Below are 72089 nucleotides of genomic sequence, written 5' to 3'. Positions count from 1 at the left end.
TTTTCAGAGACTAGTATGGTATGATGAATAACACCAATGGAGGCAGGATCATCACACAAATTCACTGTTATATTGATAATGTTGTCTGAACCTCTTAGAGACTGTTTAGTTTAGCACTGGTCAAGGAACTTCTGTCAGTATTTAATCTGTATTGACTATTGCCTTAATTACAATGCATAATGCTGATTATATCCATCTTCCCCTGTAGGAGGGTTCCTTCTTGTGACAAAACTCTATTGATACGTTTGTCCTGACCATGCAGAGTTTCAAAACTGCTGAGATTTTTGCTTTGATGTGCTCTATTAGCCTTCCTATACAATGCAGAAAGCATTAAGTTAGAACAATTTTACCTTTTGTTTTACACCCTTTGTGAAACAGAGTTAACAGGTCCCAGCACAAAGTCGTTGTACCACCTTTTCCCTTACTCTGTAGAGCATCATTCTGTACAGGAACGGAAAGATCTTTATGTTGTTGTTTAACATCCACATGAAATGTGACCTTGCAAAATACAATGTTCCATGGACACTTTGTTTCAACTACAGTAAACTGAATAAACAGTGTTTTCTCTTAGAGTACTAAACCTTTTGTCTATTGAAAAACCACCTAAATGTACAGGGAAAATTCTTCCCATTATAAATACAATAACTCAATGATATTACAGGTTTTAAAATAGCAGACTAAGACAGTGACTCCCTTCTCTCAGAGATCATCAAAAGTTATAATAAAAAAGAAAAGTGCATAACATATTGAAGTAAAATTTTGGAGCAACAGTATATGAAGTAGGGGAGCTAAATGCCCTGAAGGTCAAATGGAGATAATGGAAGATGCCTGAATCTGCAGATTTGGGGCAAAACTAGCAGTGTTTGATTCTCCAAGCAAGGCAGGGTATCCTGCAGGGGAAACTATACATGTCTTGTTTGAAAATGCAGAGAAAGTTTATATAGTCTGATGGTGGAAGATTCTGGGATACACTATGACACCATAGAGAAGTGGTAGAGCATCAGCAGAATGAGAAATCAGACAATTGAGTGAGGATTTACTCTAGACAGCTAGCATCCCAGAAGCTGTTAATCTGTATTAGCTGTGCAAAGATAAAAGCTAAACTAAATCCCATCCACACATGCCAACAAGATACGCAATATATAATAGCATAAGCATACTCATACACACAAACCTACATAAAAACATATTTCCACAATTTTTCTGGATCTAGAAGAAATGAACAATTAAAACAAAAGCCACAATGGGACACTTGGTAGGAAAAAAGAGACACTGTTGAACAAATAAAACTCCTTTCAAATATATTACAAGTCAAAGAATTTAATAAATCAAGCAAAGAACACCAAGTGGGCATACAACAACTCTGGGAAAATACAGAAAGAAATGAAATATGAACTACCAGAGCTCAGAAAAAAGTAGTAGGTGGTAAAATAAAACTGTGCTAGAATTGTAAGTCACATTGGAAACAGTATAAAGGAACCTCTGCAATATAGTTATTCTCCAGTTCATTGGGCCACCCACCCAGGGATATGGGATTTGATTATGTTGTGAGTCCACCCCTCCTACCCATCTTGTTGTGGTTCCTTCTTTATGACTTTATTTCTAGAAGATCTTTTCTGGTAGATTCCAGTCTTTTTCATTGATGGTTGTTCTGCAGATAGTTGTGATTTTGGTGTGCTGGTGAGAGAAGGTGAGCTCAGGTGTTTTTTCTCCATTATCTTGGCTGCTCTCCTGATCTTTTAATTGACATTTCTCTGATTGCTAATGAGGTGGATGAACTTTTTATATGTTTATTGATCATTCTCTTTTCTTCTGTGAATTTCTTAATGTACTTCATCTATTTTTCCTTTGGTTGTCTATCTTTCCTTTCTTTATTTGAAGTCATATATATACATATATATGATGATGTTTTATGAATATCTTTTCTGAGCCTGTGGATTAGCTTTTCACTTTCTTATATTATTTTTCATTGACAGAAATTATTTTAGTTTAGTTTGATTTAGTTTAGCTCTCTGCTCAGCCCCAAACATTTTTTAATGAGGGAGTACGAAAGCTTGTTGACAGATGGAAGAAGTGTATGGAAAAGCAAGGATATTATGTTGAAAAATGATGTATTTCTCTTTTCTAAAAGTTCATTAAAATAACTTCTACAGCGAGAGTGCAAATAATTTTTGACTCACCGTCATGTGTGTGTGTGTGTGTGTGTGTGTGTGTGTGTGTATTTTAAAAATAAAAAAAAAAGTCTCCAGAGTGACTATACCACTTTAAATTCCTACCAACAATTTATCAGAGGTTCAGTTTCACCACATTTTTGCCAGAATTTGGTATTTGTAGTAATTTTTTTTTTTTAGTTCTTCTGATAGATGTATAAAGATATCACACCAAAGTGCTAATTTGCATTTTCCTGATGGCTAGTGATTTGAACACCTTTTCATGTGTTTCTCATCTTTATAGTCACTTCAATAAAGTGTAAATTTATATCTTTTCCTTATTATGTATATCTATCTATAAATACATACTTATATGGTACATAATCATACATGTAACATATAATTATATGTTTTATATACCTGTAAAATTGAGTTTTGAGAGTGCTTTATATCTTCTTGATATAATTTTTTGTCATAAATGTGATTTGCAAGTATTTCCTCTTAAACTGTAGCTTATCTTTCCACCCTTTTCATGAGGTCTTTAACAGAGCAAATTATCATTTTGATAATGTTTAATTTACTGATTTTTTTCTTGTATGGTCCATGCTTTTGGCATAGTGTTTAATAACTTTTCATTGAGCCCTAGGTTCCAGAGATGTCTCCTATATTTTAGTATTTTATATTTAAGTTTATGATCCATTTTAAGTTAATTTTTATAGAAGATGCAAGGTTTACATTAAGGCTTATTATTATTATTATTGTTATTTTGCATATAGTTTTTCCAGTTGCTCAATAGCATTGGTTGAAAAGGCTGTTCTTCCTCCAATGAATTGCTTTTTCACTCTGTCAGAAATCACTTGACTGTACTTCTGTGAGTTATTTCTAGGTTATATAATTGGTTCTGTTGATCTGTGTATATATTCCCCTGTCAGGAGGATATGATCTTGGTTACTGTAGACAGTATTTGGTATAATGATTCTTCCAACTTTTTTGTTGTTTTTTTAAAAGATTGTTTTTTAGCTATTCTAGGGCCCATGCCTTCAGAATTAGTGTATCTGTCTACAAAAAACTTATGATTGTTTTGATAGGAATTACATTGTCTCTGCATCAATTCAAAGAGACTGGCATCTTTATACTGTTGATTATCCCAGTCTGTGAATGTTTTTCTCATACAGTTTTCCATAAAATTTCCTATGTAATGTACTGAATCATATCCTTAATAGCCCATTCATTCTCTGGTGATGTGCAGCAAAAATCTGCACACATGATTTTTTTTTCATTTGTTAGCGGGATCTATACCCTGTTTCGTTGCTTAATTTGTATACCTCTGCATCAACACCATAAGCTTTTAATTCTCATGGTTTTTTCATAAGCTTAATTTTCTACAAAATAACCTTTACTATTTTTGGACATTTGATCTTCCTATAAATTTTAGAATTAATGTCTTGATTTCTATGAAATAAAAGACTGAAATGGCATTAAATTTATAGGTTAATTTGGGAGAAAATCAGCATATTTATGACAAAGAGTCTTCCTAACCTTAGGCATGGTATATTTCTTTGATTATGGAGTCTTATTTAACATCTCTCAATAAAGTTTTATTATTTTCATTAAGATCTTTCACGTAGTTTATTAGATTTATGCCTAGTTACTTTATATTTCAGTTACTCTTATAAATGTCTTTATTTTAAATTACATTTCCTAACTCTTTGAATTTGGTATATAAAAATCTACTTGATTTTCAGATATGGATCTTATATCCAGTAATATTTAGAAATTGTATTTAATCATATTAAACAAGTGAAGAAGTGACAAGACTAGTAGAAAGTGGGAGATGGTCAAAGAATGTAGAGTTGACCAAGCATTAAAATCTCAAGACTCTTATCTTTTTCTTCTATCTTGCTGTAATCACATACAACACTGTCTGATTATGGTTCTCCTTTTGTTTTGGCCACTGAAACACCAAAAACAAATTTGTCTACACTCACAAAAGTGTGGATCATACTGAATGCATTTTTGTTTGTTCCTTTTATTTGTTACCTTTATTCCATTTATACCATTGAATTTCACCTAACCCCGGTTTTATGTGGTAGCTAATAATTGTTGAGTTTTTTTTTTTCACATATTCCAAGAAACTAAGCAAGTTGTCAAAGATCACACAGCAAGTAGGTGCAGAGCCAACAATAGAATCCAGAAGGTTTGGCTTCAGGACTTGTGTTCAACTATTTAACTGCTATTTACCATGGCATATATTTCAATATGACAATGCAATATGTTTGTGGTTAATACTGCAGTCAGTGGAGAGATACAACATATGTGTCCAGGTAAAAATGTGGCAGGTTTAGTATCTTCCTGGTTGACTGTGCCACCAACATGGAACTTTTGTGCCATCAACATGGACCAGAGTGAAGAATTTAGAAAATATCTTAGTAATTCAAGCAATTCTTTTGATTCTGAACGTAGGCAGCCTCCATTAAGATGAAACAGTGGAGCTGCATTTATGTGATAGTTCTATGGCAGAATCAATGATACTCAGAAATTAATTACATATGAGGGATGAGAGATGTAGGAGTTGAATGTGATTGTTAGGTTTCTGGCAGGAGTGATCAGGTATATGATGAAACAGAAAAGAGAGAATGTCAGATTTTATGAGTAATCAGAGGTCAGTTATGAATACGTTAAGCCAAGATGTGTGCAGAACTTAAAGGTAGGAATATATAGTGCAGAGTTAGAAATGTGGGTAGGAGCTGGGAATTTGGGAAGCTTAAAGTATATATTCCAATCAATCAGCATATAGGTAGCAGCAAACAATGGGCTCCGATGTGATTTTTTTGTAAAAACATGTAGAAGGAGAAAACAAGCACAAGGGCAGGTCAGAACAAATCCCAGCATTTTTGACAATTAAGGAGAAGGTTGAATGAGGTTCACATGAAGGAGAACAAGAAGGAACAGTCTGATGTATAGAGGGTAGTTAAGAGAAGGTTCCATGAGGAAGTAGGGAACAGATATTCAAGTCAGTCTAGGTGAAGAGGTCAAGTAGGATATGACTGAAGTTTAGCACTAGATTTCATTAAAGTAGGTCTGTGGATGATTCACAGAAATTAAGGAATAAATGGAATTTGGAATTAAGGCTGCCACTTTAAAGTTCAGTTTAAAGGAAAGGAGGGAGTTGAATGGTAGCTTCAAGATTAATTTTGTAGAACTCTATTTTATTCTATTTTTCAGACATCAGGACTGTTTTGTTTTTGGGTTTAAAGTCTATGTGAAAGAGAAATAAACGTATTTTTAGCAAAGGAAAAGTGGGCTTGATTTGACCCTTAACATTAAGTTTAAAAGGTGCTTAATATTAACCTAAAAGATTGAGTATTCATTTATCAAAAAGGGTTATGAAGTTAGGCAGATTTTTGAGTATTTTTTAGAATGGAGTGATAATACTAGATTTTATATTTCTATATGACGTTTCAGAGATTTTAAAGTGATTTTCTAAACATCGGTGTCTTGGCTTTGTCAGTTTCCTGTGTTGTGATATTATACAAGTTTCTCCTCCCTCAGTTTTTCATCTATAAATAATGACATTGAGAATAAAAGATCACTTTCACTAAGCACTTACTTGGGCCAGACTCTGGGCTCTAAAGAACTTCTCATGTACTATGTCCTTAAACTTCCTAACAAGCTATGACTACAGTGGATCTCAGTTTGTAAATGAGGAAACGATAACTTACTCAAAGTAACACAGCTAATTAGCAGAGGAACTGGGATTTGAAATTCTAGAGTCCACCTTACTCCCTTGTGTCAAGCCTTTTCTCCAGCACGAAGAGTAATTTGATAAGATATTGATCTAATAAGGACTTTGCTGAGGCTTAAACATGATAAAGCGTGTGAAGTGTTTAGCTTAGTTCAGGTATTTATTTCAGGTAGAAATTTCCTGTTATTAACATTATAGCTTTTGTTATGTGATTTCTTTTGAGTACTGTGGATACTCACTAGTTAATTCTAATTTTTCATATATCACTGAAATTATAATTTAAAAATTATACATTTAACAAAAGGCATAATTTTTTCTGCCTGTATTATATATGCACATATACAAATTTATTGCATCCATATATTTTGTTTTCCATATTTTCTACTTTTTTAATGATAATTCAATTTTACATCCGTCCACTCTCATATTAAACTTAAATTGAGACAATTTGTCTGTGTATTGCTTCCTTCACTGTATCTTCATTTGACCTGAAAATCTATTATCAAAAGCTGTACAAATTGAATCATTGGACTGACTTTAACAGCATATTTTAGTTCAATTGCAGTATCTCCATTGCCTCTGAAAGCAGTTGAATTGGAAAAAAAATCATGCCTTCATACTTTATGAACATGTAGGTTTCCTGTCAGGCCAATGTATTATCAAGTTATTTCAAATAGTGAAACCAAACTTCCAGAACAGATTCATTTCTATCTGGAAGCCTCACTTCAGTAGTTTGGCTGGAGTTCTGATTTCCAAAAGTTCTATCCGAATGACCTCCACAGTGGTTATTCTGTCTCTTCCAATGAATGACTATTCAGTGACACTGACAAAGAAATAACTTTCAGCAGTTGTCATCTTAGATGCTGCAATAATGGGTATGTCCTTTGCCACTTTGCAAGTAAAAAGCAATGTTTATATACCTAATTAATTCATGTGGCTCTTATCTGATGAACTGATGAATTAACCAGTTTTCTAAATTGTAAATATCCCAATTTTATCTTTTAACATCTGTTTGACCTTGGATAGGGTCCTTAACTCTCTAAGCTTTAGTTCTCTCTTCAACAAAATAGAGATAATAAATTGTGCCTTCACCAACTTGTTATAAGAATTATCTGAGTGAACCTTAACTCTAATACTTGATATATGCCAAGTCCTTCTTCATCTCCCTTAAATCCATCAGCTTTTCTACATTTCTCCCAATTTATCTATTGTTTGAGATAATGGTTGTAATGACTTGAAAGTTCCTTATCTGGGAAAGAGGTTCATTGAGATGCACCCCTCTGTCCCTTACTAGAAGTCTTTGGGCTCAGCTTGTTCTAGAATCCAATTCATTGGGTTCTTTGCAGTTTATTAAAACACTTGCTCTTGAGGTTGCTGAAGTTTCCCACAAAATATGTAAAGAGACCAATGTAAAACTGGAAAACTCAATAAAAAACTTGAAGATGTTCCATAATACTACCTACATTGTCAAGGATAGTTTACATAGTAAAGGCAATGAACTCAGACAGCTAATGATTAAAAATTTAAAATTAAAAAAAATAATAAATCAACTGAAAAAAACATCTCTGTGGATAAAAATGACATACCATTTTATCCTAACTTAAAATTGACAGAGATTGCCTATCTCTTAACAGAGTATAACATAATTCACAGTTTTAGGGATATAAAACACTAAGTTCCAAACTCAAGGACTGAAGTTTCCTCACTTCACCCTAAGTTGGTTTTCAATAACTTTTTCCAGGTTATGTCAACCTTCAAATGATGATATGAAAAAGTTCTCCTTCAAATAATGTTTGCTTCCAGTTTATAGCAACTTCCTTGATGTCTACTGTTTACATTTTCTAAGCAGTTAGAACAACAGCATTTTTTTTTCTTTGTCTAACAGATAGATTATCATCTTTCTCTCCCCTCATGAGCAGGACACATAGTATCTCTCTCTAGAGTTCAGGGTGAATTGTTAGGTCTTTGTAGGCTGGGATCAATTTTTCTATTATTTATTTCTGTTTCAGAGCTTATAGCCTTTTTTTTTAAATGAAGTTCATGGTGTCCCTACTTTGTCCTTAAGAAATACATAGAAAACCCATTTTATTTGCAGAGATGAGATGCCTTAGAGGGCTTAGGTTTAATAGAATTTCTATGAGTGCTCTTCTATCTATTCTACCCTGATTTAGTTTTAAACTTTTTCTGCTGCAATATCACATATTTGCCTTCCCCTCCCACCGTGCCACCATCATCAATCTCTTTCCAAACTTTGCAAATTTTGACTGTTTTAGGCTTTGACAGTCTGAATGAACTGTTTTTACTCACAAAACTTCTGACATCAAGCGTGTGGGCTTTACTCTCACACCAACCAAGTCTCCAACTCTCTGGAAACCAGCTTTCTGTCCTACAATTTAATTCAGTTTTAACACTAATCTCTGTAGTTGTGTGGACCCTACAGGTTAGGGGCTCGTTCCCACAAGACTGCCACAACTTCAGATGCCAATCACAATTCTCAGGTTGCCACCTGTATTTCTTACCAGTTGGCTTTTAACTGAGGGATTCCATGACCCCCTCCTCAGCTGGAATAACTTGGTAGAATGGCTTGCATAAATCAGGAAAACACTTTACTTATTATTACTAGTTTATTATAAAGGATACAACTCAGGAACAATCAGAGGGAAAAGATACATAGACCATGGTCCAGAAAGGTCCCAAACACAGTAGCTCTGTCCTTGTAAAGTTGAGGATGCCAACCTTCCAGCATATGGATAGATTCATCAAACCAGAAGCTCTCTGAACCCCATTGTTTAGGGGTTTTTAATGGAAGTTTCAGTACATAGACATGATTGATGAAATCATTAGTCATTGGTGACTGAACTCAATTTCCAGTCCCTTTCCCCTCTCCAGAGGTCCAGGTGTGAGGCTGAAATTTCCAACCCTCTAATCACATGGTTGATTCCTCTGGCAACCAGCCCCCATCTACAAGGAATCTACACGCCATCAGAAGTCATCTCCTTAGAACAAAAGGTAATCCTGTCACTTCTAACACTCAAGAAATTCAAGGGGTTTAGAGCTCTGTGTCAGGAACTGGGGACAAAGAACAAATATATATATATATATATATATTTCTTATTGTATCAAAAGTTGATTGTGGGCTTTTCTTTGTACTTTGATAAAATATAAACTCCTTAAGTTCATGCATGGCTACATTAGTTCTGGTCTATTGCTAAGTGTCATTTTGCATCACTCTCCCTGGGCTTGCTATACTGCAGGCACACTAGATTTTCTGTTTCTCAGTTGCTCTATACATCTATACTCTCTTTACTTTTTAATTGTCCTTTTTTTTTAATCAGATACATATTTTAAAACAGTTTTAGGTTTACAGAAAAAGTAGGCAGAAAGTACAGTTTCCTCACCCATTGACATACAGTGTCTCCTATCAACATATACACATACATTTGTTACAATTGATAATCCAATATTGATACATTATTATTGACTGAAATCCATAATTTACGCTAGCATTCATGCTTCATATTGTGTGGGTTCTGACACATGTACAATATGTGTTTACCATTACAGTGTCAAAGTATCTTGCAGAATATTTCAACTACTCTAAAAATCTCCTATGCGCCATCATTTCCTTCTTCCCTATTCTCCTTTGGAACTCTTGGCAACCACTGATCTTTTAACTGTCTCCATAGTGTTTTGCCTTTTCCAGAATGTCCCAGGATTATACAGTATATAGCCTTTTCATATTGGTTTTCTTTCACCTGGCAGTAAGCATGTAAGACTTCTCCATGTCTTTTGGACTATTAATAGTGTATTTCTTTTTAGTGCTAAATACTATTCCTTTGTCTGGATGTACAGCAGTTTATCCATTTGCCTACTGAAGGATGTTTTGGGTGCTTCCAAGTTTTGGCAATTATGAATAAAGCTGCTGTAAACATCCATGTGCAGGTTTTTATGTGGACATACATTGTCAGCTCCTTTGGATAAACAAGGAATACAACTGCTGACTCATGTGCTAAAATATGTTTAGTTTTGTGAGAAACTGCCAAACTGTCTTCCAAAGTGGCTGTGCCATTTTTAATTCCCACCAGCAATGAACGAGAGTTCCTGTTATTCCATAGCTTCACCAGTATTTGGCATTCTCAGTGTTCTGGATTTTGGACTTTCTAATAGGTGAACTAATAGCAATATATAAACTGTGAGAAGAAGATGACATCCTCAATGCCATTATCAGCAAAGACGTTTTTTTCTTGGTCTTTTGATCTCTTAGGTGAGTTACCACTGATAATGATCTATGCAAATTTGACCTTTTTACATATTATATGGACAACTGAATAAGACCTTGTAGGTAAAATAGTGCCATGTTAAACATTTATGCCCCAGTGCTCAGGGTTTGCCACCAGCAATGCTTACTCAAAATCCAATACTGCAAGAGATTTGATTTGTGATCTTCTGGACAGGAGAAAAAGTCATATCCAGAGAATATCATCATCTAATCTTGCTACCAACACAACACAAATATTTATATATGATTATTATTTAATAAACTATTAAGTAAACATCTCCTTTCATCAATGTAGATGTGTGGAGAAATTATTAAAAGTATCTTGTAAACAGAGAGATCTTAATCTGAGTTCTGGTATGCTTCCTATCCATCGTTATTTTGAAAATGACTCAATACCTTTGTGTTCACTTAACTCATTAATCAAATGATGTGTGGATTAAATGAATTAATGAATATAAACTGACTAGCATAATTACAGGCACATATGGTGTCCATTGAATGTTAACTATTCAACATTATTGTTATTCTTACACTGTGTCTTTAATTATGATGAATGCTGATATGTATTACAGGTATACTACATATTACAGTCTAAACCAGGGTGCCATAATCTTACACAGTGATGTGTATCAACCAGGAGGTAGCAATTGGGAGAGCCTGGGGTAGTCAACCTGGAGATCAAAGCAGTTAGGAATCTCTTTGGGGATTATCTGGAGCTTGTCTCTATGGGGTAAGATTCTAACTTCTGAGAGGAAACATTGCTCACACAATAAAGGTTTTTTCTTTTGCTTTGACAGTTTCTAATGGGGAACTATGTAAGAAGAACAACCAGCACCTTTTCTCTTTGTTTATAAATTTAATCAAAGTTCCCATTTTGCTTGTTTGTGAAGTCAAATTAATTGTGTTCTAGATTATTCCATGTGAAGTTTTACCAGGTAAGGTAATATCTGAAATGCAAGAAGTCAGGCTCATTTGAAAAACATACCTATAAACTATATGTCTTGCACATATTCCATGATATCTTTCCCTCTAGACACTAGACTTTAATATCTGTTGTTTCATGACAACAAATTTCATGTTAATAGAACTAGAATGGCAGGAATGGATTTTGCAGATGCCTAGACAAGAAAATTGTATAGTCTTTTCTGAATTGAATACAATCTTAAAAGACAGTAATATGCAGGATTCCATTGCTGAACTCCCTGCCTACTTCTCCAAATAATGTTATTTTTGTAGATATGTCTATGTGTATAATAATGGAAATGCTGACCTTTAAAAATACATAGTAATTATACTTAAATAATGATTTGTATACTGAGTTTTTACTTATCAAGTTATCATGTACATGCATATTTATGTTTACACATACCTATATAACAAAATGATTTTAACTATTGTATAGCATTGCTATGAATTTATTATCCACTATGCCTTTAATAACTACTTGGTAGGTTATTCAGATGTGTAGGTTATTCAGATTTTTTCCTGCTATAAATAGCATTTTACTAATATCCTTGTTACATTTTTTCACATTTGCTTGAGTATTTCCTTAATATTAATTAGTGAAAATGAAAAATACAATTTTCTTGTAGGATATTTTCCTACAATATATTCAAGGAAGTAAAAATGTGCATTCCCATGAAACTATACATTTCCTTAACCCATAATTTCATTTATGTTTTATTAAATGCTTCCCTTATAACAGTCTTTGAATAAGTATATGGATGGATTTATATATTTATTTGCACATACAGGTGTTTTTCCTGTACTTTTTATTATGTTTTCTTGATTAGTCTGTTTTCCCAGTTTGTATTTAATATTTCTTTTTTTGAAAAACTCTCATCCATTCTCAATTTTTATTCCTATGGGTAAAATTTACAATCATTTGCTTACATTCTAAAAATAAAATCAACTGTCATTTAAAAAATTTATGCTTTTCATTTGTATCTGTATTTGGAAACACTTGGCATTCTAAAAGAGCTAATATTCCAACAAATGTAGATCCTTCCTTTTATCTGTTTGTAACTGTTTTTCTTGATTTTCATTCTAACTTTGTTTCTATTCTGGTAGTGTTGGTGAAAACACTGTCATATTTGAACACGTAACTTTAGAGCAGAGATTCCAAACTTTGTTCTGTGGAGCATTATTTTTTGTAGAATTTTCATAGATTTTACAAATGCCCTATTTTTCCTGGGGTGGAATTAAGGTCTAGTGGGTTTGATGTACTCCCATTTGTTTGTTTTTGCTTTGTTGCCCTTGCTTGAGGAGACAGATCCAAAAAATATATAGCTAACACCAGTGTCAAGCAGCTTTACTGCCTATGTTTTCTTCTAGGACTCTTAGGGTTTCAGGTCTGACATTTAAGTCTTTAATCCATTTTGAGGATTTTTTTTTTGTCTATTGTCTAGTTTTATTCATTTGCATGTTGCTGTCCAGTTTTTCCAACACCATTTATTGAAGAGACTTTTTCCCATTTTATATACTTGCCTCATTTGTCATGGAATAGTGTGTTTATTTTTTGGCTTTCTATTCGGTTTCATTGATCTATATGTCTTTTTTTGTGCCAGTATCATACTGTTTTGATTATACAGCTTTGTAGTATAGTTTGAAGTCAAGGAGTGTGCTACCTTCAGCTTTGTTCTTTCTCAAGATTGCTTTGACTGTTTGGGGTCTTTGTAGCTCCATACATATTTCAGGATTATTTGTTCTGGTTCTATGAAAAATGCCATGATTATTTTAATAGGGAATGCATTGGATCTATAGATTTATTTTGGTAGTGTGGATATTTTATCAATATTAATTCTTCCAAGTCCATATACCTTTCCATACATTTGGGTTGTCTTTAATCTTTTTCATCAATTTCATATAGTTTTAAGTGTACAGATATTTCACCTCCTTAGTTAAATTTATTTCTTGGTATGGGTTTCTTTTGGATACAAATGTAAATTTTTAAAAAATTTCTCTTTCTAATAGTTTGTTATTAGCATACAGAATTGCAGCAGATTTATGTTTGTTAATCTTGTAACCTGCAACTTTACTGAATTAATTTATTAGTTCTAGTAGTTTTTTGGTGGAATCTTTATGGTTTTCTATATATGGTATCAGGCAATCTGCAAAAAAACGACAATTTTTCATCTTCCTTTCCAATTGGGATGCATTTTTATCTTTTTTTTTTTGTCTTATTGTTGTGGCTAGGACTTCTAATAATATGTTGAATAAAAGTGATGAGAGTGGACATCCTTGTCTTTATCCTGATCTTAGAGGAAAAGTTTTCATTTTTTCATCATTGACTATGATGTCAGCTATGGATTTGTAATATATGGCCTTTATCATATTGGGTTATGTTCCCTTTATACTCACTTTGTTGAGAGTTTTTATCATATAAAATTCAATTGATGTTGAATTTTGCCGAATGCTTTTCCTATATCTATTCATGTGATAATATGATTTTAATCCTTCTTTTTGTTAAGGTGGTGTATCACATTATTTATTGATTTTGTGTACTTTGAGCCATTGTTACATCCCTGGAATAAATCCTACTTGATCATGGTATTTGATTTTTTTAAATGTATTATTGAATTTGGTTTGCTAATGTTTTATTGAGAATTTTTATATCTATGTTCATCGGGGATATTGGCCTGAAATTTTCTTTTTTTGTAGTGCCTTTGTCTTGTGTTGGTATCAGCATACTGCTGGACTTGTAGAATGTTTGTCCAATAGGGCATTAATATACCAAATATATACAGAAGTCTTGTAACTCAATAAGAAAAAATATGGTTGAAAAATAGGCAGAGGACTTGAATAGACATTTTTCTGAAGAAGACATAATATGGCCCACAGGCACATGAAAAAATGCTCAACATCATTAATCATCAGGGAAATGCATATTAAAACAACAGTGAAATTTCACCTCACACCTGTCAGAATGGCTGTTATCCAAAAGACAAGAAATAACAAGTGTTGGCGAGGATGTGAAGAAAAGGGAACTCTCATGAACTGAATGTAAACTGATAAAACCACTAGGAACAACATTAAGAAAGTTCCTCAAAAAATAAAAAAGTAGAACTACCATACGATCCAGCAATTCCACTTTTACGTATTTATAGGAAGAAAACAAAAACACTTACTCAAAAAGATATATGACCTCAATGTTCACTGAAGCATTATTTACAATAGCCAAGATATAGAAGCAGCCTGTGTCCATAAACAAATGAAGGGAAAGAAAAGGTGTGGTATTTATATACAATAGAATATTTCACACCATAAAAGAAATGAAATCTTGCCATTTGTGACAGCATGGCTGGATCTAGAGGGTATTATTCTAAGTGAAATGTCAGACAGATAAAGATGAATATTGTATGATTTAACTTCTATGTAAAATCTAAAAAAACAAAACAAACATAAAGCAGAAAGACTCCTAGATAAAGAGAATAAATGGCTGGTTGCTAGAGAGGAGGAGGGTAGAGGGGTGAACATAGTAGGTGAAAGGGATTGAGGTATGGACTTCCTGTTATGAAATAAGGAAGTCACAGGGATGTAACGTACAGCATGAGACATAACAGTCAATAACAACGTAATAACTTCGTATGGTGACAGATGTTAACTAGACTTCTCGCGGTGATCATTTTGTAATGTGTAAAACTACTGAATTGCTATGTTGTGCACCTGAAACTAATATAATATTTTAATTCAGTTATACTTGAATAAAAAAATAAGCACATAGCCTGGTGTGGAAATAAAAAAGCTCCTATGGGGGAAAGTTGTAAGTGTCCAAATTTATATTAGGAGGAGGAAGATGCTGCTATTTCATTAAATCTCCTAACTCTATTACCCTGTTCTAATCTGATGCATTGATTTGTTCCATATACTCTACTAACCTCCTTAGAAATGGAAAATGTGCATACTGCTACTTCCCCTTTGTACCAACAGTCAATCATAGTATTCTTAAACACTGAGTCTGGATTTGGGCTCAGTATTTTTTCCAACATGCTGCCCTAGTCTGGACAGTCACTAGCATGGCATTGAAGTTGGCAAATGAAAGAAAATCCATACGCCATCTGTTCCTACACTCTGTCCTCTGCTTACATGTTTAGATTATATAGTGTAGGCTTATGTGCATGTGTACAAGGGTGAGTCAAAAATTATCCACACTCTGGCTGTATAATTTATTTTAATTAATTTTTAGAAAAGGCAAATACATCATTTTTCAACGTAATCTCCTTGCTTTTCAAAATACACTTTGTCCATCTGTCAACAAGCGTTTGTATTCCCTCATTAAAAAATGTTTTAGTCTGAGCTGTGAGCCACAAATGCACTGCTGTCCTCACTTCTTCATCAGAAGTGAATCTTCATCCTCGTAGGGCTGTTTTCAAGGGACCAACAGGTGAAAGTCTGATGGAGCAAGATCAGGACTATAGGGAGGATGCTTTAACACCTCAAAATAAGTTTTTGAAGAGTGTTGACAGTGTGGGCAGAAGTGGGTGAACATGCACACCCTCAAACCACAAAAAACAAATCACTGCATGCTGTTCTTTCATGCAAATCACAAGTGGGGCATCCATTTTTGCTCGCACTGCAGTTACAAATGAACACATTCACACCTGCACAGCAGTGACTGGGGAGACAGTAGCCTTGAATGGAAAGTGCTGATAAGACAGTGTGACCAACAGAAGATTTAATATAACCAGAGTGTGGGTAATTTTTGACTCACCCTTGTATTTCAATATTACATGCTTGATTTTGAACGTATATTATTTTTCCTTTAAAATAGGAAAAATCTGATCTCATGGTCTTAGGTCTTTCCTTTTTTTCTTTCTATAAAACAGAGCATACCATATTTAATAGGCTTAATAGCAACTAAAATATTCTGATATCATTTGATACAAATATTATTTGAATACATAGACACAAACTGTATATGTTCTCATTCCTTCACTTTTACCTTTTGAAAATATATATACAGTACAATTTACTAACTGTGTACAGCTCTGTGAGTGTTGAAAAATGCAGTTATATTCACTAATGCAGTCAAGATTCAAAACAGTGCCATTATCTTCTCCCACTCAAATTCCTTCATGTTGCAGCTTTCTGGTCACCTCCTCTCACCTATCCTAACTCTTGGAAACTGTTGATCCATTCTCCTTTCCTATAGTTTTACCTTTTCTAAAATGTTATAGAAATGAATTATATGATGCATAGCCTTTTGGGTCTGACTTCTTTCACTTAAAAATGCATTGAGAATTCATATTGTTACATGTATTTGCTCCTTTTGATTGCTGAGTACTATTCCATTATATGGATGTGTAACATTTTATTTATTCATCTGCTGAAGGACATTTGTATTGTTTCCAATTTGGGGAAATTATCAATAATTCTACTGTGAACTTTAGACTAGAGTTTTTATGTAAACCTAAGTCTTCATTTCCCTTGGACAAAGAAGTGGAGTTTCTCACTAATATTATAAGTGAAGGTTTAAATTTAGAAGAAACTGCCATAATGGCTGTAGCATTTTGCATTCCCACCACAGTACATGAAAGTTGTCATTGTTCCACACGCTCACCAGAACTTGATATTTCACTTAAAATTTTTTTACAAATAAAAATCTCTCACTTAACAGAGATAATGTGAATTCAAATTTGCTGTGGATGGAATATATAGTGTTTTAGGGTAGCAGGTAATGAATTAATAATTATCAAATTGTGAAGAATTTTCTTCCTGCCGTCTGAATGTAGCTTGCATGACCTTGATTTATATCTTGACATGTCAACTTGATGATAGCACTCCGGTCAAATAATATACTATGTGGTTTTAAATAGCCTTTTCCTAATGACTAATCACACTGATGACCTTTTAATGTGTTTGTCATCCATATACCTTCTTTGGGTTAAGTGTCTGTTCAGATCTTGTGCCCAGTTCTTAATTGGGTCATTTGTTTTCTTATTCTTGATCACTTAACCTTTCAGTATAATCTTGATATCTCTGGATTAGCTACACTTAAGACCCTGCTGTGTGGCTCTTTATGCCTCATTTTAGACTATTGTTCAGCAAATAGATTGACTTAACCATTACTAAAGAGATGATTGTATTGAAACAGCCACCGTTCATTTATTATTGGTAATTGTAGAATTCTTAAAAGGCTCTATCAACCAAAAAAAAAAAAAAAAAGGAGTTCAATCACACCTTACTTAATGAAGCAAACTCAACTAACAAGAGCTTCAGGCAATTGCTGTAACTAACTATTTTAAAGATGCTTGAGAGGCCAACATAAGTATTGGAAAATGTATTCATATATATACATATATGTGCACATTTAAATATATAAACCCCTCAGGCACTCGGAGATAATTTACTCCTTATTTTACAAATAATTCTAGCAATTTGTGTTTTCAATTCTTAAATCATATACAAGGAATTTGAATTGAGGTAGAGACTGCTAAAGGCTGATTTAGTGTTCGTTACAAGGGAAGATTACTGATAATCTTTTAGAGAGATGAATAAGATCATAGATATAAGAGGTTTTTTTAAAAGCAAGCAGTTTGGGGTGAGCCCACTTAGAAATTTATATGTAATGCATTCACTACTTCTATAATGTGGCCAGATAATACATTTTGCAAATGATAAATGTTAAACATTGAAAGTAGTATTAGGTTTAGCATTCTCTGTTTAATAGAGGAGTGTGTATAAATCACCTAAAAGAATTTCCTATAAAATATGGAAATTGTTTCCTAGTTGTATGTGGTGACAAAAAGGAACTAGGTTAGAGTTCGCATTTCTGGAGTTACAGTCCCTTATATGTTATGTGACAATGTCACATAAACCTATGACTATCTTAACATTTAAGAAAAAGGCTTTCCGCTACATTGGAATAATTTTCCTGTTACAGTAAGATATTGATGCTAAAGACAATTAGAATACTAACTTTTAAGTAGCAGAAATATATCAAAACAATGAAAACATTATTATAGTAGAAAGTAACATATGCTTATATATAAGCAGAGATTTAAAGAAATGTATTTTTGAAGTGGCTAAGATATCCTTTCTGTACATCTTCACTTTTGCACAGTTTTCTCATTTATTTGGATGACTTGGAAATATCCTGTGCCTCTGTTCTGAGGCTTCGTTGTATCTCACCTCCTAGTTCCAGGGTATCCAGCGAGTGCTTTATTGTTGATTTTAACTTACTCCTACTCATTCTGAGTATTTTGCTAAAATCCAAACTCTTTTCTTTCATAGGATGAACTGGCTTTACCTAATTATTTCTTCTGTACTGTTTTCAGTTTCAAGTTGTGACTGTCATTTCCATCATGGCCTAGGCTTTTGTTTAATTTTCCAGCTCCTTCAAAGAGCTAGAAACTTTCAAGAAAGAAGAACTTGGGCTTTTGATTTAGGAATTAGAATTCCAAATAAGTCACAATGCTCCTCCTCTTTTATAATAAGTAAATATTGCAGAAATTGCACATATTTTATTTCTGGTAACATCTTTCCAACTTGAAGAGGCCTTTTAACTTCAGTGAGTTCTCTAAGAGTGACAGAAATTGATGTGACTCTCATGAATCACCAACACATCTGAATAAAGATGACCTCTTGGTTAATAGAGGTAATTTGAATTCATTGTACTTTTAAGATGAATGCAATATTCAGCTTTTTATTGGCAGGTAATTAATCAATATGTATCACATTGTGAAGAATTTTATCCCTGCCAACTACTTCTGACTTGCTTGACCCTGATTTATATCATTGTTATACTAACGTAATTCAAATAATTTGCTGTCTTGGGTTAAATATATTATTTCAATGGAAATATTCAAACGAGCAATAGAAATCTCAGTTAAATATATTCATTCCCAAACCTGAATTCAGCACTGTATGCCTGGGTAATTGTTGGCACTTTATAGCAAAACACTTAGCTGTGATCAATTGTAGCTTTCTCAGTAAAATCCCAGAGCTCATCTCTAGGACGAACATGTGGTTAAAGCGAAGGGGATAGAGGGATGAAAGATGTTAAAAAATTGCTTAGCTGAGTCTGACATTTTACCTTTTAAATATTAATTATACTGTGGGCTTCTTCCTATTTACATACCTAAGTGTTTGCTTGGGACATAAATGGTACTAAATTGTCTTGAGAAAGCCATAGAGCAGCTTTGTTAGATAAAATTTCTTGCAGCTGGTAATTTTTGGCAATTAATATTATGAATGCTAATGCAATAGGGAGAAGGGAAGGCACTTCCAGGATGCCACTTATCTCTGTAAAACGAAAGAAAATGTCAGAAGTGGTGAGCCTGCTGAGAGTATTACTTCTGGGAAGGAAATAGATGGCAAATGTTAAAATTATCATATTTATGGACAGGCTAGAATTTTAAGACTGGGATATCTAATAAATAGTCTAGTAAAATAGAGTTTATTGTAAATATTTTTAAATGCTTGTATTGGATTGTTTAGTATAACAATGAAGGTTTTTTTTTTTTTTTAAGTTATACTGAATATATTACTGGCCCAAAGTAACAACTGAAAGTACATGTAGATTCACAGAAATTAGCTCATTTGATTATCTCAGTAATTGGTGAGGAATTAGGGGCAGTTCAGTTGATGCTGTAGGGTTAATTAGAGATAAATATTAAAGTGAGATATATATTAGGATAAGATGAGCTTGATAGTTAAATGTAAAAGCCTAGAGTTATGAGAAACAAAATATCAGCAAACCTGTTGGAATCTAGTACTTAGATATAGAATTGTCACCATATGTTTCAGAGTAGTTACATTCTGTTACATTTTCCAGGTGAATTAAAAAGTAGCTGTTCTATCACTGCTCATTAGGCTGTATAATTTAAACCAGACTAACTTCACTGCAAAGAATGTAGCAGAAGATCAGGAACAAGCATTATTAACATATTAGTTGTTTACAGTTCAGAAATGAAAATAAACTATATCATCTTGTATATTTTCCATTTGTGATTTGACAGACTCTGAGTTTCAGCATATGCTAGTTACTCCAAGATTTCAAATTGCCAGGTAAGTTAATGTCACAAGGATTTAGGAGATACATAGTTTTAAATATCTTGGATTGTATTTTTGAGTCAGGTGTAGGCTTAAATTATGGTGATTGTGAGAAAACAGCAATAGTATTTTGATTAGTAAGGGAGAGAGTCTTCTTTTTATGTTAAAACATAGCAATAAGAATAAATTTATTTAGCCATTTTGCTATGCTCATTTGTATGTAAAGATATGAGGAATGTTACTGAAATAAACATTCTTAATTTTGTGTGACAGTCTAAACCTTCAGTTTCAATTGTTCTGTCCTATAATGCCCATAAGCACATTCACAAGTGGCATGTCATGTATACTAATTTTTTGTCTGTTAAACATAGTCACTATTTAAAGAAAACATAAGAAAAGTGATAAAGAAAATATTCTTCCTCTTTTTTTATTTTAATTCATCAAATCTTTATTAAACATCTGCTTTGTATCTTCGGATATGCAAGGAAAAGGAAATAAATAATATTGTTCAGTGTTAAAGAACCTACTTAATTTTTTTTCAGAAGCAAATTTGTAAATGTGAAAAAATTGAAATGTAAATATGAGTGGGCACTGAAAAGGATACATACAAGACAGCCTCCCATAAAGAGCTGATTTGAATAATATATAAGAAAAAAGTATCAGAATTATTTCCAGTTAGGTAGCTCTAAACATTGATATTGCACGGTTGATAGTATGCTGTAGTTTGGAATTCATCTTTGGATGCCTGAAATTCCTTTTGAAGGAGAAAAAAAATGACTCCTTATGAAATATTCAGAAATATAGTTAAATCTTTATACATAGAATTGTTTATTGTGAGATTATTTATCATAGCAAGCAATTTTAAAATAACCCTGGGTAAATGGATAAAATATAAAACAGAACGCCACATGTTATTAGTCTGCTTGGGCTTCCATACCAAAATACCACAGACTAGTGACTTAAATAATAGAAATGTCTCTCTCACCATTTTGGAGCCTGAGCAGTTCCATTATCTGGTTGCCAGCTAATTTGGTTCTAGGTGAGGACTCTCTTCCTGGCTTATATCCTCATATCAGGAGAAGGGACAGAGGAAGAGTGAGTCACTCAATATTTCTTTCTAAACTGAAGATTAAATACAATCCCTATCAAAATTTGAGTAAATGCTTTTGTAAAGTAGAAGTCGGATTCTAAGTTGGGTTCTAAAATTCATAAAGATAGGCAAATTCTCAAGAATAGCTAAAAGAGCTTTGAAAAAGAAGAAAGTTGGAGTATATGACTTTGATTTCAAGATTTATTATAAAAACACATTAATCAACATGTGAAAGTACTGGCATAAATAAAAGATAAATGCAGTAGAAGAGAAAGTTTAGAAATAAACATAAATAAATGATTGACCTTCAGTGAAGGTACAAAACCAATTCAGTGGAGAAGAAATAATCTTTTAAATCAATATTGCTGCATTAATTGGGTATTCATGTTAAAAAGAAAGCACTTCTAAAAATTAACTCAAAATGGATCATATACATCAATAAAAAAACAAAGTTGCAAAAAATTACAGAAGGAAACAGGAAAAATTGTGTCTTTGAATTCAAGTAAACATTTCTTATATATAACACCAGAAAATAACCAGTAAAAGAATAAATGGATAAATTAAACTTCATTAAAATTAATAACTTTTTTCTGGAAGAGCTATTAAAAAGACCAAGACTGGAAAAATATATTGACAAAATTTTCCAATAGAGGATTTTTATTGAGAATACATGAAGAAATGGCAAAACTCAGTAATAAGATGACAAATCATATGCACAGAAATTTCCAAAAAGATATATGATTAGCAGTTAATACATGAAAAGTCACTCAATGTAATGTTATTAGGGAAATGCAAATTAAAATCACGAAATACCACTACACACCTATTTTATCACTAAAATTAGTAAGCCTGACCCCACCAAGTGTTGGTAAGGATGTAAAGGAACTCAAACTCTGGTTCTAATTTTTCTGGTGAGTGTGTAATATGATACCACCATTTTATAAAAGTTTGTCCTTTAATAGTAATACCCAAAGCTATTTCCCTGAGAAAAGAATCACAAGGATGTAAAAAAAAATATTTCCAAGTACTTTCTGGTAGTAGCCAACTTATCTGCAATGACTCATGTAACTTCTGGAATCAGAGAAATAAATGCATTACAAGAGAGGGAGGGAGAGAAAATGAATATGGCATTCTTTAATAGATAATGCAAGATTTCAGAGTAAAACATACAGATTTGACATAATGCTTTTAAGAGGAAAATAATAGTAGATAATTTCTCATTATGGTGGGACTGGAGATCAGAAAATCTCTGGGCTGCTGGATGAAAGCTGAGAAGAAAATGGGAGCAGAAGGAAAATTCTGTGTGGTAAAAGCACAGTATGTTGTTGAAGTGCTTCACTATTTTCAAATAAGAAAGATCCTTACGGAAAGAGATTATTCCATATTAAGTTATCTCTAGGAGAAAAATTAGTGTTGACCAGAATTATGAGAGTAACTCTTATAAAGCAGTAAATACTTGAGAAATGCTGTTGGAATTTGAAGACTTTATGAAAACTATGGGTCCCAAATATGGTCACATATTAGAATCACTTAAGAAATTTTGTTCAAAAGTGTCCCAGTCCTTGTGCACAGAGATCTTGATTTGTATGTGATGGGTCCAAGGATGGATATTTTTAAATGACTCCTGAGTAATCAAAATATGCAACCAGGGTTGAGAACCACTGATGGCTGAACAGTCAATCCATAAATTGGGCCTAATCGACATATAGTCTGAATGGATGAGAGCTGATATTTGACATAATAAACATTCAAGATACCATCTGGGTTGTTCAGTAGGTCTGATAAAAATTGTATTCTAACCTTAGTTGGTAACTGAAGAATTTCAATCAAATGTAACTAATTTTTGTGAAATTTCACATCATCAATTTAGAATCAAAATGGGGAAGAGATAAAAAATATGAACTGTATTCTGTTTTATAAAGAAAAAAGGTTACACTTAGAGCAAGCTAGCAATGTAAGTGATTGTCTCCTGATTAAATGAGTTGCATATTAGAGGAAGTGTCAGGAAAAGGCTATGTAAATAACCATGTGATTGAAATACTTCATAATATTTTTTACATTGGATGTGGGGTTATAGAACATGAACTTTAGTAGACTTTTAAACTCCAAGATTAAAAGGGCAGTGGAAAATTATGGAAAATAGAATTGAGAGCATAGTTAAGACTCATTATTGGTAATTTTCTTCCCCTTCCCTCCCCTTTGTAAATGTCTACGTTTACACTTTGTAAAGTGTATACTTAATATGCTCCAGTAAGGACTCTTCATATTTGCAGAGCACCATGTGACCATAGGGCAGATAGCCTTTGAAGGGAAAATTGTGAACTCAAGTTTTAAGAACGAGGACTTTAAAGTAAGTTTGTATATTCATGGATGACTAATTTGAATACAATTTGAGAATTGATATTAGGGAAAGGAAGTTTTGGAGAGAGATGTTATGGAGGTAGTAAAAGCAGTAAACCAACTTTGAACTCTGAAGAGCCCAAAAGAGGAAGGGGAATGGGCACAAGACTTGGGAACTTCAGATAAATGATGAAAATCCATTTGCTAAGGATCGCTGAAGAGTCTTGAGTGTATGGAGCATGAAGAAGACGGTTGTTCTGTTTTCCATGGTTTCAGTCCCCAAACCTGTTGTATAAGCGAACAAGCAAGAAGCAGGAAAATGGCATGAATGAATTGCAAGAATAGAAATCCCTTGCTTCACTTGCTTGTGTAGTAAAATGACTGCAACAAGCAACAGCTGTACTGAAAAACTTATTAAAGATTTGGTTCCATTACCTTGTATTACACAGAAACCTATTAGGTCTTCAGTACATGTTTGAGAAGAGAAATAATTCCACCAGCATCATATGGTCTCTAGGTCTTAATAATAATTTATCTCCTAATATTTAATATCACCTAGCCTTCCATATAAATGAGACCTCAGGGATTTCAGTAAACTTAAAACCTACCCAACTTTCCAGAGGAATGCAAGAAAATTCTCCAGCCTCAGGTCTTGGTTCTAGATGAATAGGTTAAATTATCCCTAAGAATTGGTCATCTTAATCTAGGCCTCAAGATAATTGGCAGAAAAATTTGTATTACCTGTGTGGCCCAGAACCCCTCAAGCTGAGAGTTTAGTTTAAAGTAGCCCTGAATAATGTCCTCAGGTGCATGGGTGCATGGCAGAAGCAAACAGAATCCTCGCAGAAAGGAAAGACAGAGGTTTGAATAAAACTGCTTAAAGAGGCTGTGTACAAAAGGCACAGTTAAATGTAATAAAGCTGTAGAAAGGTTGAAAGGAAGAAAATGAAAAATAGTATACTGGAGATAATTAGGCAAAAGAGAATTATTATTGTCAAGTTAATTTTAATATAGAATATATTTAAAGACATAAAACTTTATCAGGGTAAAGAGGATCATTATATAATTATAAACATTTTAATTCACCAGGAAGAGACATGTTTTAAACTTGTATGCATCTAATAATATACCCACAAAATTAAACAAAATTTGACAGAACTGCAGAGAAAGATTAATCTACCACCCTATTTAGAGATATTATATACATATTTTAATAATTGATATGTCAAGTAGGCAAAAATCAGTTACAAAATATAGAAAACCTAATAATAAGCACTTGGAGAATTCTATGCTATATTTTATTGATGCAAATAAAATAAATAATGTATTATGAGGTTAACATCTCATTTGTAACCACCCTAAATATAGTCTTCATATTATTCCTACAATTGGAGAAAAGAAAATTCTAAGACCATCTAGGAAAAAAAGTACTCAACCAGATATCCAGGGAACATAGTTGGGCATTTGATGGATTGGAAAAATTAGGCTTTTGCCAAGTTAGAGTATTTGTCCTTGAATCCTAGACCCTTAGTCCAGGACAGAACAGTAACAGATTAAATGAATATTATGAAAAGTCTTCAGGTCTAGTCAAAAATTCAGTTTGAAAGCTTTGAAATGAAATTGAACAGAATCCTGACAGCATTTGTTCTACATCTGACATGGGTGCTTCAGAGTATCACAGGATATAGAAATTTGATGATCATTAAAATAGCTTTGTTTTCTAAATGTATGTGAACTCAGTATTATAAATTCTTATTAAAATTTGGCTTGATTTTGAAAATTAAAAAAAAAAAAAAAGCTCAAATACTCCTTTCCACTTCTTTTTAAGCAAATGAGGTTGGGTTTCTCTGCCCGCCAAATTTACCTTTCACTTTTTGTCACATATACTAATCTATTATTTTGTTTGTGTCTGTGTGATTTTATTTTTTTAAATTTTTTCTGTGTGATTTTGAGTACTTGAAAGTGTATATTCAGTTTTTGTTTTCTGTTTCTTTTCTCTTTTTTAAGTAAGAGATCTCCTCATTTCTGGTTAACCACAGCAGAGAAGAATTAAGAACTGCCCCCACTCTTTTTAATAAACCTCTATTTTCTTTTCTTGTCCTTCCTTTTGGGGTCCTTGGGACTTGTTTATACTGCCTCTGTGACTCTTAGCAGATGTTGCTTTGTGATATATTATTAAATGTTTGACTTCCAATTCTATACTTCCAGTTCCTTTAGAATATAAAATGTGCCTTGTTCATCTTTAATACTCAGACTCTCATATAGTTCTCTGTGTATATTAAATATTCAAGGAATGCTTATTGAATGGATGGCTACATGAATATATTCATAAAAAGCTAACTAGCTAGAATATAAGGCCTCTTAACTTAGTAAATGCAACTTTTTGGCCCTAGATATCTTTCTTTCTTTACTGTACTGGCTGACTTCCCAGAGCCCAAGATAGTGCTAAAGATGAGGCCTGAATCCAACATGACTTTTGGACAAATGCACAAGGGAACTCTAATTAAGAAAATTCTCTTTGACATTAAAATCAGATGAAATGGTTAAAAAGAATAGGTGCAGTCATTTTTAGAGTTACAAAGCAGTGTAAATAAAGTCCAAAAACTTACAAAGGAAGAAATAGGGAATAAATTGGAGATTTATTTTAAAAATAAATAATCTTTCTTAATTTTCATGATGTGGTTCATCATAACTGAAGAAATTTCTATTTAAAATATTTCCTTATGGAAATATTTATTCTACTGTAAATTTATGAAATCAATCTTTGTTTTATGTTTTAATCCTAATTATGCCTCTTCTAATACATGATTTCTTCATATGATAAGCTATAGAAATAGCAACATTTTGAAACAGCTTATGATATCTTTTTCTCTAAACAGCCAGTCTTTAGCTGAAGACAGTACGCGCACGCACAGACACAAACACACGCATAGACACAAACACACACACACGCACACACACACACACGCCCTGTAACTGAGTTTTGCCTTGAGGTTTCAAAGGGGCCTATTTTATTTTGGCAGAAAGTAAGTAATATTGTCTGGAAGTGTCCAAATATGCTAGAGAATTTCATTTGAAGTTTTCCACAGAGATTAATATACTTGGTTTATTAATATATATTTATAAACATATTTACATACAGATTTTTTTAAACACACAAACATACACTCATGACACATATTGTATCTACTTAGCTTAAGGGAGTGTCCCAGAGGGAGGAGGAACAAGTAATAGCCTATATTGTGGGTATTAACATGAGTAGCTCCCAAATGTTTGGAAGCATACAGTTTAACATAGCAAATAATCTATAACAATTTTATGTAACGTGTTTTCTTAGCTTGAGTTGGCTTGGGTTTCCTAGATACAGAGCCTGAGATGATGATTCTTGTGCAAGTGATTAATGTGAGCCTTCTCACAGGTGAAACCTGTAAGAGGGTGAAGGAAGCAGGGTAAGGAAAGAAGCCAGGCAAAGATATCGTTTCAGCTAAAGTTCATAAAGAGCTCTGCAAAATAAATACCACCACAAAATTGTCATACCTTGAGGCAAGGGGCCAACTCTTTCTACTTCCAACTTAATCAGCCATTGGCTGTTACTGCCGCTGTGAGAGGATGTAACTTCCTAGGCATTTCACGGTAAGTGAGTCCTCTAGATCCTGGGCCATTCTCAGAAGGGGAAAACTATGGGCCATTAGCAGACAACACTCACAGAAGATGGGAGTTAGATGCACTGACCCAATGGAGGGGTCTGTGCAGAGCGCCAGCGGCATCTACTACGCCCACCTATTCCCAGTTTTCATGTGCATATGTGGGGAGCAGCCCTTGGAAGGGAAAATGTGAATGTTAATTGGAAAGATGCCAGATTAATCATCAAAATTATACCCTTTTTTTTTGTTTGTCATATTGTAAAATTATCTAGCAATCATCAAAATTATATCCTTTTTTGTTTTTCATATTGCAGAGTTATCTGGCAATTATCTAGCTAGGAAATGGGACCCAGGATACACTCGATACTTTATTTTGCAATGAAAAGTAATGTGCTCACCCTAAAACAAATCTGGACTCCTTGAGGTTTCCTTCCTAGCAAGACAGTATCAGCTTAAAGCCTTAATACTGAATTGGAGATACAAAGTCCTAGAGCTGTAACATTAGATCTTCAAGGAGATAGACCACTGAATTTTCAAGGGAATGAGAATTTACACATGAGAGATAATTCCCACATTCTTCTATATCTTCTCCAGACCTTTAAATTTACTACATTAAACATGTTTAAGAAAGATTACAGCATTCAATTTAATGTAACTTTAGAATAAAAAAAATTCTAGATAAACTTTATGAAGTTGCCCTCACTAATATTACACCATTCTCATACTGAAAGAAAACTCCACCAGAGATTAGATAGCCTTTCCTGTGTTTTTATTCTGACCCCTTTCCTTGAAGTGTTTGAAAGACTGTCTCTTATTTCTACTGGCTTATCCACATGGTACTTTGTGTCCTCAGCTGTTTTGTGATTTTTGACTGTGAGTTCATTTCTTCTTATAATTTTTTTTTGTAGAATTTTTTAAAAGTTTTTTTTTAATTTTATGCAATTTTTAAAGGTTACTTTTCATTTACAGTTATTACAAAATATTGGCCATATACATCCTTAAGCCTATCTTATACGCAATAGTTTGTATATCTCACTCACCAACTCCTATATTGCCCCTCCCATCCCCTCTCTCCACTGGTAACCACTAGTTTGTTCTCTATATCTGTGAGTCTGCTTCTTTTTTTGTTATATTCACTAGTTTGTTTTATTTTTTTAGATTCCACATATAAGCGATATCATACAGTATTTTTCTTTTTCTGTTCGACTTATTTCACTTAGCATAATGCCCTCCAAGTCCATTCACATTGCTGCAAATGGCAGAATTCCATTTTTTATGGCTGAATAGCACTGATTCCATTGTGTGTATGTGTGTTGTGTGTGTATGTGTGTGTGTGTATGTATGTATATATGTGTGTGTATATATATCTCGCATCTTCTCTATCCATTCATCTGTGATGGACACTTAGGTTGCTTTCATATCTTGACAATTATAAATAATGCTGCTGTTGACATCAGGGTGAATGTAGTTTTTCAAATTCATGTTTTGGTTTTTTGTCTGTTTTTTGGATACATACCCAGGACTGGAATTGCTGGGTTATATGGTAGTTCTATTTTTAGTGTTTTGAGAAACCTCCATACTGTTTTCCACAATAGCTGCACCAACTTACATTCCCACCAACAGTATACAAGGTTCCCTTTTCTCCACATCCTCACCAACATTTGTTATTTGTGTTCTTTTTGGTGATAGCTATTTTGACAGGTGTGATAACTGAGACCTAAGTTTAAGGTGTATTTGTTGCAGAGAGGATGTGTGTTTACTTTTACCAGATGCTAAGGGATGATTTTCAACCTGAGTTTGACTGTGGGACACAATGCTGCACAAAGACCTACTTGTAGTTAAAATTTCTCATTAGATTGTTTTCTTCTACCCAGTGTCAAAGTCTGTAAGTTTCCATGCTACCCTATTCTTCAGGAGTTTTTTTCCTAGTTCATATCTTATGGAGTCTTAGCTTTAGGTAGGGTAACCCCATTAGAGTGGGCCCTGAATTTAGTTTTTGGTCCACTGGGTCTTGCAAAATCAAGGGAAAAAAATGTTAAAGGCCACCAGGGAATGAAAGATACTCTTAGGTTAGCCAAACAGTTCAACCTTAACTTTATCTCTTTCAGTTCTTGCTTGCACTTCATTTTTGTCCTGAATAGTTTCCTTATTTTTATGGACAATACAATGATATTAAATCAATGAATAAATAAATGTATATGAATTTATATTTGTTTATAATATATAAATATGTATTTGTACATATCATGTATATATACAATGTTAGATAAGTAAATGGATAAATTTATGAGGAGTTTCATAAATATTTTACAAAATATAAGGTATAGTATACATTTATTAGGTGTTAATTTTGGTATTAATATATCTGTAGGTACTAATATATCAGTTACATCAACCTCACTTATAGTTCCTAATATCTTCCTTATATCTTTGTCTACTAGCATTAGAAAACCACATAAGACTGAGGTTTTCAACTCAGTTGAAAACTCAGTTAATTATTCTATTGAGCCTTTGCTTTTCATTTGTTTACTTTCAATACTCCAGATGCTAAGTATCAATTGAAACTGTACCACTTTTAACTTACTACATTTTCTTATTTTTTTCTTCCTTTAAATTCTTAACTTGTCATTAATGAGACACTGTTTTTAGTACCCATTTTCTTATATTACAATCACTTTTTAAAATATGAAGTCTCTCAGACATAAAGATCTATAGAACATTGCAAGATAGTCATTGATGATCCAACAACTAGTTTGATAGCATATAATCAATACAGGTTTTAGCTACTTTGCATACTCTTAATTTTCCTCCAAATCCTGATTTATCCAGTATACTGAGTTTATTTATCAGTAATTGTCTTGTTTTGTTTTAAATTGCAGGCCTTTTGGTGACAGTGTTTTCATGTGAAAATGATCATTTAGTTTAACACATAGTTCAAAGTTGATAGTTATTATTTCTCAGAGCTTTTAAAAAGCACCCTATCATCTTCTGGTTTCTATTAATAATCTTGAACAATCCACTGTCAGAATAACTGGTTCCTTGATTAGTAATCTGCCTTTTCTCTTTGACCCGTTCAAATTTTTCTTCTTGACTTTGTTTTCTTCATTGTCTGTTCACTTTGCTTAATATGCTATTTTGTCTTCTTATTGAATTTTTATATTCTATAATTGTGATTTTCCTTTTTGAACTTTTATTTTGTCCTTTGAAAGTTTCCTAGAGCATTTTTATAATCTTTGATCCTTGACTGATTTTTTTGTTTTTCTAAATTATATCTCTATTTATATATGCTTATACTTTGTAGTTAATAATTTCCAGATCTGAAGCAGTTGGGATTTAATTCTATGTTTTTTCTTGCTGGATTTTCACAGTGGTAGCATTCCACATCTGTTTATAAGTTTTCTGGTTGTATTTGTTTTATTATTTTATTTTTATTTTTTTAAAGAAATTAATGCTGTTTATGTTTTCTAGGTAGACAGAAGATTAAACAGTTTTATTCAAAATATTAATTCTCCCAGAATTTATATATTATATGTAAAGCCTCCAGGTGTACATCCCCAGTGATATCTAGACTCTTAAATATGTATTTGTTTTAATATTTTTTGTGGCTACTCTGAGGGGCCTCAGATGAAGATATTTTCCTAGGAGAAAGATTTTCATTTATTTCTGCAAAGTGCAATTCCAACTCAAGACCATTTTAGATTAATTTCTTACATCGTGGTTTCAGTAACCACACAGATTACATAAAATTTAAACCTGAAATATATATGAGGTCAGAGTTGTGACTACATGTGTTCAAATTAGTTTCTTTTTTCATGGGGTGGGTGATAGAATGGGGAGGGCAGATAGAGGCATTTTTACTAGTCAGAAGTGAGGCCAAATCAACAGGATATTTTGCAACCTCCCATTGCTAGAAGGTATGTTGGGTTTCTTTTACCCAACCCATTTATCAAGAATAAAATCTTTTCAAAAGTTTCAGCTAAAATAGTTGCGGTTGTAACCATAGATCAATGTGATACACATTAGATTCATATTTTTACTAGTTTTCTATGGCTGCTGTAACAAATTACCGCAAACCTGGGGGCTGAACACAGCACTAATTCATCATTTTACAGTTCTGGAGGTCAGAAATCCAAAACAGGTCTCACTGGGCTCAAATCAAGGTATTGGCAGAACTGCATCTATTTCTGAAGGATCTAGGGGGATAATTTGCTTTTTTGTTTCCTTGCTTTTTTTCTGTTTTCCTGCTTCTAGAGGCCCTCGCCTCCTGTGGCTCATAGCCCTCTTCCGTCTTCTGACCAGGAGTGCAGGTTGAGAGCTCATATTACATCCTGCCAGATCACTCCAGTCTTGCTGCAGTAGCACACATTCTCTGGCACGGATTCACCTGCCTTTGCCTCCGTCATATAAGGACCTTGTGATTACATTGGACCCATCTGGATAATCCAGAATACGATCCTCTTACATTTAGGTGGTTCCATAAAGTTAACCTTAACTTCATTTATAACTTTAATTTTCCTTTACCTTGTGATCTAAAATATTCACGGGTTCAAGGTATTAGGATGTGAACATCTTTGGGGGGTCATTATCATGCCTATCATAGTATTTATACTGAAAATAACGAGCCTTCTTTTTTACAGAATTGTATGTGGCCAAGTTATAATTTCTGTCTAAAGAATTAGTGTTTTTAAAAAATATTATGAAGTTCTGATCGTAATTTAAATCTGCTCCATCCTAGTGCCTTTCTTTTCATTGCAGTGTATTATATAAAAGAACAAATAATACGACCCCCAACATACATTAAACTTATTTTTTTCTAGTGTTGATCACATTGATACTTATGTAGGCTAGTGTACTGGCAGAATAATGTACATCTTAGGCAAATCACTGTATGCATTTTAAAATTTACACATTGCATGCACTGAAACTTCCCTACTAAAATACTCAAAATTTCATACTTGTAGGAAATCATATACTAATAGCCAATTTAATTTGTTGTATAACTATACTGCTTTTCTCAGTAAATCAGTAGGACTTGTAAGTGATGTGTAATCATAGATTCTTTTCAGTGCTTTGGTTTCAAAACGAACTTCAGTTTCCTTGCTTTGAAAGTGCAAAGTGTATCCAGCATCCAGAATATAAACACTTCTGTCTATTATACTGCTAGCATCCAACTTTTAGTCATCATAATTTTTGTCTGCAGTAACTCCGAACTGGCCACCCATCTCCGATCATTACCCCCTAAGTCTTATTTTCAATGCATAGTGTTGAATGATTCTTTAAAATAGCCTGAATGATCCTTCAGAATAAATTAAGTTGGATTCCAGTCATTCCTGTGATACAAACCTTCCAAAGGCTCCTTATCTCTGGAAGAGACAAGCTAGAGTGCTTAAAATGGCATGATGCTATGCCCATCAGCCATGCCCCTGACCATGTCTCCTACCATCCTTCCCTCACCTAATCTACTCCATAGACACTGGCTTGATTGTTATTGCTCACACCTCAAGCTCTCCAGTTATACTCCTCTCTTAGGGAAGGCTTTCTCTTTGGCTGGGATGCTCTTCCTCCATATAACTGCGTGATTAACTCTCTTGCTTCTTTCAAGTCTGTGTTCCACTATCTCCTTATTAGTGAATATTTTTCTGAGCATTCTCTTTAAAATCACAATCTCATTCCATTTTTTAAACCTAATTCCCTCCAGTCTTTTGTATTATTTTCCTATAAAATTTGATTTTTTCTAACTAGTCTACATTTAATCTTTCCAGGCCTGTGTCAGGAATATAAATGGAGACCTACCTACTGTAAATATAAATATTTAACTGTTTTAAGTCAAGGCAACACATATTAAATGAAATGTGTTTTCTTCCTCCACCTTGATAAATTTACCTGATTTTACATTTAAATTACCAGACTCCTCAGTGTTCCAGCTTCTAGCTCAGAATTGGAACCCTGCATCATCCCTCTTCAGGGCCCTTTCCTCACCGTGAGAACACCTATGTTCTTCCCAGACAGCAGGTCAAAGCTTTGAGCACACCTGCTGTACACATGAATCCTTGGCTTCTTGGTCTACAGGTGCTGGCACAGGAAGGACTCTCTGGGCATAGGATCGGTGCCTTTTGAACGGGGAATTATGGGGTCTGAGTACAAGAATCATGATTGGTGGGGGGAATGCCTGGGTTCTTGGTGAACCAGCCCCTTAGACCTGTAAACTACTTGACCCGTAAGGAGGGTGTTTCCTGAGAAGTGCTGGAGCGGAGGCTTCTTAATAGTGTCCATTGTTTTAGGGAGTCTGAATAGCAGTGTACTCTAACCTAGATAATTTACTCATTTTTTGTCTGTATCTCCCCTACTGGAATATACACTCTTTAGTGCATAAATTTTTATCTGTTTTGTCATTGATTTATCTCTAGTGCCTAGGATAATGCTTACCACCCTGTACATGTTCAACAAGCATCTATTGAGTGGTGAGCACTCAATTTTCAGAGCCTTTTCAGCCAACACTATTGGCTCTGAAAAGGCCTTCAGCAGAAGTTAGTTTCCTTTCTGTTTTTCTCCATGAGCTTCTGGCTTCTGTAAAGGTCAACTTGTAGGGCTTAATGTATTTGTTTTATTCTGCAGGTAATTGATGCTCTGTTCTTGCATTTTGAAATAGGAAAAAAAGGTACCATTGCAAATATTCATAACTGATGATCGAAAGCAAGTTTTTGATCAAAAGTCTCTACCCATGGCCAAGGTCTCTAAAAGGAAAGCAGAAAATCAGAAATGCTGAAGCAAGATCAATAGATGCAAACTAAGATTTGACAACACACATTCTACTCTTTGGGTTATGGCAATTGATGTGTTCAGTGTGCACAATTTAAGGAAGCCTCCACTATTCAAGTCTTGCAAGAACTGACTATGCACTCTCACAGCTCAGAGAGCAAGCACCCCTTAAAACTGTATTCCCTGGGCACTTTACTAGCCCCACTCTTGTCCTGGCCCGTGTGATTTACCATGCATACCTGCGTGCTTCTGCAAATTATAGAAATAATGCATCCACTTTTCCGGTTGCATTCAATTTCTTAATAATACCAGTATCTCTACTGACTATAATTCTGAGCATGTAACATCTCCAATTCAAATTTAGGTTTCTTCATCTATAAAATGTGAATAATGTGCACAATAAATCAGCCTGACCAGGGTGATGGGTTTTTAAGGGTTGAATGATTTAAGATAGATAAAGCTCAGAGAGATATTACACACTTAGTATGTGTTGTTTCCTTATCTTGTGTCTATAATTTTTTTCAACTAGAAACTTAGACATTTATATCTTCACAGATTAAAGTGGGGAAAAATGTTTACCATTTATCTTTCATTACAAAATTAATTTTATTTATATTAAATAATTAAATGCTAATCCCCCCAAAGTAACTATTTTATTATAAAATTGTAGTATTAGATGTGCATGTATGTATGAAATAATTCTACCTATCTAAAATTATAATATTTTTCTAGAAATAATGTATTTTCCCAATGGTGGTATTTGAATGTATAGGTGGTGAAAGTTTTATCTAAAATGGTGGTTTACTACAAAGAGAAACAAAGAAACTCAATATAAAAAGTCAGTCTGAGTAGCTTTTATAAATGAGAATCACCAAAATTCTTATACATGCTCTTAAAAATATCTACTTGATGTGGGAACATAGAGGAGTAAAGGTGCAAGGTTTGAGATTTTTTTTTTATCTTATATTTATATTTTCCCTGTAAATTAAATATCTTTTACCCCTTCTTTTGATAGCATTTGCTTATCTTAGCTCTGTCTGAATTTCAGTGGTAAATCCTTTTTATTTTAAGCATTTTACTGAATTATTTATAGTAATTATATTCTTCAGTCATAAATGAATCAAGCATTTTATTGTTGGATTTGCCAAAATAGAATACAAAACCCTAGAAATTCCCCTGAATAGCCTGAGCAAACTAGTACCTATTAAGAAACAAAGGAAATATAATTAGAAATGTACCCTTATGAAAGAGTATTACTACTATTACTGGTTTAAATCATTTGATAATTTTTCCAAGAATGATCTTTTTCATAAAAGCACTCATAATAAGATTAATTATGGAAGCCAGCTGAAATTTTAAAACTGATGTATTTCAAAGGATTAAAATAAAAAGAGAGTCAATATCTTCCAAAAAGAGAGTCAATGTCTTCCTCCACTTTCTCTCTCCACCTAAAGACTTATTTTTAAGAATCATTTGTTGTGAAAGTAGAGATTTTTTTAGCAAGTTGTGGCAAAACCTGAGAATTACAAGATAATATTCAGTTTGGAGATGAATCTCATATCCACATCATTTTCACAATGTTGGAAAACTAAATTTATATGGGCAATGGAAAAACCACTTTCTTATTGTCAATTTAGAAACATCTGAAAAGTATACAAAAGCCACTAACCATAGAGAGATAATTTATCAAATGTTCAAAAGCAAGTAGTAATGAATAATAATAAAGCAAAACAAAAACTTAACAAAACCTTAACATTTATAATGCATTGTTTTGAGAAAGATACTTATTTTTGATAATAATATGCATGAAATTGAAAGGATGAAGAGACTACTATTATAGTTAACATGTACACAAGTTATGGCTGGGACAAAATTAATAAAAATCTCAACTTAGTTTACATTTCCAAAAAGATTCCTATTTAATGTTGCCCACATGCAGTTTTGTAGCAAGGTCTTAGTTAACCTTGTGAACCCTAGTATGGGCCTAAGTGCTGATTCACTTTTAGTAGGAACTCAGATACTAATGTGGCTAGTTATAGGTAACTGCTTACGAACACTGTGATAAAGGGTTATATGTATTATGTAACCCAATTCCATCTTCAAAACAATGATAGTCTTATTATCCCCATTTTATAATGAAGTATGTACTTTTTATGTTCAAGTTAAGTAACTTCTTTGTCTGAGGGCATAAAGATAGTGAGAGACAACGTCAGAATTATAACTTATATTCTCAACAATAAAAATGTGTGCTAAATTGATTAATACTTGTGTCAATTGCCCTGCCACCCACCCCAACTTGACTATTTAAGAAAACTTTATAAGATGCTCATCCTGGATCCCTGATCTGCATGTCCTTCATATCTCTGACCTTTTGATACTTATCCAAGACCCATGCTGACCAGAAGTAGAAAGGTTCAAAGAACTTTAGACTGCCTCTTTAAATTTCAGCATCAAACCTTTCCTTTCTGGTACTCTTTCTCTGACCTTGCACCCTATCTCTACTCTGTAGGATGTTGCCTTTAATCATGACCTTATGCTCTAATTTTCCTTTCTGGATTCTAATCTTGATATCCCACCCCTGGTACTAAGAAGTATCTTCATTCTTTGACACTGAGGGTCTTGAGCTCTAGTCAGTAGGATGTCACCAGAATTTCTTCCTGATGGATTTTTTAGATGCCTTTCACCTGCTTCACTTACTATTGTGCCATCCATTTCTTTGTTGAGAACTTCCTCTCTTGCTGCCACATTTCTTTGGGAGTGCCACCTACTGGCTAGACAAGGCCCTTCAGCTTCCCTCTTCTCCCAGTAGACAGGTCTAGTTTCTTTCTTGGCCCTCTTTCCTCTGCTCTAGTCTGTTGTTTTTAATGGGACAATGTATCATTTTTGTCTAAATAAATTCAAAAAAACAGGAAAAGCTGCCTTTTTTTTTTTTTTTTCAGATTTTAACGTGTTGGTTGACTATTGTTTTTTTTGTCTCTGCCATTTTTGTCTTTCAGTTTTCAAAATATATTATTTTAGTGCTCCCTAGACATTAGCCAGGGCATGACCCAGGTTGCATAAATTGTGTTAAAAATATAGCAGTCATGTTTGTATATAAGTAGAATGTACCCATGATGCATGCTTTTAGGGTATCCCCCCTACTGTGTGGTAATTTATGCAAAGATCAGCGGTTGACTCACTGACACTCATGCAATTAAAACAAATTAGAAAGTGGTAATAATAAGAAAGTCCAAACCTGAATTAAACAATTCAAGACCTTGTAAAGTATATGTGTGCGTGTGCATGTAGTAATAAGATGACATTTGTCCATCACCCATTAAATGTCAGAGCACGTATTTTTTTTAAGTGGCATTATCCTTAGAGATTGTCATTCTATAAAAATGGGTTCTAGAAAGTACATAAGAACTATTGTACATAAGGAATTAGTGTAAATAGTCATATTTTTGCTGGTGTAGTACCACAATATGCTTATGAATCATGAATACAAGGTCTTAAGTAGGATAATTTTGTACTTTCATGCAAAGAAAATCCCTGTGTATCTGTGCCAGCTAGTACTGCTACTCTCAACCCTTTGGATGCAGAAGCTTAAGTTTGGTTAGTAACATAAGTAGAAGCTACCACAGGTATTCATTTATTTTAGGAAGTATTTATTGGGCATCTACAATGTTCCATTCACTGGGGATAGAGTGGTGGACAGGTAAGACAAACATCACTGCCCTCTTAAAGTTTATGCTAGTGGAATAGTTTAAAATGGACTGAGGCTACATGTTCCAGAACCAGTTCTTCTGCTTAAAGTTGTGTGACCATGGAAAGACCACCTGTGTTGCCTCAGCAAACAGTGAAACTAAAAACTTAAACTTTGTGCTTCTGTGTTACATGTCTACTTGTCTCAAATCCTTAGCTTTATTCAACTTCATTGCGTATTGGTTTTATTCACGTAGCAGTAAAGATTGTCATATAGCAAGCTTTAGACCCAGAATAATTTGCTGCTAGATGAGCCTATCTCTCACACAAGTCCAACAGTTCTAGGGAAGAGAATTTTTGGTGAAGCTCAAGTCAAATGCCAATCCCTAGGCCTATTAAACACAGCCAGGGGTAGATACATGCAAGAATATGTCATTTTTCATGGCAGCTCTGTGAATGGCAGTGAAGGAGGGCAGTTCTAGGAGATTGAGATGACAGGTAGACAATCTGAAGAGATATCCACTATAGAGAACAATGGGATCGTATATAAATATAACTACAATTTAATCTTTCACATCATTATAAATATTGTAAAGAGATATGATTTAAAATTAATATACAGTTTGAAATGAGCTCATATGAGCTTCTTTAGCTATTTTCTGTATATACTGTTGAAGAAATACAAGAATTGCATTCTAAAGTAAAGGCTAAGAGTGGGTGTAGTTCTTTGCAATGTAACCTCCGATAGCCTGTAGAATATTGTGAAGACCAGTGGAGAAGTGTATGTTTTCATGCATTGGGAGTGCGCAACGTCCAGTATTTCTCACATTCAAATTTAGAGGCAGCCTAAAAATAGGACAGTGGATATAGTAGAATAACATCAATTTCTGTTTAGGCAAAGTGTTGTTAATACAGATGTATTTTAAAGGTTGTACACTTTAGATATTGGCCCTGGTAGTTTTCTCCAAAACACGTGTTTATCTTTAAAGGGAAAATTAATCAAGTCTTCCTAAAATACATTGTATCCCAATAAAGAATCTTACTGTCTTGATTTCTATTATTAGTTATTATAAGTTTATCACAGACATTCAGCTCTACCATCCAAAAATAGTTCCTATTTTCCTCTCATGTTTGCCTAAAAGTTATTTATAAGTTAGGAAGCATAAACTGACCTTCTGCTAATATCAGTCCCAGATCTTTATGGAAGTGCTGTACCGGATACTCTTAGAAGTTGGTGCTTCAAATAATAGAGTTTTTGAGATCCTGATTTCGATTCTTCTGGATAAATACCCAGAAGTGAGATTGCTGGATCATATGGTAGTTCTATTTTAAATGTCTATCAACAGATGCATGGGTAAAGAAAATATGGTATATTTTTATGGAATATTATTTAGCTTTAAAAAAGAAGAAAATACTGTCACATGTGACAATATGGATGAACTTAGAAGACGATATGATAACTGAAATAAGCCACCACAGAAGGACAATTCTACTCATATATGATATCTAAGGAAGACAAACTCACAGACTCAGAAAGTAGAAAGGCAGTTGACTGGGAGCTGGTGGAGGAGGAAATGCCGTACTGCTGTTCAATGAGTATTAAGTTTCAGTTATGCAAGACAAGTAACTTTTAGAGATCTGCTAAATAACATTGTGCTTGTAGTTCGCAGATACTTTACCCTTAAAAATTCCATAGGTTTGCTCCCATGGTATATGTGTTTTATCATAATAAAAATACAAAAAAATTAAAATGAATTATGACTTATAATAAAGAGTCTTGGTACAGGGTTCTGAGCAGACATTGCTCAGAAATTTTCAGACAGTACCAGAGGTCTAGATTAAGATTTCCAGAAGGTGTTTTAGATCAGAGCAGATATACTTCATGAAAGCAAATTACTAAAACCCAGAGGAACAAGAATTATTTATGCAGATTGGAATACACAGATGAAGGAAATTTGATTGTGGTTATTAATTTGAAATTGTTGGTAATACTTTTAATGTTCTCTTTTCTGATGGATACATGAGTAAACCGTTTCATTTTCCCCTTAAATTACTTGCTTGTATAAATTCAATAAGAATTAGCCCAATTGATTGTTAGACCAAGTCCAAACTTCTTGTGCCATATTTGAGAATAAATTTTGTTTCATTTAGTCAAGCATTATAAGCCATCATTAAAGAACAAGGATCTTACTTCATAGGTGGAGCCAGTGTCTCCATGCGCTTAGTTGGATTCTTGACCACCGGCTGAACTTGACTTTCAAAGAAGAGACTTCTACCTACCGTAGTGGCTGCCTGGGGGGCCACTATGACAAATCCTAGAAATGCAGAGGTATTTCGCCATTGGGAGATGGGAATCTGGAGGAATTCAAAGGATAAATCATTTACTTTTCCTCCAATGATACATCGTTTTAAGATGTAGGTCCATATGACTCCTCTAAAGATGACAAAAAGTTTGAACAATCAGTTGTGTTTGTTATAAAGTTATGGTCATCTCAGAAATGAAGTAATAAATTCACTTGTATTTATATCCAATGAATACATATAAACAGAAAGATGCATAGAAATTTGATATTGTTTAAACCCAGGGAATGAGTAAGGGTCCAAAATTTGAAGAGAATATGGTTAAAAAATAAGACTTGAGATTTATCTGCAATCTTATCTTCCTTTTTTTTTAAGGATACTGATTTATATAGTAATGGTGTATTTTAAAGTAATTTTTGGCTTTATCAAGCATTTTCTGAAATGGATATTCTAGAAACTCTTTCCTCTAAAAATTGTGAAATAGAATGGCATCATGGAATAAAGTGGAGTAAAGAAATAGAACAGCTCCATTTTTAGTCTGGCAGACTGCAATGAAAATCACTTAAGAAATCAAACAACAGTCTTAAGCTTAATCAACTGTTTCCAAATACAAGGAACGATTTCACAGAAATATATCCTCCTTCAATTGGCTAGACACTACATTGTTCTTCAGAACTAAAGTATTCCCTTGAGCAATGTGTAGGAAAGCCTTTGATTTAATTTGTGAATTGAAGAAACTAACTTTGGGAAATGATAGGAAAGAGGAGCAATTCAGAGAGTAGAGAGCTCAGTGAAGGAAATAGGAAGCTTCTTGAGAGTGGAGGGTATTTGAAGATGGACTCTCTCGTGACATTAAGCCGCTGAGAAAACAAGCCTCAAGTTAGAAACTGAAGGATCTACCCATGACTCAAGGGATCGTCCCTTACAAAGGGTGAACATCTGAATTTGTACTTTGAATCCTGAGAATGTTCTTTATTTTAAGCAGAAAAATTTGTCTTCTTCCATATTAAAATCTTTTCTTTAACGTGTCACACTACATTAAAGCAATGTGTTTGGTATCAACAGAGCCTGGAGTCATACTCATGGAGAAAATGAAAAGATGCAGACCTTGTCCATGACAGCACTGGTAGATCTGAAGCTTGAGCATCATCCTATCAAGCACACTTTCTCTAGAAGATAAAGGAATTGCAGCATCACACTGCATGGCAGCAGGAGCAGCAAGGCTGGGGCTCCAAATGCAAAGGAAGAGTGTGAGCTCAAAGAAGCCTCTCCTAGGCAGATAGCTCAAAAACTTGATAAGATCCGACTTTCTGCACATCCTGCCAATAAGTCAGAGGATACGGGCCTTTAATACAAGGAAAAGAAGTGAATGTGTATATCACACTGAGACTTATTTACTTTTAAAAGTGAAACTTTTCTAGCAGAGAAAGAAGAATCTAGGCATATAAATATTAAATCTGGTGTGTTCACTAACTTTCATGTAGGAAACATAAACATTTATGGTCTCTATTTGTAACCTTAGCATAAAAAGCCGCTGTAAATGGGGAAGGTGATACCAAAAGGCAATCCATTTTGTGCTACTTTATAATCCTTAAATTATATTTCAAAATCTGTGTCTACTTGCTTCTTTGCTACCTTTCCTACTGTAATCAATTTTACAAGCAACTAAAACACCCAACATCTAACATTTAACCTCTTAATTATATTTAGATTATGCAACATGTTACTAATACGGGGTCTTCCCATAGCTGCATACCCTTTGGCATACCCCTGCAACTGCAACTCCTTAGCACAATCCTTTGTCTGAGTTTCCTCATAAATAACCCTGATTACATGCCCTCTACCTTAGTTTTCCCCTAAATTCCCCTGGGAGTAAGAACTACCTGAAATACTTATTAAACACATTCCCAAGCTCCATCTCAGATTCACAGATATAGAATGTCTTTGATCCCACGATACGTTCATGGAAAGATATATATGTAATAAGAATTCCAAGCAAATTTTACATTAGGCACGTCTGAGGCGAGAAGGCACTAATGTGTTACCTCCATTCCATTCCCTTTGTGTTGATTCTCTGTTACAGTATTGCAGTAGCCAGTGAACATTGTTGATTTTTATTTTCATCTCTCCTCCATTGGATAGCCAGGATTTTCTTTCTGTAGTTGAAGAGCTGATGAAGGCACTTACCGTTTTATTTTATTTTATTTTTTTGTTATTATTTTTGGCTGCGTTTTTTGATCTTCGTTGCTGCACACAGCTTTTCTCTAGTTGTGGTGAGCAGGGGCTACTCTTCATTGTGGTGCGTGGACTTCTCAGTATGGTGGCTTCTCTTGTTGCAGAGCACGGGCTTTAGGCTCATGGGCTTCAGTAGTTGCAGAACACGGGCTCAGTTGCTGTGGCTCCCGGGTTCTAGAGTACAGGCTCAGTGGCTGTGGCTCACGGGCTTAGTTGCTTCGTGACATGTGGGATCTTCCCGGCCCAGGGATCAAACTCGTGTCCCCTGCATTGGCAGGTGGATCCTTAACCACCGTGCGGCCGAGGGAGTCCCAGCACTTACTATTTTAGAAGTCTTCGTTGCCTTATAATTACCAAGAGATTAAAAGCAAATTATTTCTAATGTGACAAAATCCTCCAAAATCTGATCCCAAGTTGCCTTTTTTTCCCCTCCTGTATACACCACATTTCTACCACCTCAGACCTTACATCATTTCCAGATTGTTGTTTGCCCTCCACATATTTTTGCTATGGTTTTTGTCTCTGATAGGATTGTCCTCTTCTCTACACATCCCCTCCATTGACATACTATTTTACATCTCTCCCTAAATTCATCTCCTCAATAATTCCCTACTCCTATCTCCCAATTCTTCCTCAGTTAGTGCAAATGATAACTTTGGGTCTGTCTGTCTGTCTGTCTGTCTGTCTATCTATCTATCTATCTATCTATCTATCATCTATATGTCACCATCTTTCTATCTATCTACCAGTCATGTTTTCTGTCTCCTCCACAAGATTATAGGAGCCTTAGAGGTAAGATTATATTTCTTTGCTGTGCTTTTCCCTCAGCATACACATGGCAAGAGATTCATAAATAGGTAAATAAGATACATAAATAAAATACATAATTGAATGAATGGGTGAAAGTAAAAGCTTTAAGGACAACTTGTGTCTTTTATCAACCCAGCTTATTTGATGTAGTCTGAAAACTTGCTCTCCCCTCCCTTTACTCTTACCCTCCTAGGTGTTACCACTACCTTCTACTTTTCTCTCCTTATATTTTCCTCACTCCCCACATGCAATTTCTAATACCTTGGCGTTGGCTTAACAACTTACTAAATTAAGTCCTTTTACAAGATTCTTAGCATAACTCATTTAAATGGAAAGAGAAAATTCAGCTGATTCGGTAGCTTTTGAGGTTTGCTCACTGGCAGAATGCGTTGAATTAACATTGTGGCCCAGCCCTCAAGAATGCATTGCATCTGGGTTCTCTGCACACTCAGCTGCCTCATTCTCTCAGCACTCCAGAAATTCTGGGGGTGCCCTCAGGTTATTTGTAACGTTCGAATTTATGTTTTTCAAATGATGAACTGTATTTAAATTCTTTTTAAACAAAGTTGATTTGAAAACAGCCAAACTCTTTGAAATTGCAAGTTGATTTTGCTGAGTGCCTTTCAGATTTTTAGTAGCCAAGAGGCAGGGGAAGCCAAGAAAGATTGTTTGAAAAGATACTGAAACTTTAAAGATGCCCTGCTTCCCACAAAGTGCTGTCAGCTACTATATCAAATAGAAAGAAGCTTTCAGCCAGGGGAACTTTCTGTCTAATGCCATCCTAGGGAAAGAACTGAGCAGGGAATTGTGGTTACCAGTGGGGAATTATATGATTACTCTTTTAAAAAGTATAATAGCTGACAGGTTCCTAGGCAAACAGCAATGTATTATTAATATTGGTGCTCAGCACTGCAGTTGACCAATTGGGATTCCTGATTCTGACTTCACTTCAGAGATGAGTCTATATAGCAGGGGGGTCAATGTTGTAATATGTCAAGAAACCCATTCCAGATTTTACCTAAAGGCCTAAACCTTAGACAACTCCATCAAAATTCTTCTATTTTTAGACTAAGCCCCAGATACATTCTTTCTTAAAGGAAATGGATGGTAGCGAAGGACTGCACCCAAAGATGATGATGATGGTGATTTTCTTCAGCCTTGAAGAAATTTTAAAAAATACTAATGCAGGTGACACCAGAGCCTGAGAAAATGTTTCAATATCTGAGTCAGACTCAGCTGAATCTTATTTTACTCTTTAAAAAGGAGTTGATGAAACTGAGGAATAAGAATCTAATATTTTTTAGTTGAATTGCCATGGGAAACATTAGGCTATCTAAAATCCTATGTAGTGAGAAAGGATTGGAGAAGTGCACTGGACCCCTGTGAGCATTTTCCTCTCCACTCTTCTATTCTGATAAGTGTACGTTTACTTTAACAATTCTGTGGCTCGAGCATCAAAATTTCTCTGCATATCTGGCTCCATGTTGGGTCTAGGTGATATAAACCAGATAATTTTCTCTATTAAATAATTGCCTAGTCTAGTTGAGTCTGATTACAAACAAATTCCAATTTTTTTTTACCAGAAGATTCTAAGAAGCATTTGCACAATTCCTAGACATGCAATAGAAAGAGAGAGTGAGTGAACATTTCTATTAATTAAAGTGCATGCTTTTTTGAATGTGCATCAAGCATCATCAGAGTTCTGGAGGTGAAGTGAGGGAAAGGAAGTGGATCTATTCATGGTTGCCCTTTAGGGCTTAATGAAGTTTTCTTGCCATTTTCCTCACAGCTTGATAGAAGTAGACTAATGGTGAAGAGATCTGCAGCCTCCAGGCTGAATAAAGCTAATGAAGTAGAAAAATGATATTGATAAAACTACCCTGCATTTTATAAGTATGCCCATCAGATGGAAACTGTTCAGTGTCTGTGTTTAATCTGATCTGACCTCAATCATCTTTTCTTGGCTTCCAGATACTAAACGGGTGACTTGTTATTTAGCCTCAATAAACTTAAAAATAATCTCATTCTAAATTCTCCACAATGCTTCAATACAGTGTACAAAGGCAAAACCAACAATACACATTTTTTTAATCTTAGGAGGTAAACGGATTATATGGATGTTTAAAGACTGCTGAAAGAGGCTTAGAATAATTTTATATTATAGCTTCATTATTGTAAATACTTTGACTCCCATTTCTTCACATATAACAACAAACTAAAAAAGGCCTTTTGTAAAATTACATGCCTTGGTGTATTAAAATGAAAAGTTAATCCTAATTCCATGGAATTTATCAATTGAAGGGAAACTTCTTGAAGCAGAGGCTTTATTTTATTTTCCACCATGTCTACAAGAGCCTAGAAGAGTTCTTAACACATGGTAGGTACACAAAAATATCCAAATAGACTTCAAGAATAAAGATACTTTACTGTACTGCCCACTTGTTAATTTGTTAATTTTGCCACTATCTGCTTCAAGAATGCTTTTACTCTTTAAAATTTTATTTTAAAACCCTGTGTTACTTTACAAAACAGAGAAGTGTCTTTGATTCACACTCTCCAAATTGTGGGAAAAGGAAGTAGATATGGTAAATCATTTTTAAGAGCACTTCAACATACTTGCTTTTAAGTTTCTATGGAGAATTTATTGAACAACTCACAAAAACGCCTGAGAGTTATCTTGTAACTCAGCCAGAGAACCGCAAGACCACATCAGTTAAACTTTGGCACTTAGGCCTCCAAAAAATTATTGTGCAAAGTCAATATAATGTTTTTATCAATAATATTGGGTAGGAATTTCTGAAAAAGTGTGAAATCCTTCCAGAGAATTGTACTAAATATCTAACATAAAGTTGGTTAAAAGAAGGCAGGACTTAAAAACGTACTACCTCCGAGGAATTAACAGAGGGTTGACAGATGCAGCACTGCAACTTTGTTATAATTTACCCAGAGTTTTTAAAGTTTCACTAACTCACTGACTGTTAACAGTAATTCAGATTTTTATTCTTGGACATTTTAATAGGAAGAGACAAAAATATGTCATGTTAAGTAAAAATTAATAAAAACATTTGAATGTGTAAAGTAACAAGTGATCATTTTCATTAGGAACTTCTTATCTTTTCAGTAAAGATAATACTTCTTTTACTGTTATGTTTTTGAATTGACTTTTGAGAAGAAACTAATAAAGTTCATTTAAAACAATGTCAGGTATTTTTCAGAGACATCTTTGTTAAGGTTTGGCTCAAGTCTACCCTGAGGTATCAGGGTTGATCTAAAGTTTCCAAATCAGTTCTGTTGTGACACTTTATAATTGCTAGCTTCTTTGTTTAGGGAATTTCTCCCAACATATTAACACAGTTAAGACATTGGATGTGAAATCTTACTTTGTGGCAGAAACTCAACAAGACAGAAAAACTTTTTTTTAAAATAAACACTTTGGGCTGTGAGATAGCATTGGCAGTTTGGAAGGGAGTGGGTATGCACATGGTAGAGTCTAGAGCATTTCCGTTGTCCTATGTTTTAGAATTGTTGATGTTAAATCTGTCAAATGGACTAGAATTGGAAGTGATTCTTTTTTGCTGGCAAGTATTAGGCTGGTCAGTAACAAGGACTACCATTTACTTAGCTTCTACTATGTATCCAAAAGATGTATGTACTAAGATTTCCATTTTACAGATGAGAGACATAAAGCTCAAGGTAATTGGTATTTGCTCAAGCTCCCAAAGTTACAAAGTGAATGATCTCAAATTGAAACCAAGGCCTGTCTTACTCAGTAGCTTAGTATTTTAGCCAGGTGTTAGAAATAGGTTTAGAAGACTAATGTGAGACTGCTGAAGAAGAAAACAATTTACATCCCCACTGGAAATAAGACAAAAATTATGGAAGAAAAATAATCGTCATTCCTTTGCCAAAATGCATTTCTTACTAATGTAAATGAGATCTATGAGAATGTTCCAAAGTAATAGCAATAGAGATTTTCAGTGATGCATTATTAATATATGATTGGCAAGTTTAGTATTGTCATTTCCAATAATCATATTTTTATGTTACTTATTAGCTCTACCATGATAATAAACTGCTGTTTTACAAAGTCTAGAGGAGATATTTGCAGAACGACTAAGGTCTAGGCAGAAGTGGAATGTTGTGGTGTAGAGAAGACATAGGGTTTATGTTCATAACAGTGAAGAGTGACTTGTAAAGAATTTCTGGAAATCGGAGGGCTGGATTAAGTAGAATGAATGCAAGTAGAATATTCTTGCATTTCTATTTTAGGCAGTCTAGACTTGAACTGTGTGATTTAAAGCCACTTCAGTAAGTGGCCTATATACCAGACAGAAGGTCAGGGTCAACACAAAATAATATTTTAAAGTGCTCATATTTGTAGCTTTAAAAGATAAATGAACAAATGCACATATTTATATATTTATATAATATTGTCTCAAAACATATTCAACTTATCTAAAATTAATATTTTATGGCCTAATATAATTATATAATTTTAAAAGAGATTTATGGCCAGTTGAAAAAAAAAACATCTGTTTCCATGGTGGTAATAGTGTATTTCCTCTTTTTTGTGTGTGTAAAGAAATGAGCTAAAATTTCCTAACATTGTTATCAATGTCTATGTAAATTTCTCACTTGCATTTTTTGTTACTGATTTTATGTGCATATTTTGATGCCATTTTTTCATTATTTGACACAGATTTCTGATATTTTGATCTTCTCTAAACCTTAAAATCTTTCAAGAAAGGGGATAAAATGTAGTATATGAAAGTTGTAGTTTGTCCTCATCCTAGTCTACGCTTATTATAGTCACACTTTTAATTTTAGCCACTCTGATGAGTGAGTAGCAGTATTTCATTATGGTTTTAATGTGCATTTCCCTGATAAATAATGATGTTGATCTTTTCATATGTTTATTTGCCATAAGTATATATTTTTGGTTGTCTGTTCAAACTGTTCAAATTTAAGTCAAACTGATTTTCTTCTGTTAAGTTGTAAGAATTATTTATTCCTAATCATATTTTCTTTCTGCATTTTTAAAATGTTGCTCCACTGTCTTCTAGAATTTGTGGTTTCAGAAGAGAAGCCCATTGTAATTCGAAACAGGTGTTGCCTATTTTTTATGTATGTAATATGCTTCTTAAGATTTATTCCTCATTAGCTTCTTATGATTTATTCTTTGTCTTTCATTTTAAACAATTTTACTGTGTGATATATTGTTTTCTGAATTTATCATGGGGCTCTCCATGCTTCCTGAACTGTAAATTTATATGTTACCAAATATTGGAAGTTTGGGGTGATTATTTTTTTAAGCAGTTTTTTTCCTGCGCCATCCTTATTCTCCTTTCCTTAGCAAATTCTTATGACCCATATGTCAGATACTTTGATGTTATTCTGTAGGCTTCTGAGGCTCTCTTCATTTTGTGAATATTTTTGCATCTCTTTCTAATTGAATAATCTTTTATTGATCTGTCTTCAGGTTCACTGACTCTTCTGTCATCTGTATTTTGCTACTAAGTCAATTAGTGAATGTTTTACTTTAGATATTGCATTAAATATTCTTGGTATTATCTATTTTTAATTCTAAAATTTTATTTTGGTTCTTTTCATATTTTTTATTTCTCTATGCTGATTTTATATCTTTTCATTTACTGTGAGTATCTTCCTTTACTTCACTGAGCAGAGTTCTAATAGCTACATTTTAGTCATTGTCTGACATCTAGTCATGATCAGATTACCACGTGTTAATTTTCTTTTCAGTTGAGAATGGGTCACATTTTCTTTGCTCTTCCTAAGTTTAGTGATTTTTTTGCTTTATCCTGGACAATGTGAATATTAATGTTGTATATCCTCATGATTCAATTACTACATTCTTCTGACATGTTGATTTTTTTGGTTAGATTCAAACTCAGCCTTGACCAAGCCTGCAGTGGGAGGTGTCCTCAGTTTAGTCCTTTAGTCCTTTAAGTCTTCTCTGTGAACTGCTTTCAGTTTTAGCTTGTACTGGCATGTTTTGGATTTAGCTTAAAATTTGGGCTTAATTTATACAAAAAGTTAGGATTCCCCTTCTGTAACTATCTTTTCTGGAGTTCTCCATTCATATTTTAGTGCCTCTGGTTGCTCTGAAATTCTTTGTTCTCGTTTTAGAAAGACAGTGGGGTGTAATTACTGTGGAAGTTTTAGCCACCCTGAGCCACCACCACCATCATTTACAGGAGCATAGGTTTATTAGGAGCTAATTCTCTAATCCTTCTTTTTCTTTCTTTCTTTTTGTTTGCTTTTGCCATAAGTTTTGGTTTTTTGTTCATTATTTTCTTTTCAATTTTTATGAATCTCTGTATTGTAGAGGCATCCAACTGTATGGTTTGCTCTAATTCCCTCCTCATTCTCAATGGAGTAGTGTCTAAATTTTGGAAAATCTGGAAGTGGATACCTGTTTATAGTTTACATTTATCCAAATAAGCACTTGAACAATTAAACACAAACAAGGCCTTCAAAATTCAGGTAAATACTCATGTATACTACCTAAAAAAGGAAACCATCTAATTCATGTCAAACTAAAGGACGTGAAACCTTTACTCAGAATACAACAATAGTATTAAGACAAGTTGTCATAACAATACATATTTTAAGAGAAGAATACAGATTCAGGACTTTATTTTAGGTATCTGTCTTTGATATCTCTGAGTTTCTCTCTTTTTAGGGAATGCTAAGTATGTATTAAATATTCTTGGTGTTATCTAGTGATTATATTACCTTTTATCACTTTTATTTTTATTTTTGTTTAGTGTGATTTTTCTAAAGATTTTCCTTTTTGTTATTAACTCTGTTTTCACCAATATTCTCATAGCTTCTATTACGCTTCTATAATAGCTTTAAAACTGAACTCCAGTTTGTTCACTGGACTCTTCTAATTTTTGAGTTTATTCTGTTGCTCATCTTTTTTTAAAAAAAATAACTGTGTATCTTTTTTCATTTTTCCCCCCAGGTATTTCACTTTAATATCTTTGAGGGAATGGAAAGGCATTTATCTTAGAGTCTACTATGTTTCTTTGATAATTCTTAACCTGATGCATATTATTCATCTGTTTGCTTATTTTGTTGTTTACTTTCATTAATTATTTTGTTTGATTTTATATTATTTTTGGTACCAATGCATACCTCCCCATTGTAGAGTTATTGAATTTATGGCTCAACTTGGAATAAAAGTCTACTCTTACTGTGTTTTTTTAAAATTGATGTTTAGATGATCTACAGTATTAGGTTTTAGGTTTAGGTATACAAGCGATTCAGTTATATATTTAAAAGATATATATTTATATATATATATATACACACACACACATATATACATAGGTTTTTTCAGATCCTTTTCCATTATAGATTATTACAAGATATTGAATATAGTTCCTTGTGCTGTATAGTAAATAGTTTATTTATTTTATAGATAGCAGTGTGTATCTGTTAATCCCATACTCCTAGTTTATCCCTACCCCCCTTTTACCTTTGGTAACCATAAGTTTGTTCTCTATGTCTGTAAGTCTGTTTTTGTTTGTAAATAAATTCATTAGTATTATTTTTTAGTTTCCACATGTAAGTGATATCATATAATATTTGTCTTTCTCTGACCTATTTCACTTAGTATAATGTTATCTAGATCCATCCATGTTGCTGCAAATGGCAATATTTCGTTCTTTTTTATGGATGAGTAATATTCCATTGTGTCTGTGTGTGTATATACACATATATATAATGATGATGTAACATATATATTACATATATACATTGTAAATAGTGCTGCTATGAACACTGGATCTTTTAGAATTAAAGTTTTCATCTTTTCTGGATATAGGCCCAGGAGTGGGATTGTTGGATCATTATGGTAGCTCTATTCTTAGTTTTGTAAGGAATGTCCATACTGTTTTCTATAGTGGTTGCACTACATTCCCACCAACAGCATGGGAAGATTCCCTTTTCCCCACATTCTCTCCAGCATTTATTTTTTGATGATAGCCATTCTGACCAGTGTGAGGTCACAGCTCATTGTAGTTTTGATTTGTATTTCTCTAATAATTAGTGATATTGAGCATCTTTTTTATGTTCCTGTTGGCCTTCAGCCCATTTTTTGAATGGGCTGTTCATTTTTTTTTTTATATTGAGTTGTATGAGCTGTTTGTATATTTCAGTAATTAGCCCTTTGTTGGTACCATGGTTTGCAAATATCTTCTTGACATTCTGTAGGTTGTCTTTTCATTTTATTAATGTTTTCCTTTGCTGGGCAAAAGCTTTTAAGTTTGATTAGGCCCCATTTGTTAATTTTTGCTTTTATTTCTTTTGCCTTGGGAGACAGATCTAAGAAAATATTGCTACAATTTATGTTAAAGAATGTTTTACCTATGTTCTCTTCTAGGGGTTTTATGGCGTCATGCCTCATATTTAGGTCTTTAAACCATTTTGAGGTTTTTGTTTTGTTTTGTTTTTTTGTATATGATGTGAAGTAGTGTTCTAATTCCATTGATTTACATGAGGCTGTCCAACTTTCCCAACACCATTTGCTGAAAAGACTGTCTTTTATCCATTGTACATTCTTGCCTCCTTTGTTAAGATTAATTTACCATAGGTGTGTGGGTTTATTTCTGGGTTCTCTATTCTGTTCCATTGATCAATGTCTTTTTTTGTGTCAATACCATGCTGTTTTGATTACTGTAGTTTTGTAGAATTGTCTGAAGTCTGGGAGGGTCATGCCTCCAGCTTTGTTTTTGTTTGTCCCCCACCCCCCACACACACCCCTCAGGATTGCTTTGGCAATTCTGGGTCTTTTGTGATTCCATATTAATTTTCAAATTATTTGTTCTAGTTCTATGAAAAAAGTCATGGATAATTTGATAGGGATTGCATTAAATCTGTAGATTGCTTTGGGTAGTATGGCTGTCTTAGTGATATTAATTCTTCAAATCCAGAAGCATGGGATATCTTTCCATATCTTTGAATCATCATTTTATATTTCTTAGCATGATAGGTCTTTTACCTTCTTGGTTAGGTTTATTCCTAGGCTTTTTTTTTGGGGGGGGGGGATACAATTTTAAATGGGATTTCTTTTTTCTTTTTTTGCTTTCTTTTTCTGTTATTTTATTGTTGGTGTAAAGAAATGCAGCAGAATCCCATATTCTAATCTTGTATCCGGATACCTTGCTGAATTCATTAGTTCTAATAGTTTTTGTGTAGAGTCTTTAAGGGTTTCTATATAGAGTATCATGTCATCTGCATATAATGACACTTTTATGTCTTCCCTTCCAATTTGGATACCTTTTATTTCTTTCTCTTGTCTGATTGCAGTGTCTAGGACTTCCAATACTATGTTGAATAGAACTGGTGAGAGTGAGCATCCTTTTCTTATTCCAGAATTTATCAGGAAGTCTTTCAGCTTTTCATTATTGAGTATTATATTGGCTGTGGGTTTGTCTTAAATGGCTTTTATTATGTGGAGATATGTTCCCTCTATACCCACTTTGGTGAGAGTTTTGATTACAAATGGATGTTGAATTTTAGCAAATGCTTTTTCTTCATCTATTGAAATGCTCATATAGTTTTGTTTCTTCTTTTATAGATGTGGTGCATCACACTGATAGATTTGGGTTTGTGGAACCATTCTTGTGACCCTAGAATAAATCCATCTTGATCATGGTGTAAAATCCTTATGTATAGGATTTTGAGGATTTTTGCATCTATATTTATTAAAGATATTGGCCTGTAACTCTCTTTTTCAATAGTGTCTTTGTCTGGTTTTGGTATCAGGGTGATGGTGGCTTTATAAAATGACTTTTGGAGTGTTCCCTCCTCTTTATTCCTTTGAAGAGTTTGAGAAGAATAGGTATAAGTTCTTCTTTGTTTGGTAGAATTCCCCAGTGAAGCCATTGGGTCCTGGGCTTTTGAATAACAGATTCTGTAATTTTTAAATTACAGATTCTGTTTCACTTTTAGTGATCAGTTTGTTCAAATTATGTTTCTTGACTCTTGTAGACTCACTTTTGGTAGGCTCTATGTTTCTAGAAACTTGTCCATTTCTTCTAGTTGTCTAATTTGTTGGCATATAGTTAATACCATTTTCTTATGTTTTTTCTTTTTCTTTTTTTTTTTTTTTTTTGTATTTCTGCAGTGTTGGTTGTTATTTCTCCTCTTTCATTTATCATTTTGTTTGGGTCCTCTCTTTTTTTGCGTGTGAATCTGGCTAGAGATTTGTTGATTTTGTTTATCTTTTCAATACACCAGCTGATAGATTTATTGATCTTTTCTGTTTTTTTTAAATCTCTATTTATTTTCTCTCTGATCTTTATTATTTCTTTCCTTCTGATGACTTTAGGTTTTGGTTGTTCTTTTCTAATTCTTGTAGGTAGTAGGTTAGGTTGTTTGAGATTTTTCTTGTTTCTTGAGAAAGGCCTGTATGACTATGAACTGCTCTCCTAGAATTGCTTTTGCTACATCCCATAGATTTTGTAAGGTTGTGTTTTCATTGTTGTTTGTCTTGAGATATTTTCTGATTTCCTCTTTGATTTCATCATTGACCAATTAGTTTTTTAGTAGCTTGTTGATTAGTCTCTGTGTAATCATTTTTTCCCCCTCATTTTTCTATGTTTGATTTCTAGTTTCATACCATTGTGGTCATAAAAGATGCTTGAAATAATTTCTGTCCTTTTAAATTTGTTGAGGCTTGTTTTGTGTCATAGTATGTGGTCTGTTGTAGAGAATGTCCCATGTGTGCTTGGAAAGAACTGGTATCTAGGTTTCTTTGGATGTAGTGTCCTATAAATATGTATTAAGTCCAACTGTTCTGTTGTGTCCTTTAGGATTTCTGTTGCCGTGTTGATTTTCTGTCTGGAAGATCTTTCCATTGATGTCAGTAGGGGGTGTTAAGCCCTGCTGCTCTTATTGTATTCCTGTCAATTTCTCCCTTTATGTCTGTTAGTATTCATTTTATATATTTAGGTGCTCCTATATTGGGTACATATATGTTAATGAGTATAATATCTTCACCATGTATTGATCCCTTTATCATTATATAGGTCCTTCTTTCTCTTTTTTATGGACTTTGTTTTAAAGTCTGTTTTGTCTCATATGATACCGAACTTTCTTGTCATTTCCATTTGCTTGAAATATCTTTTTCTGTCCCCTCACTTTAAATCTTTGTGTATCTTTTGCTCTAATGTGAGTCTCTTGTAGGCAACACATCAGGTTCTTGTTTTTTTAATCCAGCTTGCCCCTCTATATCTTTTAATTGGCGCTTTTAGTCCACTGACATTTAAAATAATTATTGATAAGTATGTATTTATTGCCATTTTAAATCTTGTTTTCCAGTTGATTTTACAGTTCTTCTTTATTCCTTTCATCTTTTTTATTTTTCCTTTTGTGGTTCAGTGCTTTTCTTTTGTATTATACTTGAGTTCCTTTCTTTTTGATTATTGTGAATTTATTGTATGTTTTTTATTTGTGGTTACCCTGGTTTTCAAGTATGTTAATCCATGATTATATCTACTTGCTTTAGACTGATAGTCATGTAAGTTCAAACACATTCTAAATGATATACATTTTGGAGTTCCCTAGTGTCTAGTGGTTAAGACTTGGCACTTTCACTGCTGTGGCCATAGTTCAATCCCTTGTTGAGGAGCTCTAGCAAGGCACGTGGTGGGACAAAAACAAACTAACAAAACAAAACAAAACAAAAACAACAAAAAAACTAAACACAGAACAAACAATAATAACTAAATTAGATACATTTTTATTCCCCTCCTCCACAGTTTGTGATTTTTTATGTCCTATTTTACATCTTCATGTTTATCCCTTTGCTGTTGATTGTGGTTATAATCACTTTTACATTTTAAAATTATTTTTTATCTGTGTACTAGTTTTTTTAAGTGATCTTCAATCTTTTTATATATGTGCATTTCCTATTGTGTTATCCCCTTTCCTATAGATTCTCTTTTCTATTTAGAGAAGCTCTTTCAATATTTCTTTTAGGATAGGTTTAGTATTGCTTTATTTTTTTAAATTTTTGCTTGTCTGAGAAATTTTTAGTTCTTCCTTTTATTCTAATGATAATATTTCTGAGTAGAGTATCCTCGGTTGCAGGTTTTTCCCCTTCAAGACTTTGAATATGTCATGCTACTCCCTTCTGGCCTGCAGAGTTTCTTTAGAGAAATCAGCTGATAGCTTAACCGGGGTCCCCTTGTAACTGACTTCTTATTTTTCTCTTGCTGCCTTTAAAATCCTCTCTTTATCTTTCATTTTTCATTTTAATTATGATATGTCTTGGTATGGGTCTGTTTGGGTTCACCTTGTTTGGGGACCTTTATGCTTTCTGTACCTGGATATCTGTTTCCTTCTTCAGTTGAGAAATTTTCAGGCATAATTTCTTTAAATACATTTTTGATCCCCTTTCCTCTTTCTTCTTCTAGAACTCCTGTTATGTGCAGGTTGGCATGCTTTATATTATTCCATAGATCTCAAATGTTGATTTCATTCTTTTCTTCAGTTGTCTTTTTGTCTGCTTTTCTGATTGGGTGATTTTCGTTATACTAATTCCAGATTACTTACTCATTCCTCTGCATATTTAGTCTGCTATTTGTTGCCTTTAGCTTGGCTTTTATCTCAGCAATTGAATTGGCTAATTTGATTTATTCCTCTTTATAGTTTCTAACTCCTTGTTACAATGATCTGCATTTCTATCAATAATCTTCCTTAATTCCTTTAACATTTTTATTACCACCTTTTTGAACTAAGGATCTGGTGGACTGGAGAGGTCTGTTTCATTGTTCTTTCAGGGAATTTCTCTTGTTCTTTTAATTGGGAGTAATTTCTCTGCTTTTTCATTTTACTTAAATTTCTGTGACTCTATGAATTTGGGAGAAACAGTTATCTACTCCAGTCTTGAAGGGCTGTTTTTATGTGGGAGCATCCATGTGTAGATTGTCCAATATTTTTGGTGTGCGGGCTGTTTTTGGTATGGATGCCTGCCACACTTTCCTCATTGTATGTTGGATGTTGTCCCCTTGGTAGGGGGTGTGTTTTTTCTTGTGGTGACCAGAGCCTGCACTGGATGTTGAGTGGGGCCTTCTCTTTGCTCTGTGGCTGTCACAGCTCTGGTTGGGGGCAGGGTCTGCTCCCCAGTTTTTGGAGTAGAAGCCCCTAGATCAGATTCTAAGCTGCACTGGAGGTAAGCAGAATGGAGTGCTCCCACTGGGGTAAGAGTGGCTGTGTATTATTCCCCAAGGGCTGTCTGCTGGGGACCTCCAATCCTGTGACACTGCCCACCTCCAATGTGTATGCCAACAAAGTCTGCTGCTGCCGGAGCAGTCCCAGGACCTTCTGCCACTGAGGGAGCACAGATAATTGGCTCAGATGTTAGCCCTGCCCCCTGCATGCATGAGCTAACAATGGAGGTCCAGACCACACTTCAGGCCCTTCAGGCTCCCTCTGTGCAGCTAAGCTGAGTCCTCTCCTTGGGTCCATCCACTAAAGCCTGAGTATCATCACCTAGCCATTGCATGTACTAGCAGGCACATGTTCTAAGCTGGGATGTGTGGTGATGTGGCAGCTGTTGGCACTGGTCTCTCTATGCCCTGTTTGTTAGCAAGCTAGCACTTCACACACTCCTCTCAAGCAAAGTCGAGGCCATTCCAGCTCTCTCTCCTGGTGCACCTCCAGCCAGTGGCAAAGGAGTTCCCAGAGCAAGGAAACTCCCTAAGTCCTGTACTGACTTGTTTTCTTTTCTTTTTTTTCTTTTCTTTTCTTCCTTCCTTCCTTCCCTCCCTCCCTCCCTTCTTTCTTTTTCTTTCTTTCTTTCTTTCTTTCTTTCTTTCTTTCTTTCTTTCTTTCTTTCTTTCTTTCTTTCTTTTTCTTTCTTTTCTTTCTTTCTCTCTCTCTCTTCCTTCCTTCTTTCCTTCCTTCTTTCCTTCTTCCTTTCTTCCTTTCTTTCATCTTTTTGGCCTACCCGATTATGTGGGAATCTTTCTTGCAGCTTTGGTTGTATAAAAGATCTTATGACAGCTTTCACTTGGTTTTCTGTGAGAATTGTTCCATGTGTAGATGTATTTTTCATATGTTTGTAGCAGGGGGAAGAGCTTCATGTCCTTCTACTCTGCCATCTTGATCTACACCTGGGTTGTTCTTTTTTTAATAGCCAAATCATTCCTTAATGTTTAGAATGCTTCCTCAAAACTGCTTAGAATATGTCAATAAAATCAATAAATTGATTTCAAAAAATTTTAGTTGTTTTACAAACACAAATTTATTATTTTTATGTGCCAGGCACTATCTAATGTCTCCACAAATATCATTTCTTTTAATCTTCATCATAACTCTGTGAGTTAGGTTCGTCTGATTTTTACAACTGTAGACGAAGATACTGATTTACAGAGATGACGTTCAACCTTGTTCTAAATCACAACTAGTAGGTGGTGGAATTAAGACTGAAGTCACATATCAGTGACTTTTAACCACTGCCACATCATCTGTAGAGCAATTTGTTATAAATAATATAGTTACCATCACTAGTCTGCTCATCAAGACCAATATTGGCTGTGTCCCTTTGCCTTACAGCATATTTATAGTTGTCTTTACTTTTTTTTTTTAAGGTATAGGTCAGACTGGCCTGTTAGATACTAGTATTTCTCCATTTTCTATTAAACTTCCTCAGCTTATAGAACCATCCATTTGAGTAACCTTGAGTAGCTTCTTGAATGAGCTAGTCTCATTGTTCTTTCCTGTGGCAAAAACATTTGATGTCCACTGAATAACCATGTGTTCTCTCACATGCCTTAACCTTCTTGTTTGAGCAGAGCCATTGGACTAGTTCTGGCAAGTAAATTTTGAGAGAAAATGACGTATACCTCTTCTAGGTTGTGGCAGTACAAATACCCCTTGCGACTCTCCAGCTTTTGCCTTGCCCTGCTCGCCTTGCCTTTCTTTTCTTGCCTTTCCTTTCTGATTAAATTTCTGATTAATGGAAAGATAGTGAGAAATATTGCTTGTTTTCAGTACTTGGTGTTAAAAATCTTTTGTAAATACATTTATTGGCTTATCTAATTACAAAATATATATTGATTTTACATTTTTATTATTTATAGTGTGAAATAGACTTGCGTTCATGATTTAGTGATTCAGTCAACCAAAATGATTGAGACCCTCCTTGATGCCCAGCACTATTGGTTAGTGCCAAACTTGTCAAATAATGTGTAAGTCATAGGACTTGATGATATATTACACAATCAAAACTTTTAAAAATAATGTATTAAGCACCATAAGAAGAGCATAGACAAAGTATAGGGAGAGAGTAAAGAAGGACAAATTGGTTAACGATAACTGGCTCAATAAATGAGTTAATGTTTGAATATATATTTTGAAATTTTTAAAATCCTGATTTTAGTTTATCTTCTTTTTATTTATCTCTAACTGTAATGGGCAGACTTTCTTATGGATGTTTTGAAAATAAATGATACATGTTTAAGGAGTTGTTTCACAGTGCAATTTTTGAGAGAAGCTGCTGGTGAATAGAATTGGGTAAATATAAATTTAAAAGCATATGCTATTATTTGACATTTATTATTCTCTTACTTATTTTACTTCTTCATTTCTTTCTCCAGTGTAGACCCTGCTTTGGTTCTCCCTAAAAAAGCGGACATTTACAAAGACATTTTGACATACGTGATCTGCTTTTAAGAAGATTTGAGGTAAGAAAACACTTACTCTAAACTTTTATATCTGAGGAAAATCAAAACAAAAGAAACTCTGTTAATGATCTTTGGTATCCCAGGTGACACTCCCCTGCATCACTCTACTAGGAGAAAATAGAACTATATTAGCTGTAGATACAGGATGTAACTCAGGTGAAAACAAAGCAGGAGTTTGAACCATAAAGGATTATGAAATAAAGAACAAAGTTAATGTAAATATAATCTAATGTAAATGAAATAGAGGAGAACTATGTTTGTTACATCTGACTGATTCAAAACTTACAAGCTGAAAACATTGGCAACTTTTTCTATGTTTACAAAACTACTTACACACTGTGAGTTCTAATATGAACCTTTATATCTTTTATGATAGTTCTGAAATTATATATTTGATGACTTTTCTCTTTCTTTTTGCCCTTCCCCCAAAACCATCCAGTTGGGTTGCTGATGCAAAAGTCTGGGCACAGTTTAATGTAATAAAAAATGTAATACAAAGCCCACAAAGCCAGTAAACACACTCTTTGTCTCTGATGCATGTCAGGAAATTGAAGTAAATAGATTTAAAACTCTAACATTACAGACTATGAGATTAGAAAGCCATTAGTAGTCATAAGCCCATTAGAACTCTGGGCACCAAGAGACTGTTAGAGAGAAATTTCTTGACCAGATAAAAAACATATTGATATCATCCTTCTTTCATTATTCAATGAAAGGTTTTATTGGATGTCTTTTTGTTAGTATTCTAGTCCTTTCTGTAATGGATACTTTTATATAGAAAAAAATTCATGAGTGTTCTTCTCCTTAAAGGAAAAACAACAACAGCAACAACAACAAAAGTGACCACTTGCTTTTTTGACATCATAAGTGAGCCGATATCATTTAACAGTTTGAAAGGAGGGAAAGGCTTGGCTACTTTCAGTCTCTGTGTCAGCTTTCTTAGTCTCTTCGCTTGCTGCCCTGTTATTTGCCCATGTTTTTCACAGACAGAGACCTGTGATAGCTGGAGCACTGGAAGTTTTTTCCAGTCTCCTAAAAATAGGACTGTGTACTCCAGCAGAAGATAGGGAAGAGTGTCTGTTCTTGTTGCTTCCTCTCAGAGTTTTCATTCAAACAAATAGTTCCAAGTTGAAATGAAATGACCCTAAGCCTGTTACTTAAGTACAGGACTAGAATGGGCAATGATGGGGAGAAGGAGCATAAGATAAAAAAAAAAAAATGGTGGTCAATAGGTATGATCATCTAAGGTGCTGATGGACTGGGGTAATGAATAAAGTAAGATTAGATATTTCAGAATAGTAATTCTTTCTGATTTGTGGAAGTTACCTTTTGGCACACTCACTAGAATTCCAAATGTTTCTCTAAAATAGCAGTACTTGATTTCTCCTGTATTAAATGAAATTAAACCTTAATAAGTGAGTGCATAATGTACTAGTTTGCCACTCCCATCCCCACAGTCCTGAAAACAAACAAACAAACAAAAAACAAAAACTGAACTGCAGTTAACACTAAAGGGAAATTGTGCCATGATATGACTGGTAATTATTGCATTTGGCACAGTTCTCTTTATTGACACTTCACTTACATCACTGCAGTTTCCAGTTCTCTCTCACCAGTTATTTTTCCATCATTTTAAATCTCCATCATTTTCACCTTAGATTGCAAGCATTGCCATATTAAACACAAAGGCTAGGAGATATTAACAATTACAGAAGTGACCTTGCAATTCAAAAAGAAGCTTTATTTTTATTACATTAATAAGGTGCTGATTGAAAATTGAAACTCTCTTCTTCCTTTCAACAAGCTCAGTCAAAATTATTGTTAAATAATCCAAGTCAGTTTGGATTTCTTTGATCAGTACAGGACTATATACGGGTAACACAATAGGATAAAAAAAATCTAACTGCTTCATGACAGCTAGTTGTAATTTGATAGTTTGCTTACTAAGTTGACCAATAGTTGGATGAAACTAGCAGATACCATTTTGTGTAAATGTGAATGCCATTAAGTATATGGTTTAAGAATTTGAACTTTAAATTTTCAGGGGGAAAAAGTTTTGCCTATTCCCTTAAAATCAGGACAGTACCCTTGGAGATGATCTGATCAAAATGCTTTTTTGGATATATTCCAAGTAGAGAATGGCCACAGATGATGTTCCAGTCTTCAATACGCAACTAACGAGCTCACTAGGTCCTAGTATCTACTCCTGGCTTACCATGAGGCCCAGAAACTGTAGACCCAGCAATTGTCAGTATAGGGACCCGAGCGTCTTGGTTTTATCATACTGTACAGCCAATCCATTACAACTGTGCTAACCACACGTGGGGTGTTAATTGGAGCCTGGCACCCCCTGAAGCATGACAAATTAATTCTCCACCAGTTAGAAAGAAACAAACCCCCAAAGGGCTTTTATTAACTACTATGAATTTGGGACTCTTTAACCGTTTTTGGACTACTCCATTTATTTAGCACAGGTTTAAATGAAATTAAATCACAAAAATATACCTTTATTCTGGTGACACAAAAATGCATGAAAGTAAAATTGTGGTTAATATGTGAATTGTCTAATATGCTTTATCGATTATATGATGTGATTTCTTTCCTTATTAATTGAGAAGTCACTCCAAAGGTGTTTTCTTTCTTTAAATATGCTGTAGGATAATCTAATTGTAAGGCAATACTGCATAATGATTAAAAGAGTAGCTAAAAAGGCAAGCAGATTTGGACTCAGATTTTCCAAGTCTGAAAACTGTCTCTGCTAATTATTTTATATGTAACCTTGGGAAACTTCTGTTCACTTTGTCCTCACATGTAGAATGAGGAATCATAGTGTCTTAGGATTGTTGTGAAGATTAAATGTAAATAGTACATATATTGCTGAATATAAAATCCTTGTGTATCTCTGTACATGGAACATAGCAATTCATATGTGCAAATCATGGATTATGTTCTGAGAATTCATCACATTCTCTGGTCTTTCCCCAGAAAATTGCACTAGGGGATCAAGTATTTTTAAATATCCGGTCAACATTTGGCAAGACTGCAGCTTCCTTTTAGTCAGGTTAACCTATTGTCAGAGTGACTCTTGTTTTTATGGCCAGAATATGTTACTTCTCTGTACAAGACTCTTTCCAATAGCCTTGCATCCCAACCAAAGTAAAAGCCGTATATTTTTAATGGCCTTTGAGGTTTTATATTCTCTTCTATTCTCTGACACACTCTTTCTGCTCCTGCTACACTGGCCTGCTTGCTGATACTCCAGCCTTCCGGGTTAAATAAGCTCCTACTTCAGGATTTAAATTTTTGTGTTCCCCAGGTTTCTACATGATTCACTTCTGTACTTCCTTAAGGTTTTTGCTCAAATGTCACCTTATCATAGAACTTTGTTGCCCTCCTTATATAAGAGATAAAATCCTCCATCTTGAATCATCCGTCCTTTAAGCCATTTTTTATTAGCCTACGCCAGAATATAAATTTCATGAAAGCAGGGAATTTCTTTTTCCTCTACTGCAACAGTGCCCAGTACATAGAAAGGACTTAAAATAGTTTAACTTACAATTACAAAATCCAAAGTAGCAGTGACTTAAACAAAACAGAAACTTGTTTTGCTCTCATAGAAGTCCCCCATACATGTCCAGATTTGGTAGGACACTCCCACTGTCAGATATTGGGTTTCTTATTTTCAGAGCCTTTAGCTTCAAGATAGAGGCTTTAGCTCCAGCTCCAGCTCTCCAACTATCATGTCTGTATTATAGTCAGGAGAAAGGAGGAAAGAGAAGAGACCACACCCACTCCATTTAAGGACATTTTGCAAAAGTTGCAGATACCACTTCTAATATATATCATTGGCCATTAGTCATATGACCAAACTTGATTGCAAGAGATGTAAAATATTTTGGGCAACCAGATGTACAGCTAAAATTCCATAGTTCTGTTATTATAGGAGATGGGAAGAATAGATATTGATGGACAACTAGCAGACTCTGGGGCATTTCTAAGTGAATATTTGTAGGAAAACTATGTTGGAAAGGACTAATTTTTAAATTCAATTTTGATTCCATAAATTGCAAAACCAGTTAATTGTAAACAAAAATATCATAAATTATAAGGAGCTGTGATGATAGTGGCCCAGAAATGTTGTTTTACATTCTTAACAAACTATTGCAAGAATAAATGTTGAGTATTCATGGAAATATTTCATTTTAATTTAGGAGAAAAACACCGCATATAAAATCTAAACACATGAGCTGAACTCTTAGTTTTGCCATAGACTCTGAGAATATTGTTCACTAACTCAACCTCTCATTCTTCTTTTTGATCCATACAGTAAAGAATAGCAGTTAATTAGCTCCATCAGGCACCCTAGAGTTCAGTAAATCCTATTCTAGACCATTACATTCTACATCTTGAAGTTATTAGTAGTAAAGTCTGCTTTTAAACAAGCAACAACAATAAAGAAAAAAAACTTCTTAGAAACAATCTCACTTTCTCTTAAAAAAAAAAAAAGGCTTCAATGCGTTTCCCCTGTCAATTGCATTTTCTGCCTCTGAGCCTTCTCTGAGCTATTTCCCTGATCTGTGAGGCAGGGGATTCTGCCTGCCAGCTTCCTGAGCAGATCTAGGGGAAAATTAACACATCCACAACTGAGCTCAAGCATTGCTGACATCTGGTTTACTCATTTTCACAGCGCACTTGCACTGCACCCTATTGCCTTCTTCTTATGCACTGTTTTATCATGTGGCTCATTTCAAGAAAATGCGTTTAACTTTTAGGTACTACTCTGTGGTATGAAGTGTGGCGAATAGGAAATAAAATAACCTTGAAAGAGCATTTCCACATATATGCAGCTATAATAATCACTGAATATCAAACCTCAGAGCTTATGATATGCTCTATTTGGTAAAAGCTTATGAGACCAGGGACAATGTTGATATCGAAAGAAACAAATCTTGCTTTTGAAAAGAACAAGAACAAAATACCAACAATAAATCATCTCTTTACATGGACTGGAATTTATTGCTTCCCAGAAAGATAAAAGGCAGTTGCTTTCACAGTCATTTGTTTAATGGTGCTTTTTTTTTTAATTTTAGGAAAATGAAACCAAAGTTCAAGGCTTTAGTTTAACTTTGAATTGTACCTTTGAAAAGTATTCTGTGTGTTTTCTATGCTCTACGTATAATTCAATTGCCCTGTTTGCATATTTAATATAGAGAAACTTCTTTAATGTAGATCCCATTTAATTTAGAATATATGATAAAGCAAATAGTACTAAAGATTGCTTTGATTCTATGAATACAGGTTTTGCTAACAAAATTTATATTATAAACAAGATTTATATTACATAATAACATCTACAGTGAGACACATTATGAACAAATTATTAGTTCATCACTAATAGAAAATTGACAAAGACTGTCTGCCCAAAATAGTTTAATTTTAATTGTTCCATAAACTTAGTATTATTGATACTATACTTAAAAATGTTTCTCAGTTCAAATTGTAATTGTGATTTGTTCTTCTATTCAGTCATTAACAGTGTATTCTTGAATCTTCTTTAACAAGAGATACATTCTCCATTCCTATATTATTGGTCTGTATTAGAATTTCAACTCATAATATTGTTGTGCTCTTTTGTACATGAAGTACAGGGCATAGAAGGAGAATATAATTATTTTAGTATAACATTCATGAGGAAAGTTATACTAAGAAATTGAGATTTTGTGAAACCAAGAGATGATATTTTAAATACCAATGAGGTATTTAACAACATTTATCAACTGTCACTTAGAAAATTATAATAAATATGTTCTCCCAACCCCAATCATTAAGTAGAATATGTAGGCATAGATATGTTGAGGGTGGGTGTTAAATTCAACCAGATTTCCTATGTATTCATTAGGAAGGTCTTTAAAATGTAACTTAAATTTTATTACAAATCCTACATTTTAGTTGTAAATTTATATGGTGATATAGTTAATAAAACTGTACATTTGCAAGAGTAAATCTTTTTTATTAATAAAGATTTAGAATATCTAAAGTTAAATCATAGTGAATAACAATTTTAAAAGAATAATTTTAAAAAATATTGTGTTCAAAAATTAAATAAGACTAATTCATAAGGTCAAATTATCTAATAAATTAAATTTCTTCTATATCATTTCAACAGTCTGAGTCCCACTGATATGTACATTTGTATCCATGAAAGCTGTTGTCATGTTTTGTCTCCCAAAGAGATCACCAGAAAAATCTTTTGATCAAAAAGTTAAATTTATTAAACCTACTCCCTTAAGGAAGAACCCACCTTGAGTCTCAGTAGTGCCTTAGAGGGAGGTATCAGAGGAAAACATGTATGCGATTTTAGGGCCTGGACTTGATTATTTTAAGATAGATCTTTTAAGGAAGGGTACTGGTTAGGGCTGGTCAGAATTTTTGACATAATAGCTTAGAATTGGCCAGCACAGCAAATCAAGAATCTTGAAGCATGTTGTGATGAACACACTCTTAGTCTTGAAAAGTAAACTGTTTTAATTGGCTCACAGTCCTATTTCCCAGAAGCAGATTTCCTGGAGCAAGCAGTGCAGTTATTTTCACTTGTCCTCAGTGTTGTCTAACATAGGAAACGATGCCTGTTACTGCTGTTACACAGGGACAGGTAATTTTCTCAATTTAAAGGACCTTCTGTTTGTATGAACACAAACAAAAATTATTAATTAATGGTAGATATTATTCTCACATTCATATATTCCTAAATGTAACCATTACGTCTAAAACCTATTTATATTTTTCCTTCTCACTGCTCTCTCTTTACTTCCTTTTCAGTTCAGAACATGAGGACTTCCTGATTTCTAGCACTTTTATTATCAAGGTCTGAAAATAGATGTAATTTTAATTTTCTAAATTATCATGGAAATTATAAAATTCATAATAGTGATGCTTTATGTAGATTGTTATTTAACAAACTGTCATTTTTTAAAATATTTGTTTGGTTGTGCTGGGTCTTGTTGTGGCAGGTGGGCTCCTTAGTTGTGGCTTGTGGTACCCTTAGTTGTGGCTCACCAGCTCCTTAGTTGCAGCATGTGGGCTCCTTAGTTGTGGCAGATTCCTTAGTTGCATCATGTAGTCTCCTTAGTTGTGGCTCACTGGCTCCTTAGTTGTGGCATGAGAACTCTTAGTTGCAGCATGCATCTAGTTCCCTGACCAGGGATTGAACCTGGGCCCCCTGCATTGGGACTGTGGATTCTTATCCACTGTGCCACCAGGGAAGTTCCACTAATTGTCATATTATGTTGTCCTATTATTATCTCCATTTAACATGCACTTATGCTAAGGCACACAAAAGTAATTTGCAGAGGTCACTCACAGCTTAGGGATAGAATTTTACTTGAATGTATGAGTTTAACCACTATAGTTAAAGAAAAATTTCCAGTTAAAATAAATGTAAGTGATATTGAATAAATGGAAAACAAAGATATTATAGGATTTGAGTGAATACTTTGGTGTTTCTATCCCAGACAAAAGTGTAAGGGTTCTTCTCTAAAGAAATGGAACTAATTATTTGGAATACCCAAAACATATAATGAGGAAGAAGAAGAGATTTGCTTGGGATGTGAGGTCTCCATGTCCTGGATTTTAATTAACCCAGATATTTAGACCAATATTTTCCTCTTATATTCTGTCATACATGTCGGATATAGGCTTTCTTGTACCCTACAAAATATTTTGGAGCCTTCATTAGCTGTGTTTAATCGAGGCTGTGGCTTTCTGCTTCCTGCATCTACACTTACCACCCCTTAAGTTGTTTTTCATGTTATCAAATGTATTGACATTTTTCGTGGGTTCTCTCTCTATACTCTACATTGCTCCATCTCCAGTATTCTTGTAGTTGTCATTTCTGGGAGCTTATATCTAGTAATTCTGTATAATCGTACTTTCTGAACAAATCTGGTTCCTGGGAAATATGAATTAGAGGAAGGAGTGGTTGGCCTTGCTGTCTCTTTATCGCTTAGTGCCATCCTCCCTCAATCATGACAAGTTTCATCCCATGTATCTGACTTAAGATAGTTTGTGTTTTCCATAGTGAGAAAGACCATGGAAAATACAAGACGAGGTAAACAGAGAGAGCTTGATAGTAGAGTGTTCTGGAGAAACACCATGGAGTAGGGAACTTCAATTGTTAAATATTTAGTTATCCTGGACCTTTAAGGACTAATACTTCTGCATGTGTTCTTAAGCCTCCCCTCACCCAAGAATAAACTTCTTGACTGTAAATTTGTTTATAACAATTAGAGTACAGAAAATTGAGAATGCTTTATTATAAAAATTAATATACAACTTCCACTTTCAAATGGCAGTGTGAGAAACTCCATGGACTCCCTAGCAAAACTAAAGCTGGTAAAAATTACTCTAAAAATCATTTAATGTCTGTGGAAATCGCCCTAAGGGTATATAGCTAATGAAGAAACATTTATCCAGGAAAATATATAACCAAGAAGGTACCTCCTGGGGTCAGAACAAATCTCAAAGACTTGCCTCAAAAACTACCCCTGCAAGGGGGCCCAGATTAAATTGGATCAGTCTATGGAGTAATATATGCTCCAAAGCATTGTCAAAACTTATAGAGCAATCAACTGTCATTAGTGAAGCCTGATACCTCAGTGTGCTACCATCAGAGGCAGATAGTTTAATAGAGAGATCAGGGGAAGAAACAAAGAGAACCCTGAAGAACACATTGTCATCCAAGTGTCATAGTCCACATGTCCAAGGCTGAGGCTCTGTATAGCAAGATAACAGTTTCACATTGAGCGAGAAACAGATTTCACAAAAATAGTGCAGCCAAATCACTAAATAAATAAATATGAAAACAACAAAACAAACTCTGAGGTGAGGTGGGAGTCAGTACTCAGAGTTAGTACAGTGTATTATCTAAAATGTCTACTTTTTAATAAAAAGCTTTGAAAAATGTAAACACACAGGACAGTGGGCTCAATACACAGGAAAACCAATCAGAGAACGAAAACTACCTGGGAGAGGGCCCAGATGTCAGATTTAACTTAAGACAAAATAGATTTTTAGCAATAAAGCAGAACATTTTATGGTAATAAAAAAGTCAATCCATCAAATACGGCAATTTTAAACAAAATATGCACCTTACAACTGAGCCTTAAATTACATGAAACGTGAACATACAAAATTGAAGAGAACTAGATAATTCAACAATAGTTGGAGAATTCAGTGTTCTACTTTCAGTAAAGGATAGAAAGTGAAATATTCTTCTCAAGGGCACATGGAATATCCTCTATGAAAGACAATATGCAAAGCCATGAAATAAGACTCAATAAATGTAAGGGATTGAAATCATACAAACTGTGTTTTCTAATAACAATGAAATTAAATTAGAAATCCAGATAAATTTGGGAATTAATAAATATGTGGACATTAAATACCACATTCCTAAACAACCAGTGGGATAAGGAAGAAATCACAAGGGGAATTAGAAAATACTTTGTGGTAATTAAAAATGAAGAAAATTTATTAATACTTATGATATGCAGTTAAAGCTGCAAAAAGCAATTCACTTGGGTGAAATAGACAAATTCCAAGAAGGTAAAAAAGTACTGAAAATAACTTAAAAAATAGAAAATCTGAATACACCTCTACAAGTAAAGAGGTTGATTTAAAAAACAAACAACAAAAAAAAAACTTACCCCTAAAAAGCCCAGGGAAGTGGCTTTACTGGTGAACTCTGCCACATATTTAAAAAGTGATTAATACCATTGTGTCACAAATCCTTCCAAAATATGGAAGAGGAAGAAATACTTCCCTCATAGTGTGAGGCCTATATTACCTTGTTTGGAAACCATTCTGGCAGTTGTTCAAAAGGGAAAACATAGAAACATCACCTGACCAAGCAATTCTACTAGATAAATCCCAAGGAAATAAAGATAAACGTCCACACATAAAGATACACAGAGATGTTCCTGTAGGTATTATTCTCAACGGTCAAAAAGTGGAAACAACACAAATGTCTGTAAACTGATAAATAGATTAATGAAACATGATGTATCAATTAAATGCAATATTATTTAGGAATAAAATAAGGGAATAAAGAACTGTTAGAAGCTATAAAATGGATAATCCTTGAAAACCTTATCCTATGTGTCAGAAGCCAGTCACAAACACCACCTATCATGTTATTACATTTTCATAAAATGTCCAGAATAGGCAAATCTATAGACACAGAAAATAAATTAGTAGTTGCCTAGTGCCTGCATGAGGAGGGTAAGGAGGAAGGGAGAGTGACTGCTACTGCGTACAAGGTTTCTTTCTGAAGTGATAAAATATGCTAAAATTGGTGGTGGTCATAACTGCACAACTCTGTGAATGTGTTAAAAACCATTGAATAGTACCCTTTAAATAGGGAATTGTATGTATATGAATTATATACTAATAAAGATGTTATAAGAATAATATCTATTTCACTCATTTTTGTGAATTACTTATATTATTTGTATATACTTAGTAATAAATTTATGTGTGGGAACAAAAGTAAACAAATGCATATATTTATGTGTGGGGGAAAACACGTACACTGTGTATGTGTTGAAATGGTATTTGGAATCCTGAAAAAATTGCTTACCTTCATATAGATTAACACTCAATTTCCTGAATACTATTTATTTATTCTAACATTATAGAATCAGTGCCTGTCAAGTGGACACGTTCACCCTTCCAAGAGACTTCTGATGGTTAGCAACGAAAATCCCAACTACTGAGCTTTTATCAAGTTTTAACAAATCCATGGGGAAGGACAGTAAGAAGTGGGAGCAAAATTCCATGATATTTTAGGATTTCCTTAAGGAGATATTAATCTTGAATAAAACATGAACATTTTGGTCCCCAGGTTTTTAAACAAATGGTTGCTTAATTGAAAATGTGTCCTAAAGCACTATAGTGATCATCTCACTTTCATAATATTATTTAGACTTTGCTTCTAGCATATGCATTTTGATACATATTTTGGCATTTTGCAGTATGTACATACTGCATAATCAAATGGCATAAAATATTCAGATAAAGCATAGCACATCCAAACAAGCCTTGAAAAATAAAGTTATGACAGGTGTGTTCATTAGGAGATTATATAGTACATATATGTAAGAAAAAACTGAATTTGTTTACAATATTAGTATTTTACAGGAATTACGCTTTTTTTTCCAGCAGGAATGTTATTTGTTTGCATTTTTCTTTTTATTGCTGGTGAACTTATAATTGTTTTTCCAAATGTCACAGCTGCAAGAACATATTTCAAAAATGTTCTAACTATGGATAGTAAATTCACCTCCTACTTTTTGGGAATTTAGACTTCTTAGCCTGTAATTATGGAACCTGGTCTTTCAGCCTTCTTTTTACTTTCTAAGCTAGTATCAGACAATAATAGCAGCTCATCTAATTTAGACATCCTTGAATGGGTTTGAATATCTACAGAAACATTGTGATCTTTGCTCAGAATCTTCTCTAAGATTGTCTTCATTTCTAGGTTTTGTGTGTGTGTGTGTGCAAATTTTTCCTAAAACAAGAAAGCTGAAGTCAGGAAAAATGTGCAGTGAAAGAAAATAAATCTGGGCTTTTTCATTTTCTGCTTTTGATGCAAGAGAAAAAAACCTACTTCTTTCCTGTAAATACATTTTTTTCAATTTTATTTATTTTAAAAAATTTTTATTAGAATATGTATAGTTGATTTACAATGTATTAATTTTAGGTGTATGTAAATACATTTTGATATTGAAATATTTTGCTTTTAGTCTGGTAAATTACTCAAAGAAAGGTAATAAACACAGTAGTTGCAGTGTTCCTGTTTGGTCCCACCCAAAACAATTGGATATTTTATCTTCCAAGAGGGTTTAACTATAATGACTAGCAATAAGGCCTAAAAGTTCCAAAGCAATCTAGTTCCAGTGAACTCTTGAAGGCTCCTTTCCTAGTGGGGATGGTGTCAAAATTAAACAAGAGAAGGACCACAGGAAGGTAGGCAAAAATAGGTCCAAATAAAAGTGGAAGAGGGGAACAAAAAGGAGAAAATCTCAGAAAGCATTATACCACAGTTTTTAGCACTACCCTTAAATAACAGAAGGGGGAGCTCTGGAAAGCTCTGGGAAGTCAGAGCTCTGGGAGGCTCTGACTTTTAGTCAAACCCTTTATCTCTATGTTTGGGAAAACTAAATTCAGATAGAAGTGTACAACAGAAAAGTATCAAGGCTAAATTCCATAGAAAATTATTTGAAGAAAAAAGAATATAGAGCCTTATATTATTCTTATTTCGAAAGTATTGAAGTACAAAGTAAAAATGAGAAGAAATTTTAAATGTAAAGTAACAAACGAAGTGATAAAAAAGGATTCAAGAGAAACAGATAAGTATTGAAGATCAATAGAGGATTAGACATAGATACTAGAGTTTCTAAAGAACCTAAGAAAAGCATCAGAGAAAATTATGAAAATGTACCTTTTAAGGATACTTTTCTTTAAATAAACGTTACATTAAAAGACACACTGTGCACCTGAGAATATTGACTGTAATGATCAACAAGACCTAGTCTGATGTTTATATATGTATATCTGTGCAAATACACACACAGACATGTGTGCGTTTTCTAGCTAGTATTTATTCCTAATAAATATCCTTAGCTCTGTCCATCAAAAACGTGTTAGAGACAATGACCAGCTCAGCAGCAGTTTGCTTCCCAAGAACTAATAATGATCCTGATTTATAATTTCTCATTAGAAGAAACCAGAGTCTTGTAGAGAAACAACTGATTCTTGTTCTGGGGCAGAAAATATACAAGATGAGCCTGGGACATCTTGACATACCAGTTATCAAGAAAGCTTTCCAAGAAAATAAAAGGACTTAGGAGCCCTCTCCCTCTTTGAAAAAATAGCATTACTGAAACTGAATATTTTAACCAGGTATTGGGTTAAAACATACAGGACATAAACTAAGAACTTGAGTTCAGATGAAATTTCCACAACAATTAATTTGTCCTTGTTGGTTAATTTCTTTGAGAATCAGCCTCTGTGATAAAATGCTGGCTAGTCTCCCAAAATATGAGAGAAGATTTGTTTCTTGGGCCAACTATTAAAAACAATGGTTAAATATTAAAGAGATAGTGTCATAGCTTGTGCACTGTATGCTCAATAAACACAAATTGACTTTTATACCATCTCCAAGTAAGTTGGTTATAAAACCATTCTGAAAAGGTCAGTGTTTCCGTTTGTTTTGAATTTGGGTTATGTATCAAAGAAGTTGTATTTAATATTTTCCTAGTATAGGTCATAAAGTTTTG

The sequence above is a fragment of the Hippopotamus amphibius genome, chromosome 2 (assembly GCF_030028045.1).
Source record: "Hippopotamus amphibius kiboko isolate mHipAmp2 chromosome 2, mHipAmp2.hap2, whole genome shotgun sequence".
Classification (NCBI taxonomy): Eukaryota; Metazoa; Chordata; class Mammalia; order Artiodactyla; family Hippopotamidae; genus Hippopotamus; species Hippopotamus amphibius.
The sequence above is the reverse complement of the archived record's forward strand: the minus strand, read 5'-3'. Positions refer to the sequence as shown.